Genomic DNA, 64,217 nt, shown 5'->3' on the forward strand with positions numbered 1-64,217 from the left:
CCTTTGCCACGTAGAATTACTGTGCATATTGTAAACCCTTCGTTATTAGTTCCACCTCCCGGTCCCCCTTCAAACTAAAGACCTTGTTCCCGTGCACACAGTTGCCACATTTACATCAGGAACATTTTGGACTACAGGATATTCCCAGACTTTCCACTGAAAAGAAGTATTCCAGATCATCTTTGGTCCTTGATTTAGTCATCGGTTCAGTATACTGATAGTCTTCAACGCTAACATGGTTGACTCGCACGTGTGTGGGGGTTGACATGTTCGCAACTCCTAGGGACGGGTGAGATCCCCTCAGCACATACCAGAAGGAATTCTTCATTAACTGGAGATTTCCGGTAGTCTCATCAACTTGAGGGAACTTGCCTGGGAAAAAGCTGAACAAGCGTCTGATGGTTCACCTTCACTACTGAGGCTGTCACCTCATCAGTGCCACACGCTGATATACACCAAGTATTTCCAGCCAAGTCTAGAAGGGGTACATCATACATATGAGAGTTAACAGTCTCCCTTTGGTTCCCAACTTTTGTTATGTCAAGTGCAAGTTCTCTCCCGTGCACAATTAGTGCGGATGAGTGAGATGTTGGAACCTTAATCTTTTAAAACAGGTAGTCGTAGAACCCACAAGGGGGAATAATATTCTAGATTTAATTCTTACTAACAGGGAGGAAGCAGTCACGCAGGTAGAGGTTGGAGGACAGCTAGGTAACAGTGACTATAGGGAAATTAGGTACAATTTAGAATGGGAAGAAACTGTTAGAAACAAAAACACTAGTAAAATACCTGACTTTAGGAGAGCAGATTTTGAAGAATTAAAAATCTACCTCCAAGGAGTGGACTGGCAAAGGATGCAGGGTGAGGTCAGGTCAGGGACGGAGTTCAGAGAGATAAGGCAGGATGAGAGAGGTGAGGTGAGGCGTGAGTGTGTAGGACAAGAGGAGGGAAGATGTGTCCGGAAGGGGAGGAGGAAAGAGGAAGGGGGAGATAGGTGTGAGTATGTTGGAATGTCAGGTCATGCTGAAATGAGAGACGTGAGGTCGAAGCGAATAGCTGAGGGAGTGGAGAGGATGGTAGGGGCCGCAAAGAGGGGATTAGGTGAGGTAAATGTAGATGAATTGTATAAATATTTCGTAGATAAAAGTTCATAGAGGTCAGTTAGCAAACATCCCGTATAGGACAATAAGATCACAAAAAAATGATCCTAAATGGATGACTGCTAGGTTAAAGCATTATATAGGGCGTAAGAGAAGTATATATAAGAGATTAACGGCAGGTGAAGAAGTTATAAGGACACAATATAATGAATTAGTTAGAACAGTCAGGAAGTTAACGAGGAAAGCTAAGAACAATTATTAATTAAATGTAGCCAGCCAGGCGAAGACGGACCACAAGGGATTTTATCAGGTATACAGGACGAAAAATAAGGATACTATAGGTCCATTAAAGGCAGCAGATGGGGAGCTGGTTAGTTCTGGGGAGGAGATTAGTAAACTTCTGAATGAGTATTTTTTAACTGTCTTCACCCAGGAAAACATGCAGGATATGCCAGGTAGTGAACAGGTGTTTAGAGCAGAGAAGAATGAGAAGCTGACAGATATTTCCATAACTAGGGAGATAGTGGAACAGGAGATAGACAGGCTAAAAAAGTTCAAGACACCAGGACCAGATGAAATATATCCTAGAGTACTTAAGGAATGCAAAGAGATTATTAGTGAGCCGTTAGTTTCTGTCTTACGGAAATCACTGGAGTCGGGTGAGGTACCAGTAATGTGGAGGCATGCTAATGTAGTACTCATCTTTAAGAAAGGAGATAAAACTTTAGCGTCTGCCTATAGACCTGTCAGCTTAACTTCAGTTGTAGGTAAAATGTTAGAGTCAATAATAGCGAGGAACATTAGGGAACATTTAGACAAACATAACTTGATAAATCAGTCACAGCATGGCTCCACGAAGGGGAAGTCTTGCCTGACAAATTTGTTAAGTTTTTACAGTAAGGTGTACCCGGCAGTAGATAATGGTGATAGTTATGATATCTTATATCTGGACTTTAGTAAAGCATTTGACAAGGTACCCCATCAAAGGCTCCGGAGAAAGGTTAGGGCACACGGGATGGATGGGAAGGTGTTAGGCTGGATAGGGTCATGGCTTAGTGACAGGCGACACAGAGTGGTAATAAACGGCTCGAAATCCGAGTGGGGTCATGTAATTAGTGGGGTGCCACAGGGATCAGTATTAGGGCCATTGTTATTTCTAATGTATATCAATGACTTGGATAGTGGAATTAGTAATGATGTTAGTAAATTTGCGGATGACACAAAGATAGGTAGATTAATTAGGTCAGAATCGGATGCCATCGCCTTGCAGGCAGATTTAGATAGAAAGAATGAATGGACGGATAGATGGAAAATGCAATTTAATATTAATAAATGCAAAGTGCTTAGCGTAGGTAGAGGAAACCCACACAATAGGTACACAATTAAACAACCAAACTCTGGTAGGTACAGGGTACGAGAAAGATTTAGGAGTTATAGTTAACTCTGAACTCCGTCTAGGGAAGCAATGCATAGAAGCCAGAAACAGGGCAAATAGGGTACTAGGATTAATTTTTAGGAGTGTTAAAAGTAGAAGGCCGGAAGTAGTATTAAAGATATACTAGGCGCTGGTCAGACCTCATCTAGACTACGCTGTGCAGTTCTGGTCCCCACATTATAGGAAAGATATAGGTCTATTAGAATCAGTACAGAGGAGAATCACTGAAAGGATACAGGGGATGAGGAGTATTCCTTACGAGGCGAGGTTGAAGCTGTTAAATTTACATTCTTTAGAGAGACGTAGGTTAAGAGGGGGACATGATAGAAGTATTTAAGTGGTATAAGGGTTATAACAAGGGGGATGTAGGCAAAATTCTTAGGATCAGCAACCCAGCTAGAACAAGAAATAACGAATACATGCTTGAAAAATTTAGGTTTAGGAAGGAGATAGGAAAAAAATTGGTTTTCAAATAGAGTGGTAGATGAGTGGAACGGACTCAGTAATCATGTTGTTAGTGCTAGGACACTAGAGAGCTTTAAGAGATGATTAGACAAGTTTATGGATGGGGATAATGGATGGAAATAGGTAGGTATATTTCATACAGGGACTGCCACGTGTAAGCCTGGTCGCTTCTTGCAGCTTCCCTTATCTCTTATGTTCTTATGCTCTTATGAATCATAAAGAGTAGTGAGGTGTTCTCCCTTGCAATAAACACTGCCAGTCATCAACAATAAACCTTCACATGACTACTAACAGTAATTACTAACCGCCCTAGGCGAAGCTGTTTGTCAAAGATTCCCAAACATGTCATGTAAACTACTATGATGGTCTGCAGTACACTGATCACCGTTAATCAGAATCCCACACCTTACTTTTCTTTTACAGGTTTTGGCGGTGTGACGTGGAACGATAAGACACTTGAAACAAACTCCCTTTGCCTCAATAACTTGAATTTATCTAAGGCGTCCATTCTGCTGAAGCCATTACAGTCTACTGTCTGAGGCAAATCCGTATCATGATACACGCATCTCTTTCCTACAGGTTTAACCTGAACAGAGTTCCCATTATTTCCTGGCTGAGAGTTTAACACTAATTGAGTCATGTTGTTGAGACAATCCACAACGAGGCACTGAGAGGACTTCAATTCCTTCAGTGTTTCTATCAATTCACAAGGCTCACCTTTTGTCTCACCTACATAATCAACATTAGTTGCGTTAAATGTTGCCTTCTGAAGGTTGGAACGGATGTCAGATTCCAAGTAAACGCACACATCCCTCTCCTTCAAAAGCAAGTCAATGAACACTTGTAAAAGGTTGTCCGGGTCATTTATTTGTTGAGCTTCGTGAACCCACTGGTGTCGTATGTCGACTGGGTCTCCAGCGCTGAGTCTGGTCTTCAGGACGTTGGCCTTCCTCGTGAAGGTTCGCTTTGCGGCGGCACGTTCCTTGACTAGTTTCTCCATGGCACTGCACTGTTGAATTGTCTCGTCCGAGGGGATGGAAAGGCCCGCCGTATACCGGATCCTTTATTGTAGATGTACTATTCAACGTAGGGAGGTAAGCGTATCATCACATTGCACAAACATATGCTAAATATATGATAACACATCATTCACAGGTTATCCCAACAATTACTAATGAGAAAATTTCAGATTAAGAAAAGAATACTCTAAAGTAAGGTCTATCAGTATTGAACGACTTCATCAAACCAAGAAAGAGAAACAAATTGTTATTTAAGTATACACACACAAATATTCTTGTAAATTTCTTGCTACTCATGTAATCCAAGATTCTCAGAGCAGCTGTAGTCAGCCGCTGCAGTGTGTCAACCTAGAGACATCAAGCTACTACATTGTGGCCTCAATCATCGTACCTCCGGTGAGGAGTTCCCTATATGGTGAACTACCTTTAATGAGCCTCAACTGATCAATGATCTGCAATAAACACAAACAGCAAACTCAAAATTCATGGTACACAGATTCTGGAATAGATTAGAGCTCCAATTAACTGAATTGTCAATTGTATATGGCAGACTAATAATGTATTATCACAACATAACAAATAACTTAGTGTCGGCCAACACCCTCGGGCAAGCAGCAACAGACATCACAACAGCTCCCTGGCCCTGCATCCGTAAACCATCCTTGCCACTCAACACCCATAAGGCATTCACAGTAGTATCAGCACTCATGTAGCCAGCAATCCATGGTCAGTCACACCACTAAATAGAATCAGGGACGAGCTGGCGAGCCAGTGACCGGACAGACAGACAGTGCCATCCTCACACTCCCCTACCCACAAGACAACTCACTAGTCAAGAGACGTCTGAGATGCGCAACAGCGCCACGAAACTTACATCAATGTTACAACAGATATCTCAAGTCCGAAACAATACAATAAACATATAACACATAACATACAATAACACATAATAACAGAACCCAACACTCAATCATATGTAAATCCCTAGTGACAGCAGACATGCGTAAGTACGACTTTGCTTAATATTATCACTACAGTGTTTCACCAGTTATAAATCACACTACATGTACAATGTTTGTTTAACATGGATAAAGTTATACAACAAATTATACACAGATCAGTTGGTTCCCACAACACTGTGTAACGTCATTGCAATAATCATTACGCAATAATGATACAATATATATATATATATATATATATATATATATATATATATATATATATATATATATATATATATATATATATATATATATATATATATATATATATATATATATATATATATATATATATATATACACACACACACACACACACACAACATGTTTTAAGTAATTAATTTTGTTTATTTATTTATTTATTTTTATTTTTTTTATCTTTATGTACCAAATTTGATTCCTACATTGCAAGACCTTAATTGTTGGTGCGCTGGGTCCCGCTCGTGCTGCAGAATGGACAGGTGTAGAGGTGTGTTGTGGTGGTGGTGGGGCAGCACGTGTGCCAGTCACAACACAACACGGGGGAGGGCTCCCACAAGCTGTTCAAGATTGATTGATTGATTTATTGACCACAGGGAAGTACACACCAATAAACACATTAAAAAATAGTCCAAATTACAAATATACAGAAGAAATTTTTGCAACTACGATATTGAAAATATATCATCGAAAATAAAATCTGTTGCACAAAAACAAAACACAACTCATAAAAACCTGACATAGCAACCAAATAAAAACAAGACACATTATAAAAATAAAACAGCGGAATGTAAATAATTAGACAAGAAATTCATTGAAAATATTTAAAACCCATAAAAGACATGCGTAAAAACTAAATTGTAATCCTATACGTTTATATAAAAAACAAGAATTTATCCAAACAAACCCCCTTTTTTTTATGCAAACACACATCCAACGTTGATATAAAGACAATACTTCATGTACAATTCTACAAACATTTATATAATCAGATCTATCAACAAATAAATTACTAACTGTCGTTACATTATTTTTTTCTTTAACGTGACTGGAAATAGGACAATTTTCAAGAACATATATCTCCGTTTGAATCATACCACATGAACACAATCTTTCCTCCATGGGAAGACGACCCCTTCCTCGCCGATTCCAGCGTCCCTTTTCAACTGCCAACGAGTGTGAAGACAGACGTAACCTTGTCCAGGACACTCGTTCCAATTCATTAACTTTAACGTTTTTTTATGTAAATATCATGCACTATTAGTTCACTATTAACAGACATATAAAAACTTAGCCTGTTTGATACTGAAACTCTCACACGGGTCATCACCTCATCCATTGCACTGTGCACATCGTCACTGTCGACAGTGATCAAGTCTGTCATATACCTGGACACAACATCATTATACCTTAGTGCCGCCTTAATTGCATATATCAGTGGGTCGTCATCCATTGTGGTTCTTTTTGTCCACATTTCTTTAAAGAATTTTCTTTGTTTTGCCTTAACCAGTGCACAGACTGGAGGCATGCCCAACTCTACCATGCAAACATCATTGTTCGTCGTTTTTCTTACGCCAAGAAGTTGCTTTATACACCATTTATACTGTTTTTCTATAGGCTTCGTGACTCCATTGAGCCAGGATTCACAACCGTACAGTAGCGACGACATAAGTGCAGCATCAATTTTTTTTTTTTTTTTTACTATAAATGGCACATCATTATTCTTATTAATGAAAGATATAAATTTCAAAGTATGGCACATCTTCATATTAGCATGTAACTTAATTACAGTTGATGGAGAGCCATCATCAGTAAAGGGACTTCCTAGATAAATGTAGTGATCACAACAACTAATAACATTATTCTCACTAGTTATATTTTCCTTATCTTCCTTATCTCCATTCAACACCATAAATTTCGTCTTGTTATCATTAATGATCATACCACGAGTGCTGCAAAACTCTTGTAACATTTTTATCTTACTTTTCATTCCATCTGGAGTTGTTGATAACAGTATAGTGTCATCCATCATGACTAAAACATGCAACCATGCAAGGAAACCATCCACAGGACATCGTTGTTTTAACATTTGTATCATTTCATTAACATAAAGGATAAACAGTATACAAGATGTGGGTAAGCCTTGACGCACACCAACGGTGGTTGCGATGACAGCAGTTCCAACCACACTATTCGTACATCTATACATTGCAGCCAAAGCTAAGAGCATAGTAACACCACATCCCATCCTCTTCAACGACATAAGCTTGGTACACAATCATAAGCTCTACTCAAATCCACAAATGTAATAAATAGCTTCAGTTTTTTCCTTCGAGCAATATCCATCAACACACTGAGTGTTACCAGATGTTCCACACATCCTCTTCCTGGCTGACTCCCCGCCTGTTCCCGGTGAGGCACAAACCACTGATGGAGGCGAGCTGACAGGACCATGTCATATCATTTTGCTATTGTATTAATAACATTAATTGCTCTATAGTTACTTGGGAGTGCTTCAGACCCACGTTTATATATAGTGAACAGTTTTGCCGTTATCCAACTAGTAGGGTAAGAGGCAGTCAGAAATATGTTATTAAAGAGTGTAGTTATAAACATTATCCATTGAACAGGTAAAACTTTGAAAAGTGTAGGTGGTACTCCATCAGGGCCACAAGCCTTGCCTGGTTTTAATCTCTTAATCTGTCTCTGCACCTCTTCTACGTTGATTATGTCGTCTAGTATAGGTATGTTGAGATGAAAGTGTAGATCATTAGCATTCGGGTAAACTATATCCGGTGGATTAAATATTTTTTCAAAGTGCTCTTTAAAGACTTCATCATCTTGCATGGACTCTGTGTTGTTACTATCGTCTGTTATCTCACCGCGCCAGTTTATTGCTTGCCATAATTTTGCCTGATCATTATTATCCAACATTCTTTCCCACCTTCCTCTTCCATCAGTCACCTCCTCTACACGGGCACAACGTGGGTATTTACTGGCACTTCCACATTCATATAACGTTTTAGTTATAGTAGAGGCTGTTACATCTATATCGTCACTACATTGTGTATGTAAATCTATCTCATTGAGTTTGGACACAAATAATTCATAGTTGATGTTCTGATATCGTATAGGTCTTTTGGTTATTGACTGGCGATTTTTCACCATATCAATAACGTTAATCTCTGCACCATGTTTACCCAGTTCAAATGATCTCAGTTTAAGAGTTTCGAGACAAGGTGAAGGTGGTTGTAGCGTAACACTAATTGGTGCGTGATCTGAAGGTAAAGAGTTGTCTCTAACAACGTCAAAAGATTCAATCAAGCTGAGTAAACCCTTAGACACGATACAAATATCCAATTCAGATATCCATTCACTTCCTTTACAATAGGTTTTCTTACTCAAATAATGGGAATTCATATTTTGTAAATTGTTAACAACTGGTAATTCTTCTTCAGCACATATGCCAAGTAACGCTTTAGCATTGTCGTTGGGCGTAGGCACAGGGTCAGGAATAACAGGATAAGAAATTCCCGCCATATTCACTATGCCCTGCAGTTCTCTCACCGAACAACCAAAGCGAGCGTTCACGTCTCCAATTATCACACATCCGTTACTACAATCATTGTGCTTAACCTTTTCTTGTATATTACATATTTGTGTATAATCAAAATACTCAGAGTCCGAGGAGGGTACATAACAAGAACCAAAAAGTACACCTGGTGCAATTTTAAACTTAAACCATATTTGATCCGTACAAGAAAAATCCACATCAAATATATACTTATTCAAACAAAGTCGTACAAACACACAAGTTCCACCACGATTACTGTTTTGTTTGTCAGAATTTTTATAAGAAGCATATCCTGGAAAGAACAACGGCAAGCACGTCCTTATTTCATTTAAACAAATAATATCATATTTACTGAGAAATGTCTCATCACTTTTCTTTTCTGTTTTAGTTTTTATACCATTAATGTTCCAAGAAACAATACTTATACTTCCCTGTGGTCTTCTTAAAAAGGATGAGGTTGCCATTTGTCAATCACCACACCGTCTTTGTACAACACTCGTTCCCTGTAATCCAGGCGAATGTTGCATCCAGTGTTCGAAGGTTTATTTTTCTCTTCTTCTTCTGCTGTCTTCAAGCGCCTCCATTCTTTCCTTACTTCAGGGTGTGAGTCCTTCTTGATATATATTTTCTTATATGGTTCTTGCATATCCTTCAGTCTTGTCGCCCTCTCCAACACTTTATCTCGGATGGCGTTAGAGTCGACTCTGACGAGTAGTGGACGTGATCTGTTGCTTCCCTGCGTAAGTTGACCCAACCTTTGATGTGAACGGACCACTACGTCGGGGGTGGCTTCTGTTGCATTCAATACTTGTTGTATTTTAGCCTCTTCAGTAGTGGCTCCCTCAAGTGTAACTCGTTCGTCAGGTATTCCAAAGAGTACGATGTTTGTCTCTCTCTTTTGCCGATCGAGCTGTTCCATAAACAATATGTGATGCAAAATAACCTCAGATTGCTTTTTTATCGTGTCTGTTAAGTCCTTGATCTTTGCTTTGTTTTCATCTTGGTCTGCTGCTATCATACGACGCATATCAGCTAACTCATCCATGATCTTGTCTAGCTTCTCATCATGTCTAGCTATCAGTCTCGCCTCTTCTCCTTCTGTTGTTAATATTGCTTCAATTAGCTCTTCCTTTGTTATTTTATTAAGCTGATGTTTCTGTACTTTTCGGAGGTCAGCGAGACTTTTACCTGACATGGTGCAGGATAATAGAGGAACAAGGCGGCTCACTTCAGCATATACGCAAATGGAGCTACTTGTTTAGTGTGGTCGCTCTTTTGCGGCGTCCCCGTTGTCATGGATACTGGAAGACTCAACTGCGCATGCGCGAACTTGGGTAGGTGCGACGTAGGGGTATTTGGCCGGGCTTGGTATATTTTCCCAGGAAATATAGTCAGAGTCCCAGCACTGTACCCAACTATGGTATAATCAAGCTGCTCTTACTGTTGTTAGCTTCAGTTGTGCATAGCCTGGTATCTGAATGAGGCCTGTAGGAGCTGGAAAAATCCTGTTTTCCATGGAGCTCCGTCTTGCCACTGTTTACCTGTCAGCCATACCACAGCACAGACGCAAGGATCGCTGACCGCTTTAGAGCTCCTTGATCTCATCTACTATTTATTATTTGTTCTCCATGACTGTTACTCCCACAGCACTCCACAGTACCACAGCTGATCTAATTATCCTTGTGAAAATGAACACTCACATTAAAATGGACAGCAGTAACTCTTACTGAACTTTCGGCGCGGCATATCCACAGACAGGGAAATGCTGTATTCAAATATTTCTTCTTTACTCCTAGCCATGTAGGGCTCAGCGGAGAGAGTGGCGGTCTTGGCAACTCTGAGTGTGGGACGCCATGATTCAAACCTGAGACTAAACACATTAATACATAATGTATTAATAAAAGAATTATAATACACAGCAGTTCTTCTTTAACACATATTGCGGTTTGAACACAATATGGGGAAATAGGCTAACTTTGCAAAAATTATGTTGGGCCCTCGTGGCTCAGTGGTAGAGTGATGAACTTTAAGATTGGTGTGAGGGAAGCATGGGTTCGAACCCCACTCGGAACTTACAAAAAACTTCAAAGAGCATCCACTGCATCATCATGTGTGCTTAAAAACACACAACACGGTGATGGAGCTGCCCAGGGGAGTAGGGGAGGTGAGTGCGCAGCACCTCCCCAACCTTCCCAGGAGAGCAGGGGAGGTGTGTGCACAGCACCTCCCTAGCTTCCCCACCTTTGTCCCACCCCTTGTCCCACCATAAAAAGTAGATTCACTGACCACCAATTTGATTCCTTCAGCAACATGAGGATACACCAGACACCTTGATTATTTACCCATACCATACTTATCATGCTTATCCCATACCTTGTCTCACCTACAGCAGGAACATCAGGAGCAGCAGGAATATCAGTAGCAGCAGGAACAGCAGGAGCAGCAGGTGAGTACACAACACCTCCTTACCCTTCCCATACTTATCCCATCCTTTGTCTCACCAACACAGCAGGAACGTCAGGAAAAGCAGCAGCAGCAGATACAGCAGGAGCAGCAAGTGAGTAGTGAACAGCATTTACTTACCCGCCCCATACTGATCCCACCCCTTGTCTCACCCACAACAGGAACAAAAGGAACATCAGGACTAGCAGGAGCAGCAGGAACATCAGGAGCAGCAGGAAAACCAGGAGCAGCAGGAACATCAGGAGAAACAGGAACATCCACAGGTGAGTGCACAACACCTCCCTACCCTTCCCAGACTTATCCCATCCCTTGTTTCATCCACAGCCAGAACATCAGAAGCAGCAGGAGCAGCAGGTACAAAAGGAGCATCAGGAGCAGCAGGTGAGTGCACAACTCCTCCCTACCCTTCCCATCCCTTGTCTCACCCACAGCAGGTACAGCAGGAACATCAGGAGCACCAGGAACAGCAGGACCAGCGGATACAGCAAGAAAATTAGGAGCAGTAAGAACGTCAGGTGCAGCAGGAAAATCAAGACCAATCAATAGGAGCAGCAGGTGAGTGCATAAAACATTTCTCTTCCATTGCTTATCATATCCATAGTCTCACCCACAGCAGGAAAAGCAGAAACATCAGGAGCAGCTGGAGCAGCAGGAACATCAGGAGTAACAGGAACATCAGGAGTAACAGGAACATAACAAGCAGCAGGAACAGCAGGTGAGTGCACAACACCTTTCCCTACCCATACTTATCCCATCCCTTGTCTCACCTACAGCAGGAGCAGCAGATACAACAGGAACGTCAGAAGAAACGGGAATTTCAGCAGCAGCGGGAACAGCAGGTGAATGCACAATACCTCTATACCCTCCCCATACTTATCCCATCCCTTCTCTCACTCACAGGAACAGCAGGGGCATCAGGAACACAGGGAACGGTAAAGCAACAACATCAGAAGCAGCAGGAACATCAGGAGCAGCAGGTGAGTGCGCAACACCTCCCCACACATCCCATACTTATCCCATCCCTTGTCTCACCCACTGCAGGTACAGCAGGAACATCAGGAGAAGCAGGAACAACAGGAGCATTAGATACAGCAGCAACAACAGAAGCAGCAAGAACATCAGGTGCAGCAGGAACATCAGGACCACTAGGAGCAGCAGGTGAGTGCACAACACCTCCCTACCCTTCCCATACTTACCACATCCCCTTTCTCACCCACAGCAAGAACAGAAGGGCAGCAGATACAGTAGGAAAGTAAGGAGCAGCAGGAACATCAGGAAGATCAGGAGCAGCAAGAACATCAGGAGCAGCAGGAACATCAGGAGCAGCAGGAACATCAGGAGCAACAGGAACATCAGGAACAGCAAGAACATCAGGAGCAGCAGGAACATCAGGACCACTAAGAGCAGCAGGTGAGTGCACAACACCTCCCTACCCTTCCCATACTTATCACATCCCCTGTCTCACCCACAGCAAGAACAGAAGGGCAGCAGATACAGCAGGAAAGTAAGGAGCAGTATGAGCAACAGTAACATCAGGAGCAGCAGGAACATCAGGAGCAGCAAAAGCAGCAGGTGAGTGCAAAACACCTTCTTACCTTTCCCATACTTATCCCATCATTTGTCTCACCCACAGCAGGTACAGCAGGAGCAGCAGATACAGCAGAAACATCAGGAACAGCAGGAGTAGTAGGTGAGTGCTCAACACCTCGTTACCCTTACCATACTCATCCCATCCTTTGTCTCACCAACAAAGCAGGTACACAGGAACATCAGAAGCACCAGAGAAAGCAGGAGAAATAGATACAGCGGGAACATCAGGAGCAGCAGGAAAAGCAGGAGCAGCAGATACAGCAGGAACATCAGGAGCAGCAAGTGAGTGCACACCACCTACTTACCTTCCCCATACTGATCCCATCCCACAACAGGAAAATCAGGAGCAGCAGGAGCGAACAGCAGGGGCAGCACGTGCAACAGGAACATCAGGAGCAACAGGAACTTCAGGAGCAGCAGAAGCAACAGGTGAGTGCACATCACCTCCCTACACTTTCCATACTTATCCCATTCCTTGTCTCACCAAAACAAGGTACAGCATGAGCATCAGGAGGAGCAGGAACAGCAGAAGCAATAGATACATCAAGAACATCAGGAGCAGCAGGAGCAGCAGGTGAGTACACAATACCTTAACCTTCCCATACTTATCCCATCCCTTGTCTTACCCACAGTAGGAAATGTAGGAACATTAGGAGCAGCAGGAACATCACGAGCAGCATGAACATCAGGAGCAACAGGAACACCAGGATCAGTAGGAGCAGCAGGTGAGTGCACAACAACTCCCTAACCTTTCCATACTTATCCAATCCCTTATCTCCCTCAGCAGATACAGTAGGGGCAGCAGCAACATAAGGAGCAGCACGAACATCAGGAACAGCAGGAGCAGTAGGAATATAAGTAGCAACAAGAACAGCAGGAGCAGCAGGTGAGTGCACAGCACCTCCCTTCCATTCCCATGCTTATCCCATCCCTTGTCTCTCCCACAGCAGGTACATCAGGAGCAGCAGGAACATCACGAGCAGCAGGAACAGCAGGTGCAGCAGGTAAAACAAGAGAAGCAGGTGAGCACACAACACTTCCCTACAATTCCCATAATCATCCCATTCCTTGTCTCACCCACAACAGGAGGAGGAGCAGCAGGAGCAGCAGTTTCAGGAGCATCAGGTGAGTGTGCCCTACCTTCTCCATACTTATCCCATCCCTTGTCTCACCCACTGAACGTACAGCAGCAGTTGAGGGCGTCACATAACCCTGCCTTCCCTACTCCATACCCCATCTCTTGTCGCAACAAGAGCATCGTAAATAGGAACAGCAGGAACAGCAGGAAGAGCAAGAGCACTAGGTGAGAGCTAAACACCTCCCTGCCTTCCCCACCACTATTCCATCCCTTGTCCCAGCAGGAGCATCATAACCAAGAGCAGCAGGTACAGCAGCAGCAGTAGGAACACCAAGATCAGCAGGTACTGCAGGAGCACACATCAGGAGTAGCAGAAACAGCAGGTACGAGAGGAGGTACAGCAGCAGCAGCACCACCACCACAAATAGCAGCAGCAGATACAGCAGATGTAGCAGCACCAGCAGCAGATGCAATAGCAGACGCAAGAGCAGCAGCAGCAGCATCAGATGCTTTTCTCCTCTTTCTCCTCCTCCTCCTCCTGGTTCTTCTCTTCCTTCTCCGTCTCGCCGCTCGCCTGAGTTCTTAACTCTCAGAGAGTGAGAGTACCCAACGCAACTCCCCTTCAACCTTTAAGCTGTTTCTTTATATCGATAGTCCCATATAGATTAGTCCCATACCCTTCCACCAGGTCAATGTAAACAGCTCCTTATAAGCCTTGCGCTTAGTACGTCTTTTGACCGTGTCCTTAACCATGAAGGGTCCAAAGAGATCCGAAGCGGTGTTCATGAATGGCGGTGAAGGTTTCAAGCTCTCTGATGGATCTTGACCCATTATTTGGGGAAAGGGACAGCTCGACGCTGCCAACTCAACACCACCTACTCAACGCCGCCGACCAACTGAATTAAAGGTAGCCAGCCAGGCGAAGACGGACCCCAAGGCATTTCATCAGGTATACAGGACGAAGAATAAGGATACTATAGGTCCATTAAAGGCAGCAGATGGGGAGCTGGTTAGTTCTGGGGAGGAGATTAGTAAACTTCTGAATGAGTATTTTTTAACTGTCTTCACCCAGGAAAACATGCAGGATATGCCAGGTAGTGAACAGGTGTTTAGAGCAGATGAGAATGAGAAGCTGACAGATATTTCCATAACTAGGGAGATAGTGGAACAGGAGATAGATAGGCTTAAAAAGTTCAAGACACCAGGACCAGATGAAATATATCCCAGAATACTTAAGGAATGCAAAGAGATTATTAGTGAGCCGTTAGTTTCTGTCTTACGGAAATCACTGGAGTCGGGTGAGGTACCAGTAATGTGGAGGCAGGCTAATGTAGTACCCATCTTTAAGAAAGGAGATAAAACTTTAGCGTCTAATTATATACCTGTCAGCTTAACTTCAGTTGTAGGTAAAATGTTAGAGTCAATAATAGCGAGGAACATTAGGGAACATTTAGACAAAATAACTTGATAAATCAGTCACAGCATGGCTTCACGAAGGGGAAGTCTTGCCTGACAAACTTTTTACAGTACAGTTTACAGTACAGTACAGTTTTTACAGTAAGGTGTACGAAGCAGTAGATAATGGTGATAGTTATGATATCTTATATCTGGACTTTAGTAAAGCATTTGACAAGGTACCCCATCAAAGGCTCCTGAGAAAGGTTAGGGCACACGCGATGGATGGGAAGGTGTTAGGCTGGATAGGGTCATGGCTTAGTGACAGGCGACAGAGAGTGGTAATGAACGGGTAATGAGTGGGGTCATGTAATTAGTGGGGTGCCACAGGGATCAGTATTAGGGCCATTGCTATTTCTAATATATATCAATGACTTGGATAGTGGAATTGGTAGTGATATTAGTAAATTTGCGGATGACACAAAGATAGGTAGATTAATTAGGTCAGAATCGGATGCCATCGCCTTGCAGGCAGATTTAGATAGAAAGAATGAATGGACGGATAGATAGAAAATGCAATTTAATATCAAGAAATGCAAAGTGCTTAGCGTAGGTAGAGGAAACCCACACAATAGGTACACATTAGACAACCAAACTCTGGTAGGTACAGGGTACGAGAAAGATTTAGGAGTTATAGTTAACTCTGAACTCCGTCCAGGGAAACAATGCATAGAAGCCAAAAACAAGGCAAATAGGGTACTAGGATTCATTTTTAGGAGTGTTAAAAGTAGAAGGGCGGAAGTAATATTAAAGTTATACTTGGCGCTGGTCAGACCTCATCTAGACTACGCTGTGCAGTTCTAGTCCCCACATTACAGGAAAGATATAGGTCTATTAGAATGAGTACAGAGGAGAATGACTAAAAGGATACAGGGGATGAGGAGTATTCCTTACGAGGCGAGTTTGAAGCTGTTAAATTTACATTCTTTAGAGAGACGTAGGTTAAGAGGGGGACCTGATAGAAGTATTTAAGTGGTATAAGGGTTATAACAAGGGGGATGTAGGCAAAATTCTTAGGATCAGCAACCAGGCTAGAACAAGAAATAACGGGTACAAGCTTGAAAAATTTAGGTTGAGGAAGGAGATAGGAAAAAAATTGGTTCTCAAATAGAGTGGTAGATGAGTGGAACGGACTCAGTAATCATGTTGTTAGTGCTAGGACACTAGAGAGCTTTAAGAGAAGATTAGACAAGTTTATGGATGGTGATAATAGATGGAAATAGGTAGGTGTATTTCATACAGGGACTGCCACGTGTAAGCCTGGTCGCTTCTTGCAGCTTCCCTTATTTCTTATGTTCTTATGTTCTTATGAATCATAAAGAGTAGTGAGGTGTTCTCCCTTGCAATAAACACTGCCAGTCATCAACAATAAACCTTCACGTGATTACTAACAGTAATTACTAACCGCCCTAGGCGAAGCTGTTTGTCAAAGATTCCCAAACATGTCATGTAAACTACTATGATGGTCTGCAGTACACTGATCACCGTTAATCAGAATCCCACACCTTACTTTTCTTTTACAGGTTTTGGTGATGTGACGTGGAACGATAAGACACTTGAAACAAACTCCCTTTGCCTTAATAACTTGAATTTATCTAAGGCGTCCATTCTGCTGAAGCCATTAGGCCGGGCGCACATTGAGACGCAGGCAACACAGGCGACACAGCACAGAGCAGGGCAGAAAACTGCATCTCACTGGTTTAAACCTAAGCACGCATATTGACACGCAGGACAGCACAGCACAGATGCAGACCTGTGTCGGCCTGCGCGACGCAGTCGTTCGAACGCAGTTTCCTGTGCCACGTGCGGCGCAGCTTGATAGCAACTCACTCTTTAGTACTCACAATGTCGTCCACGGAGCAACTCATAGAGGCTGTTCGCCATCAAAGAGTGCTGTATGACACTAGTCATCCTGATTATATGAGAGGAACTTATAAGGACGAGTTATGGGCAAATTCTCCATGTGTTTTCCTCTTCTCCATGTATTCACTCCTCCACACTGACCTCTTTGCTCTACAAATGTCATATAATAACATTACTTTCTCGAACTCGTTTTCTGAGTCGGAATCGGAACTAAGGTTTCCAAAGTAATTTTTGGCAACAGCCATGATCAACACTACCGCACAGGACGACAGCCTGCTTCTCAATGTGCGCACCACGCCTGTGCTGCGCTGTGCTGCCCTGCCCTTCCCTGCCCTGCGTCTGCCCTGCTCTGTGCTGCCCTGCGTCTCAATGTGCGCCTTGCCTTATTACAGTCTACTGTCTGATGCAAGTCCGTATCATGATACACGCATCTCTTTCCTACAGGTTTAACCTGAACAGAGTTCCCATTATTTCCTGGCTGAGAGTTTAACACTAATTGAGTCATGGTGTTGAGACAATCCACAATGAGGCACTGAGAGGACTTCAATTCCTTCACTGTTTTTATCAGTTCACAAGGCTCACTTTTTGTCTCACCTACATAATCAACATTAGTTGCGTTAAATGTTGCCTTCTGAAGGTTGGAACGGATGTCAGATTCCAAGTAAACGCACACATCCCTCTCCTTCAAAAGCAAGTCAATGAACACTTGTAAAAGGTTGTCCGGGTCATTTATTTGTTGAGCTTCGTGAACCCACTGGTGTCGTATGTCGACTGGGTCTCCAGCGCTGAGTCTGGTCTTCAGGACGTTGGCCTTCCTCGTGAAGGTTCGCTTTGCGGCGGCACGTTCCTTGACTAGTTTCTCCATGGCACTGCACTGTTGAATTGTCTCGTCCGAGGGGATGGAAAGGCCCGCCGTATACCGGATCCTTTATTGTAGATGTACTATTCAACGTAGGGAGGTAAGCGTATCATCACATTACACAAACATATGCTAAATATATGATAACACATCATTCACAGGTTATCCCAACAATTACTAATGAGAAAATTTCAGATTAAGAAAAGAATACTCTAAAGTAAGGTCTATCAGTACTGAACGACTTCATCAAACCAAGAAAGAGAAACAAATTGTTATATAAGTATACACACACACATATTCTTGTAAATTTCTTGCTACTCATGTAATCCAAGATTCTCAGAGCAGCTGTAGTCAGCCGCTGCAGTGTGTCAACCTGGAAACATGAAGCTACTACATTGTGGCCTCAATCATCGTACCTCCGGTGAGGAGTTCCCCATAAGGCGAACTACCTTTAATGAGCCTCAACTGATCAATGATCGGTAATCAACACTAACAGCAAACTCAAAATTCATGGTACACAGATTCTGGAATAGATTAGAGCTCCAATTAACTGAATAGAATTATATATGAGCAGACTAATAATGTATTATCACAACATAACAAATAACTTAGTGTCGGCCAACACCCTCGGGCAAGCAGCAACAGACATCACAACAGCTCCCTGGCCCTGCACCCGTAAACCATCCTTGCCACACAACACCCATAAGGCATTCACAGTAGTATCAGCACTCATGTAGCCAGCAATCCATGGTCAGTCACACCACTAAATAGGATCAGGGACGAGCTGGCGAGCCAGTGACCGGACAGACAGACAGTGCCATCCTCACACTCCCCTACCCACAAGACAACTCACTAGTCAAGAGACGTCTGAGATGCGCAACAGCGCCACGAAACTTACATCAATGTTACAACAGATATCTCAAGTCCGAAACAATACAGTAAACATATAACACATAAGATACAATAACACATAATAACAGAACCCAACACTCAATCATACGTAATCCCGAGTGACAGCAGACATGCGTAAGTACGACCTTGCTTAATATTATCACTACAGTGTTTCACCAGTTATGAATCACACTACATGTGCAATGCTTGTTTAACATGGATAAAATTATGCAACAAATTATACACAGATCACTTGATTCCCACAACTCTGTGTAACGTCATTGCAATAATCATTACGCAATAATGATACAATATATATATATATATATATATATATATATATATATATATATATATATATATATATATATATATATATATATATATATATATATATATATATATAAGAAACAGGACCCAAGGATCGGTGACCGCTTTAGAGCTCCTTGATCTCATCTACTATTTATTATTTGTTCTCCATGACTGTTACTCCCACAGCACTCCACAGTACCACAGGTAGAGAGACCCACAGATAGATATACGTACAGACAGGGAAAAAAATAGGTAGGTAGATGGAATGATTAATAGGCTGAGTTATTGACTGACTGGTAAAGAAATGGAGAGATGGATGGATGGAAAAAGATATATATGCTAGACAGATAGATAAATAGATAGACAGATGGATAGATAGATAGAAAGATAGATGGATAGATGGATAGATAGGTCGATATTCCAGTCCAGTCCATATATCTATTTCATAAAAAAAATGTTATTGCTTTTTACATAATTAGAATTATGAAATAATTAAAATATGTAACATATCTTTAGCGCAATGTTGGCTCATGGTTTTATACAAATAAAATTCTTTATTTTATGGCACTAATATCATTAGCTAAAAGATTCTTAAAATCATAAGAATTGAAAATACTGTGTAACATGTCATAACAAACCTTATTGATAAACATGCATGGTTTTGTAAGTGTGCTGTATAAAGACTTTATTCTTAACCAGTTAATTATATATCCAAATATCATCTCTGCACGCACTGTGGTCACTTTCATAATATTTTTTTTTTTTTTTTTTAATGGTCTTATGATAACCAACGGCGAACTGTTTCAGTGGTACAAATGACTTCCTCTTACGAAACCATGATTCAGCACCATAAAAATTCAAGCAATAACAAGTAAACAACCCTGAAAACACAATTTAACTGGTATTACTAAATTTCTTCAAAATACATTTAAGCTCACTATAAAAGTTATTTCTACGTCTTATAATATTTAAATTACTATATAACCCAGATATGTCTGCTCACTAACAACATTCAGTGTTTCATTTCCCAAATATATATTAGCATTTCCTTCATAATGACTTGAATTTAGATATCATGCATGCAGATTTTTCACTGTTAATAGACAAATCCAGCGCCTTAACTTCAGTGACCACAGTATTTACCAACCTATGGAGTCCACTATCAGAGGGCGACACCACCACCACGTTATCCACACAAGTGATCATATGTATGTTTAAAATTATTCATTTTATCGAACGCTTTTATCCAAAAAATCTAGAAAGCATCCATACACATTTGATCCTTCATTTATATATCTTAACACAGTTTAAGTACTAGGCAAGCAGGAGCAATAGAATAGTTTACTCTAAAACCATGCTGCCTATCGGTCAACTCAACCTTTGTAATTTTGTTTTGCAAACAATATTCAAATACCTTTAATAACACCGGGGACAAATTGATGGATCTACAATTATTAATACAAGAACAGTCTTTATATTAATCTTTTAACAATGGTATCATAATTCCAAAATGCATTTTCTTTGGTAACCTACCATGTACGATACAAGCGGAGAATAAGCCAGCAAGTAGCTTTAACAAATCATATGTACAGTATTTTAAGTTATTTAAATGTACATTATCAGGACCAATACCACAATTAAGTTTAGATATCGCTACACACACATCCTGACTACTCATAATCCCCACTATGTCACCCTTACGAACATCATTTTTCAGCAAATTATACATCTTGAAATTTATAGTCATCATATATTTTTTTCTAAACTTATCTGAAAACTTTTCAGTAATACAATTCAGATGACATTCGCCATATATTTTCATACCAAGAAACATTTTATTAATTTTCACTTTTCTTACCTCTTTCTAAAATAACTTAGGATTCTTGTAATATAGAGAATCTGACAACTTATCAGCTCTAATTTAAGCCTCTTTTTATTTATTTATTTATTTTTTTTTTACATGCTTCAAAGCTTGCTTGAATGCCCTTCTTAATTCCTTCATTTATCTTATTTTTCTTACCTGACAGTGAACAATCTTTTACTTTCCAGTACAAAAACCTACTACATGTTAGATAGATAAGTAGATGTACAGATAAATAGATAGATAGACAGACAGATAGATAGATAGATAGATAGATAGATAGATAGATAGATAGATAGATAGAGAAATAAATGGATAGACAGATGAATGGTAAGGTATAAAAATGCATAGATAAATGGATTCAGAACCGTATGTATATACTAAATTTGGTTTGTTATTTTATCCAAGATCGTCTTCTCTTGAGGTCATAAGTCTCTCTCTCTCTCTCTCTCTCTCTCTCTCTCTCTCTCTCTCTCTCTCTCTCTCTCTCTCTCTCTCTCTCTCTCTCTCTCTCTCTCTCTCTCTCTCTCTCTCATTTATTATCTGTTTTTTTTTTTTTTTTCCAGCCACACACATCCTACCCTTCTCTCTATCTCTCTCTCACAAACCATTTCAGTAATATATTTTGCTTTTGCTCTTTGGTGCTCTTACCTACTTTCGTCTTTTCCCCACAAATTATCTATCCTTGTACCGCTATACTTTGACCTTTTGTTCATTAAAGCACAAAGGAGGCTGGAAAAGTCATGAGGCCTACACGTGGCAGTCCGTGTATTAAACATAACTATCTACACCTATCATTTTCACCCAATCTTTTCTTCCTTATTCTGTAACTACTACAATCTTGGTTTCTACAGTTAATTTCTATTTGTTCATTTAAGATTGTTTATTTGATTAATTTTCTCTGTTCGTTTAAAAATATAAGAACATAAGAAAATAAGGGAAGCTGCAAGAAGCCATCAGGCCTACGCGAGGCAGCCCCTGTATACAACATACCTATCTTAAAAGTTTATCTAATATTCTTCTTTCCACAAACAATCTGATTAGTGAGTGCATTCTATTTATCTACCATTTCACTTTAGAGCAAGTTTCTTTCCGTCGCTTTTCTAAAATCAAACGTTATCAAGCTTAAACCCGTTTCCTCTTGTCCTGTCCTGACTATCAGCCTGAAGGATTTCGTTTGTGTCACCCTTGATAATTATATCCCAGTTGCCTTCTGAAGATCTTTGTCGGACTCCCTCCAGCCTTCGCCTCTATAAGGACTGTTACATCAAACTTCCCTTGTAAGGAATATTTCCCATCACTTGTAAATCCTTCGTTATCCTCACATCTAATATGAGGATAGGAGTGATTGCATAATAAACTTGAGCTGCTACTTACAACTTTAGAGGAATTCCCGTGGACGCTTTCTCATGTTCGCAAGATTACCTTTTACTTTTCTTTATCAATATACCTGTTTTCTGACTGCATCAAATTTCTAGTAGTATTGAAAATACTTAAGGTTAAAACTGATTTTCCTGGCTTACGATATTAATGTTATGGAAAACATAATGGATAGTTAATCTCTCCTCTTATTGTTCAAAATATTGAATGAATATATATATATATATATATATATATATATATATATATATATATATATATATATATATATATATATATATATATATATATATATATATATATATATATATATATATATATATATATATATATATATATATAGACAAACACACACACACACACACACACACACACCAAGAAGGCCCGGGTTCGAATCCTGGGAGTGGCGAGGCAAATGGATGAGCCTCTTAATGTGTAGTCCCTGTTCACCTAGCAGCAAGTAGGTACGGGATGTAACCCGAGGTCTGTGACCTCACTGTCCCGGTGTGTGGTGTGTAAGTGGTCTCAGTCCTTCCCAAAGATCGGTCACTATTAGTTTGAGCTCTTTCCGTAGGGGAATAGCTGGTTGGGTGACCAGGAGACGACCGGAGGTGAATCACACACACACACACACACACACACACACACACACACACACACACACACACACACACACACACATCTTTTAAGGAATTAATTTTATTTAGTTATTTTTTATCTTCAAGTACCAACTTTGATTCCTACATTGCAGGACCTGAATTGCTGGTGCGCTGAGTCCCGCTCGTGCTGGAGAATGGACAGGTGTAGAGGTGTGTTGTGGTGGTGGTGGGCCACCATTAAAAAATGTGATAGTTTAGCACTGTGGCGCTCTTTATCTGCACACTGCGGCATGCAACGCTCCTGCTACAGTGAATGATAAGCTGTTTTGTTGTGTTAATGTAACAGACAGCCTGGCAGATAGTGAGTACTGTGGTAACTACTTGTACTGTTATTGTGGTTTTTCATCTCTTCACAATGTAATACTGTGACTCATGAAGTGTTGTATTTATTGCCAGGCTGTCATTATACTTACTGCATGGAAATATTTTCATCTTCATTCATGTTATTGCTGAGTGGCCAAATGTTTGCAAGGAAATACAGTATGCCAGTCACAACACAACACAGGGGAGGGTTCCCACAAGCTGCTCAAGACCCAAGGATCGCTGACCGCTTTAGAGCTCCTTGACCTTATCTACTATTTATTATTTGTTCTCCATGACTGTTACTCCCACAGCACTCCACAGTACCACAGCTGATCTAATTATCCTTGTGAGAATGAACACTCACATTAAAATGGACAGCAGTAACTCTTACTGAACTTTCGGCGCGGCATATCCACAGACAGGGAAGTGCTGTATTCAAATATATCTTCTTTACTCCTAGCCATGTAGGGCTCAGCGGAGAAAGTGGCGGTCTTGGCAACTCTAAGTGTGGGACGCCATGATTGAAACCTGAGACTAAACACATTAATACATAATGTATTAATAAAATAATTATAATACACAGCAGTTCTTCTTTAATACATATTGCGGTGTGAACACAATATGGGGAAATAGGCTAACTTTGCAAAAATTATGTTGGGCCCTCGTGGCTCAGTGGTAGAGTGATGAACTTTAAGATTGGTGTGAGGGAAGCATGGGTTCGAACCCCACTCGGAACTTACAAAAAACTTCAAAGAGCATCCACTGCATCATCATGTGTGCTTAAAAACACACAACACGGTGATGGAGCTGCCCAGGGGAGTAGGGGAGGTGAGTGCGCAGCACCTCCCCAACCTCCCCAACCTTCCCCACCTTTGTCCCACCCCTTGTCCCACCATAAAAAGTAGATTCACTGACCACCAATTTGATTCCTTCAGCAACATGAGGATACACCAGACTTCCTTGATTATTTACCCATACCATACTTATCATGATTATCCCATACCTTGTCTCACCTGCAGCAGGAACATCAGGAGCAGCAGGAATATTAGTAGCAGCAGGAGCAGCAGGTGAGTGCACAACACCTCCTTACCCTTCCCATACTTATCCCATCCTTTGTCTCAACAACACAGCAGAAACATCAGGAGCAGCAAGTGAGTAGTGAACAGCATTTACTTACCCGCCCCATACTGATCCCACCCCTTGTCTCACCCACAACAGGAACAAAAGGAACATCAGGACTAGCAGGAGCAGCAGGAACAACATCAGGACTAGCAGGAGCAGCAGGAACATCATTAGCAGCAGGAAAACCAGGAGCAGCAGGAACATCAGGAGAAACAGGAACATCCACAGGTGAGTGCACAACACCTCCCTACCCTTCCCAGACTTATCCCATCCCTTGTTTCATCCACAGCCAGAACATCAGAAGCAGCAGGAGCAGCAGATACAAAAGGAGCATCAGGAGCAGCAGGTGAGTGCACAACTCCTCCCTACCCTTCCCATCCCTTGTCTCACCCACAGCAGGTACAGCAGGAACATCAGGAGCACCAGGAACAGCAGGACCAGCGGATACAGCAAGAAAATTAGGAGCAGTAAGAACGTCAGGTGCAGCAGGAAAATCAAGACCAATCAATAGGAGCAGCAGGTGAGTGCATAAAACATTTCTCTTCCATTGCTTATCATATCCATAGTCTCACCCACAGCAGGAAAAGCAGAAACATCAGGAACAGCTGGAGCAGCAGGAACATCAGGAGTAACAGGAACATCAGGAGTAACAGGAACATAAGAAGCAGCAGGAGCAGCAGGTGAGTGCACAACACCTTCCCCTACCCTTACTTATCCCATCCCTTGTTTCACCTACAGCAGGAGCAGCAGATACAACAGGAACGTCAGAAGAAACGGGAATTTCAGCAGCAGCGGGAACAGCAGGTGAATGCACAATACCTCTATACCTTCCCCATACTTAACCCATCCCTTCTCTCACTCACAGGAACAGCAGGGGCATCAGGAACACAGGGAACAGCAGGTAAAGCAACAACATCAGAAGCAGCAGGAACATCAGGAGCAGCAGGTGAGTGCGCAACACCTCCCCACACATCCCATACTTATCCCATCCCTTGTCTCACCCACTGCAGGTACAGCAGGAACATAAGGAGAAGCAGGAACAGCAGGAGCATTAGATACAGCACCAACAACAGAAGCAGCAAGAACTTCAGGTGCAGCAGGAACATCAGGACCACTAGGAGCAGCAGGTGAGTGCACAACACCTCCCTACCCTTCCCATACTTATCACATCCACTTTCTCACCCACAGCAAGAACAGAAGGGCAGCAGATACAGCAGGAAAGTAAGGAGCAGTATGAGCAGCAGGAACATCAGGAAGATCAGCAGCAGCAGTAACATCAGGAGCAGCAGGAACATCAGGAGCAGCAGGAACATCAGGAGCAGCAGGAACATCAGGAGCAGCAGTAACATCAGGAGCAGCAGGAACATCAGGAGCAGCAGGAAGATCAGGAGCAGCAGGAACATCAGGAGCAGCAGTAACATCAGGAGCAACAGGAATATCAGGAGCAGCAGGAACATCAGGAGCAACATGAGCAGCAGGTGAGTGCAAAACACCTCCTTACCTTTCCCATACTTATCCCATCATTTGTCTCACCCACAGCAGGTACAGCAGGAACAGCAGGAGCAGCAGATAAAACAAGAACATTAGGAACTGCAGGAGTAGCAGGTGAGTGCTCAACACCTCCTTACCCTTACCATACTCATCCCATCCTTTGTCTCACCAACAAAGCAGGTACACAGGAACATCAGGAGCACCAGGGAAAGCAGGAGAAATAGATACAGAGGGAGCATCAGGAGCAGCAGTGAAAGCAGGAGCAGCAGATACAGCAGGAACATCACGAGGAGCAGGAACAGCAGAAGCAACAGATACATCAAGAACATCAGGAGCAGCAGGAGTAGGTGAGTACACAGTACCTTAACCTTCCAATACTTATCCCATCCCTTGTCTTACCCACAATAGGAAAAGCAGGAACATCACGAGCAGCAGGAACATCAGGAGAAACAGGAACATCAGGATCAGCAGGAGCAGCAGGTGAGTGCACAACAACTCCGTAACCTTTCCATACTTATCCAATCCCTTATCTCCCTCAGCAGATACAGTAGGGGCAGCAGCAACATAAGGAGCAGCACGAACATCAGGAACAGCAGGAGCAGTAGGAATATAAGTAGCAACAAGAACAGCAGGAGCAGCAGGTGAGTGCACAGCACCTCCCTACCATTCCTATGCTTATCCCATCCCTTGTCTCTCCCACAGCAGGTACATCAGGAGCAGCAGGAACATCACGAGCAGCAGGAACAGCAGGTTCAGCAGTTAACACAGGAGAAGCAGGTGAGCACACAACACTTCCCTACCATTCCCATAATCATCCCATTCCTTGTCTCACCCACAACAGGAGGAGGAGCAGCAGGAGCAGCAGTTTCAGGAGCATCAGGTGAGTGTGCCCTACCCTCTCCATACTTATCCCATCCCTTGTCTCACCCACTGAACGTACAGCAGCAGGTGAGGGCGTCACATAACCCTGCCTTCCCTACTTCCAATCCCATCTCTTGTCGCAACAAGAGCATCGTAAATAGGAACAGTAGGAACAGCAGGAAGAGCAAGAGTACTAGGTGAGAGCTAAACACCTCCCTGCCTTCCCCACCACTATTCCATCCCTTGTCCCAGCAGGAGCATCACAACCAAGAGCAGCAGGTACAGCAGCAGCAGTAGGATCATCAAGAGCAGCAGGTACTGCAGGAGCACACATCAGGAGTAGCAGAAACAGCAGGTACGAAAGGAGGTACAGCAGCAGCAGCAGCACCCCCACAAACAGCAGCAGCAGATAAAGCAGATGTAGCAGCACCAGCAGCAGATGCAATAGCAGACGCAAGAGCAGCAGCAGCAGCATCAGATGCTTTTCTCCTCTTTCTCCTCCTCCTCCTCCTGGTTCTTCTCTTCCTTCTCCGTCTCGCCGCTCGCCTGAGTACTTAATGGAACTCCCCTTCAACCTTTAACCTATATATATATATATATATATATATATAGAGAGAGAGAGAGAGAGAGAGAGAGAGAGAGAGAGAGAGAGAGAGAGAGAGAGAGAGAGAGAGAGAGAGAGAGAGAGAGAGAGAGAGAGAGAGAGAGAGAGAGAGATATGAATAGGCCACACAGACATATGGAAGGAACATGGGCAGAGCATAGCTAGGGGATGGAGGACAGAGATATGGAGGAGGAATGGAAGACGAGGACAGTTTCGAAAGATTCACAATAATACTTTTTCTGATCGTATCCTACATTAGAGGAATACATCCTACAGTAACTCTCTTTGTTTAATGGAATGTTACCGAAAGAATGACGACCTCTTTCTTACTTAGGATTTTTGCCACACAAACCAGGTACGTCAACCACAAAGCTTCCATTCAACACTAAATTCCCTCCCTTTCTCAATTTCTCTCGCATTTCACGTCATTCTTTACCTTCTCGTACTTGTTCTTTTTTTCTTTTGGTTCTTTTCTTTGTCTACATTTTCCTTCCTCTTTTTTTCTTTGTTTGCTTGAGTGCCTTTTTTTTTTCAGTCGCATCTTCTCAACTTCATTTTCCTTGAACTCACTTTACGGCATTCAGTTCGCTTTTCTTGTTGATCACGCTGCAACACAACTGTCACTCTTCACTTTCTTTGCGTAAATTTTTATTCAGAACTTTCTTTTTTCTCCCTTTTTGTTATGAATTTTCCTTCACCATTCGCATGCATGCCGCACCATAACCTTCAGCTGACCCATCCTAACAACACGAGGAACAAGAAGCGCAAATGGGGAGAAACTTTGGAAAGGGGAAAAATGGTGAGCCACTCACTTTCCTCTATCTTCGCACACTTAATGGCAGGAATAAAGAAGTGCAGGTGACGGGAATGAGTGCTGGCGTAAAAAAGTACACCGTCGTCTACAGCATAACAAGCCTTCCAAGTACGTCCTTCTGTAGATTAGCAGCGAGACCGAGTACTGCAGTGTCTTGGGGGTAAAAATTACGGAGTACTAACGGTGAAACTTTACGAGGCTTATCAGGAGGTCGGGAGGGAGAAAGAAGGAAGTGGGAGGGAGGGAAGTGCACCTTAATAACTGTACAGGTGAGTGAAGATACAAGATGATAAAGGAGGGGAGGTGGGAAACAAAGGTATACTTACAATATGTGAAATTATATTGGAAAAAAAGTAGAAGCTAAGGTGATGGATGGCACATACGGAACGCTGGAGGGGGAAGGGAGAAGGGAGGAGCGCGTCACGTTCAGAGAAGTGTAGTCATCGCGGTTGGGTGTGAAGCACTGGTGGGGACAACGATGGATGGTGGACGATGGGCGGTACTGGACGTGTATCGGATGATTAACTTTAACGGGCAGTGAACAGTTGGAGGAGGGCAGCTGGCGTCGGTGGTCCTGGTGCACTATATCATGAAAGTTAACGGGCGGTTGAGAGCGGCGGGAAAACTTGGACTCGGTGTCAGGGCGAGGGACACTAATTTGTCGCTATTGTCTCTGCCAGTATGACGACTCTTCCTCATTTCGATAGTCTGGCATGTTTACTTAGTGATGTAACCGCCTCACGATTCTTTCCTTCCCTGTATCTCTTCTTAGTTTTCTTTCCCGATAGATGCATTTATTGTTGCTATGACAGACAGTCAAAGTCCTGGTAAACCTGCACTCACCAATCCACAGCAATTTATCAATGGTCTTGCTCCATCTCAACATCCCATCTACTCACACAATCAAGACTACAAATCTTTTTTGTCATTTGATATGCAATTTTCTTTATAGGAATAACAAAATATCTAAATTTGTTGCGATTTTTCTTTGGGTTCTAATCTTATTTTTGAACAGGCCACAAAAATTAATCTTCAGCATCTTCCATCAGGTTCACATACAATTCCAAGAAATTATTCTGTCACATGTAGTAATACCCAAATGTTCATTGTTCCTAGTCACTGAATGTGCTTGCACTAAGTATCACCAAATATTTCCTAATTCCTGTCACACCAGATTATCTCAATGAAAAAAGTGTGCTGTTTCGTCTCAGTTGCTTTCCTCATAATTAATTTATGAGACTGCAGGTATCGCAGCCCCATTTATTTTATCTACTGGAGTAAATGTCTTTACATTTCAAGACTATGAGAATTCGAAATATCATGTGTGTGTCAAGTCTTCCTATTTTTATATTTATTTCATGAAACTGTGCATGTCATGGAGTCAGTGCATGTGAAAGTGTTGTGAGTATTTCCAAGTATTATATGCCACGATTTTACAGTTCTTCTTTAGCTTTTGGAACTGTATAAATCGATTTTTATATTTTTTCTCATGTTTTACTCTTTTTCTATCCTCCTGAAGCAAATACTTATTGAATTGTCTCGTGCCAGTAGTATTTATTTATTTTTTTATTTTTTTATCAAAGGAAAGATCATTGTTTTTTTAAATATTGATAATATGTAAATTGTAGGAATGTATAATTTCATACAAATTTTTTTTTTTTTTCAGGGAGGTGGCAGTGCAGGTCTGTTAGAAGCAAAAGAAAAAAAAGGGTGGGGTGGGGTGGGGTGTCATATAAGATAGTTTAGGAACCACTAATGTAGAGGTAAGAGCCTTCTTCGTTCTCTACAGAGAGACTGCAGCTGGTCTTCTGCAGGACTTATTGATGTTTTGGTAAGAGCCTTCTTCGTTCTCTACAGAGAGACTGCAGCTGGTCTTCTGCAGGACTTACTGATGTTTTGTATTCTTTTGAAATAATTTTTATTCCACCAGCATGATATTATTATTATTATTATTATTTATTCATTTATTTTTTTAGATTTCATTCTCTTCTTTGAATAAGTATAACTTGTTTACAGTCACCACACCTTTGTTTTACCTGTTTTAGGGTAGCTATTTGTTATTAGACGATAAATTATAAGTGCGAGGGTCTCATGGTGTGGTTATGTCGGCGACTTCAAACATATATTTACGGCTGTAGAAGCAAGGTCACGGTGAAATCCACCATGTGATACTTTTCGCCATGCAAGACATGTTCATGGCAGCGTTGCACTGACTGCTACTATTGGCCGGATCGACGGGATGCTGTCCGTGTTGGTAAGCTATGCAGCACATGACGTGATACTGACGAGTGAAGCAGCAATACCTTCATCATAATGGATGTCAGCCTGAGTTCACTTTCGAATCCTTGCCGTACGTTTGATGAGTGAGACCGCTTTCTTAAGTCCGTCGGTGGCAGTCGACTGAAGATTCCTGAGTACAAATAACTCGTGAAACCTCTCAGCGCTAGGTGAACGCGCGGTGCTACAGTAAGTCTGAGTCAGTCCAGTGCTACGCTCAGTCGATTTAACTTGTCTATACATGTCTTTACACTACACGACATTTTTCCTGTGTCCATGAACGGCCACTCTTTGATCATACATTTGAATCTTGTTGGTTCTGGATGTAAAAACTCCACCAGGCTCGACGACTTCGCCCGCTTGGATGTATGGATGCATCCTCTGCGTAAGGCACGCTTTTCATCATATGACATCCTCCACAAAGTTTTTAAAGGTATTAACGTAATAGTTTCCCATCTGATCCTTATCTAACATCGTCATAGAATATTTTCTGATACAGCTTGATAAATCAGTCCTCACAATACCGACAGCAACGTTTAATAAAATAATTTAATATCGATCATTAACTGGCGAAACGAACTCAGCTAGCGGTGACGTTCGCTTGAACCCCAATATAAAATTTTCGGTATTAAAATGTATTAGCGGCCGCCTATGGTCAAGCACTAAAAACTCCCAGAAGGAGGAGGAGGAGGAGGAGGAGGAGAGGAAGAGGAAGAAGAAAAGGAAAAGGAGAAGGGGAGGAAGGAGGTGGAGGAACAACAACAACAACAACAACAACAACAACAACAACAACAACATTAACAACAACAACAATAACGACGACGGCGGTGGCGGAGGCGGCATAGATGACAAATTGACATTAACCACCACAATGAGGACGACAATTAGCATGAGGTGAGGAAAAGAGAAAAGTGGGGAAAGTATCATCACCACAATCACTACTGCTACTACAACTACTGCTACTAACAATAATAATAATAGGAATAATGATGATAATAATAATAGTGATAATAATAATAATAATAATAATAATAATAATAATAATAATAATAATAATAATAATGATAATAATAATAATAATAATAATAATAATAATAATAATAATAATAACAACAACAACAACAACAACAACAACAACACCAACAACAACAAAACTAGTCTAGTAGCAGCAGCAGTTCTACATCTACCACTACTACTGGTGGAACTACTGCTACTACTAACGCCACAACCACATGCAGAGTGCAAGTCTTAATGTCAGGAGATGCCAAGACTCTACGGGGAAGGAGCGCAGGTTTTCAGTAAGGAGGAGCAAGCGTGCGAACTCGTGGCGAAGCAGTTGAGGACGGATGACGAAAAGCTGCAGTGAAGAAATAAAATAATCAATAAATATACAAATGAATAAATGAACGAATAAATAAAAGGAAAAAGAAAAAAATATCGAGAATAATAACGTGATACATACGCACACACGCTTCGGAAACTAAACACCGAGGACGTGGTGGCTTCAGGGACTAAAATTAATTACCAGTCACGAATGATATGCAGTGTTAGTGTATGCCGCCAGATTGTTTCATCATAAGGGACTCTTGCTCCCTCCTCCCCTCTCTCTCTTCTCTCTCTCTCTCTCTCTCTCCTCTCTCTCTCTCTCTCTCTCTCTCTCTCTCTCTCTCTCTCTCTCTCTCTCTCTCTCTCTCTCTCTCTCTCTCTCTCTCTCTCTCTCTCTCTCTCTCTCTCTCTCTCTCTCTCTCCTCTCTCTCTCTCTCCTCTCTCTCTCTCTCTCTCTCTCTCTCTCTCTCTCTCATAGGAATGAATACAATTAATAATCTATATACACAATGCAAAACAGACCACCCCTTATATAAAAACTATGAAAAAAAATCAATAATAATTAATAAAAAACATCGCAAGTCCTTTTATTAACAGAAATGAGGAAGAAAGGTGGCTCAGAAAATTATCAGCAAGAAAAGTTTACGTTAGGAGGAGGAATAAGGAAAACAAAAAAGCTACTTTGCTTTCTTAAGGAATACTGCAATTATCCCGATTATCGCTGCTCAGTAAGGAAAGTTTACATGCGTTACAAGAAGGAAGAGGGAAAACAAAATTATTCATGTTGTTTGGAAGGAATACTTCAATTATATACGTAGATAACCGCCACTCAGGGAAGGAAAGTTTATGGTAAAAGGAAGAAGGGAAAACGAGATTAGCTATGTTGTCTCGAGGGTATTGCATGACTCTTGCGTGAAAATGTTGCCATCATGCATGAACGCTGAGGACATATTCTGATACGCTCACCACGACTATTTTCAAAGGCCACAGAGATGATTAATCAAGTTCTCAAGAGTGTCTGTTCGATTAATAATGTAGAAATTTTGTTAATCTGTCACTGGAACTATAAAAGGACCCTTAAAAAGTGTGAAAATGTTAACTAGAGCTTTTCAGTTTAGTATAGATGCAGCGTACAAGTGTTTCAGAATAAGCTCTAAGGTATAGCGAAACTACAGGTAAAGAAACAACCTGTTTGTGCAGTTAACAAAATCACTCAAAATGAATGACATATTTGTATTCACCCTTATCTGAAAGAAATCACCTGGCCCATACACAGTAAGATCCCCACCCAAGGCGATAAGAAACACTCTTTGGATCTGAATACATAAGAACAAAATTACAGCAGATATAAAAAAAAAATAAATAAATTAAATTAAACGTTTTTTACCCAATTTTCTCTCATTACGTTATCCACTGGCTTTCATTAATACATTCATACATAGTACAAAAAAATCACTATAATTTAGAAGAGAAGGAAAGGACAATAGGAAAGCGTGTGGTGGTGGTGGTGGTGGTGGTGGCGGTGGTGGTGGTGGTGAGCAAAACTTGATGAGGCGTTAAAAAAAAATATCCATCTCTTATCAGTACCACTGACAAACTGAACACAGAAGGCAGCATCCAAGACGGGAAGGAGACTACAGGAACGCTTCTCCTTCCACCACCACCACCACCACCAACACCACCATCAACACCACCAACACCAACACTTTCTATTTTCTCTAACGGAGCATCGTTATTTTTTCCTTTACATCTTTTCCCTTTCCAACAAATAAAAAAACGTCATCAGGAATGCAACCAAGCAAGTTCCCTGTGTTCCTACCATTATCACTCAGTCTCTTGTTCGTTTCCATCAAGATTGGCCACAACATTCCCAGTCTTGCAACGTCTGTTTCAGTATCCATTGGTAATTGTTCATCTTTTATCACTCACTTTCTTTGCATAAGATTCACTGAGCTCTCGGTTTAGTTTGTGTAGCAAAGAATATAACAAAGCTGGAATAAGCAAAATCCTCAGTGTCTAGTGGTAGACAAATGGAATATACTCAATAATGTGTTGAATCTTTAGGGAGCTTCAAATAAAGATTGAATAAATACATGGATGGTGATGATAAGTGGAGATAAGTAGGTATGCTTCATAAAGGGAATGCCACGTGCAGGCCAGGTGGTTTCTTGCAGGTTCCCGTATTTTCTTATGTTACTATGTTCTAAACATGACACCTTCCCCGCCTACAAAGACTGAAGTGGGGTACTGAGCAGAAGCAGTGAAAGGTGGATGCGAAGGACGCCACCCACTCTGGCAAGGATTTTTTTCCTTATAGATTCAGGACGGTCATTAAATACTGAGGTAACACAAGAACAAGAAGGACGTCGTGGCTTGAGGCTATACAGAGTTGCTAGTTCCTAGGGTATGTGATTTTAGTCTATACCACTAAAATATCTGATGATAACGGAATGATCTCTCTCTCTCTCTCTCTCTCTCTCTCTCTCTCTCTCTCTCTCTCTCTCTCTCTCTCTCTCTCTCTCTCTCTCTCTCTCTCTCTCTCTCTCTCTCTCTCTCTATATATATATATATATATATATATATATATATATATATATATATATATATATATATATATATATATATATATATATATATATATATATATATATATATATACCAGCAGCAGCATAACGGGGGTGGCGTTAGCACAGAGAACATTACAGGGAAAGTGTCACCGGGGAGATGAGGAGCAGCAGCGGCGGACGGGATGTGAGGCAAGAGAGGGGGGGGATCTCTGAGCAGGGACGTGTGGGAATTACGGATGAACGTTTTGCGTGACTGGAGGCCTTGTGTGTGTGTGTGTGTGTGTGTGTGTGTGTGTGTGTGTGTGTGTGTGTGTGCCTGGTTTGCGATTCTATAACTAACAATTCTACTTAATGGAAAACTACTTTTTCGTGGTGATGAGGGTTGAGTATTCCAGTTATAAGAGTCAAATGAAGCAGGTGCAATCATACAACGCACGTCCATCGAGATGAATCAGAGCAAATGTGTTCCCACGTCAAGACACCTCAAACCAGCCAGAATGGTGTGGTACTGGCCTAACCCATCCCCATTAGGTCCCCACAGCTCCCCACAAGTCCCCACAGCTCCTCCACGGACCCCCACAGGAGCCTCACAGCCGACGCAGATGAGTGAGGCCAGGAGGGTGTTTTGGCATGCGGTGGAATGAGTGAGATTGATGATGGTGCTACAACTAACAATACGCTGCTACCGGCCAGAGTAGAATTGTTCTAAGGACCCCACTGCGAGAGTCGGGAAGCAGCTCCCATGTAGCTCCCTTAATATTTGTACAGCGGTAGCCGCCCTGATTTGCCACCCAGAGCACTGTGAAATGTCGTCTGCATGGGCACTTAGAAGAAGAAGAAAAAAAGATAATATATTGCTATTTTTCTTTGCAATTTATAGACTTAAAACTATTTAGGAGGCTGTGGTACAAAACCACGAGTTAATAATGGGGAAAAAGTTTAGCTGGGAAAGCGGTAACATGCGTGCACGCGATGATAACGTCAGGGCATGACGATGAGTATTTTTCAAACCATTGCGTGACGTGGCACCAACTTGTGAGAAGGAGAGCTCCACTCACCACACCACCACTACACCATCCCGTCACAAAGGCTCCCTGTGACTGATTGATTCCAGCGACCGTGATGGTGATGCACACATGAGTAATGACCTAGGATGCGTACCTACTACGTCCACAGCCTGTAATTTAAATATGACTCACAAAAGCGTACGCCGGTTAGGCTGTGGAAATGAAACTCGTACTCAACCTCACCAACAGAGCAGACTGATTCCTTCTGGAACCACTCGCAATTACACCCACACGCTCAAAATAATGTCCGCATTGATTAAATTTTGACTTATGAGAAGTCTTGAAGACGAAATGTGTATGTGCGTGTGTGCGTGTTGGTGGGTAGGTGAGTAAATGTGTGTGTGAGTGTGTGGGTGGGGGTGGGTGGGCAGATAGGTGAGTAGGTGGGTGGATGTGTGTAGTGAGCGTGAAGTGACGTGTTGATAGATGAAATTTCGATATAAAAAATACAATCACTCAAAAGAAATGAAAAAAAAAAATGTGAGAGGTTGTGGATGTTTCCTTGTGGTGCATTCTCCCTATCCCACAGTACCTCATGCACCCTCTGATGGTTCGCCGATAATACTCCGACTAAAATATGGTAATTATCTTCAATCACGCTAAATACGAATTGCCATGGTGGTTTGCCTTAAATTGCAGTGAAAACATTCGTCTCGACACGATTCGTGAGGGCAGCGAGGCGAGTCTCACGAGGCGTGTGACGTTATCAAGACGAGACGCCTCCTTTGAGACGCCTCGTCATGCGGTCAGCTGTGGAGCCTTTCCTGCTGCTACGAGGAGTTATATGACGGAAATGTGTTTGAATGAAATTATTTTTCACCTCTAAAGTGTTTCTTTATTGCCTCCTCGATCATCAACACGCCATACTCCTCTCAATGGCGAACTGTAATTCACTCCTCAATTACTTGGCGTGTATATAATTTTCCATGTATAAGTGTGTGTGTGTTTGTGTGTGGGAAGGGGGGCGGTGTCTGTGTGTGTCTTTATTTTTTGTTTAATCCCACAAGTAACTTTACACAGACACCTTCTTCCTCCCACCACTCTCCACTTCCGGCACTCATTACCCACACTCCCAAACAAGTCCCTGGCCGATGAATTACACATTTCCCACACGCCTCACACTCATCACAACCTCCTCTCAAAGCCGCCCCACACACCCCTGTCTCTTGCGTCTCTTTTAACACACACTGTTTTTCATCACATATTCCCTAAATACCTCCATTCTTAGCCTCGTTTCTAGTCCATACACCTTTCTCTTCACTTCACATCACCAGTTATTTCCTATCTCTGTATCACTATATCTCTTTCACACTTAATACACATTTTCCATACTCCCCTTCTCTCCCTTCCATTTACGCCATATAACTCTCCCTTTACTTTCCTACCAGACTTACATTTTATCCTTGTATTTCTGTCCCTCTTTCACACTTCATGTACTCTCATCCCTACATCTTCACACATCTCCCTGCACTCTTCTTCCTGCCTGACTGTTTCCCGTTCCTTGGTGACTAGTCATTTGCTGCATCATGGTCGTTGTTTAAGTCACCGGATGAAGATCAGAGCAAGAGTAGTAGTAGTAGTTGTAGTAGTAGTAGTAGTTGTTGTAGTAGTAGTAGTAATAGTAGTAGTAGTAGTAGTAGTAGTAGTAGTAGTAGTAGTAGTAGTAGTAGTAGTGGTTTATTGACCATAGTTTTACAAGATTAACCACAAAATATAAAATTCAGAAAGCGTAAGAACACAGCAGTCTACAGTAGTATCAATTGAAATATCAAAGAGTAACCGCAACAAAAGCTGCTCCTTAACTATGAAGTTCTGTGAACGCTTGACTTAGATTACTAAAATAAACAATAAGATTTATAGATCATCGTGGACTCACAGCGGTCAAGGGCCAGGAAAGACAGCAAAAAAACATGGATGGAGGAGAGAAATTAAAGGAGGAAAAAAAATAAAAAAGGAGTAGAAAGAAGTAAAAGGATCGCACGTGAGAAAGGATACGAAAGAAGGAAACACGGAATGGAAATTGTCAAGAAGGATATGAGGAAGTGATGAGAAGGAAAACCGACAGAAGTATGGAAAGATTGTATAAAGAAAGGAGGTGAGAGAAGCGAAGTGCGACGTAAAACTTTACATCCAGGTACATGTTCGATAATCGATGGAAAAATAAAAGCAGAACAGGAAATAAAAAAAAAAGTGGAAATCATGACTAGAATGTCATGAGAAACAAAGAGGAGGAAAGGAGGATATGAAGAAGATAAATAAAATAGTTGAAACAGCGACTTTAATACAATGAAAGAACGAAAAGACTGATAAAGAAATTTTAAAAAGTTATAGAAAGTATTAAATAAAAGAAAAGAAAAAGAACAAAGAGGAAAAACAATGAAAAGTAAAAACACTGATTGAAAAATGACAGAAAAATGAAAGGAAGAAACGCGGGGAATAATAACAGAAACAACAGAGACAAACGATGCCTGGCGAGGGATGAAGTGAAGGAGTGAATAAGAGTATGCGCGGGCAGCTAACAGGGACATTGGGATTTCACTCCATACTTCCTTGCGGGCGTCGGAGCGAGGCGGACGCGACGGGATGCAGCACAAAATAGTGGCTGCGGTCTGTACAGCAGAGGCGTGATGGTCCACGCGGTGATAGAGTTCCATAGCAGGTGGACACCTTAATGGTGGAGGCGACCGGGCAACACACACACACACACACACACACACACACACACACACACACACACACACACACACACACACAGTACGTCTACCTACGAACATAAATCACCCACGCCCCTATCTGTACAACCTACACGCAAGTACCTACGTGCACACTAACGGTACGCGCCGCTCAAATCAAGATCACGCGTACGTACGAGCACAACCGAGGAACGCAGCCCAGGAACCGCACACTCACACAGGCATGTTAGTTAGTTAAGTAGATAGACGTGAACTGTTATACAGTCATCGTTTGGGGAATAAACATCTCATAACACTGATTTATATACTAATTACACACACACAGGCATGCAAACACAGTAACAGCAGGAACAATGACTCAAAAGCACCTGAACTAAAGGGAAGGAGAGATTGACGGAGGGAGAGAAGAAAGGAAGATTTTAGAGGAAGGAAGGAGCAAGAGAGGGGTAGATATGGTAGCAGAGAGAGAGAGAGAGAGAGAGAGAGAGAGAGAGAGAGAGAGAGAGAGAGAGAGAGAGAGAGAGAGAGAGAGGTAATGAACGATAAGAGACAGGAGAAAGCAATGGAGACAGTGGTTGAGAGGGGACGGGAGAGAGGCATCGTGGATGGAGAGAAAAGAAAAAAAAAGGAATTGAAGAGGGAGGTATGAAAAAGAGAAAAGAATAGAGGATGAAGAGAAAGAAGTAGTGAAGAAGGAGGTATGGAATAAAGAAGTAAGATATAGAAACTGGAAGAGAGGAAATTACGAGAAAAATGGGTGGGGGAATGGGAGGAGGAAAGGGGAGAATACAGGAAGGGAAGAGAAAGAAGAGAAATGAAAGGAAGAGAAGAGGTGCAGTGGAAGAATATAATCAGCAAGGCTTTTACGAGCACCGTCACCAACAAACAGTCCTTTCCTGTCCTGCAGTCATCACCGCCTCATTCACTCCAGTCTTCACCGCCGCTTAGCACCTCGCACAACAAAAGCAGTGACAAGGTGTTATTTCACGGCGGACACTCGCGCAAACTCACCACAACCCACACGGGGAAGTTATAACAAGTGGGCAAGGAAGGAAGAAAGCATTTAATGAAATATAAAAAGTCAAGGAAAAGAAACTATGTGAAGAAAGAGGAAGGTATGGAAAGAAATGAAAGTGGGGAGAGCTGAAAAAAAAAAAGAATAAAACTTATGGAGTCGGTACGAACATTAATCCCGGACTATGTACCGGAACAGATTTATCAGTAGAATTTATTCCTGGTGAACAATCTCTTTCACATGGGATTCCAAACAGCAGCATAATTTTACCTTTTTATTATAGTATTTGACTTCACCAGGATAACAACAGTATTAGAAGAAAATTAACCACCGCGTAAGAAATAAAGAGAAAGGAAAGCATAATCTGCGGGTACCATTGTTTGCAGGGAAGGATGTGAATGCCTGTTAGTGTGGTAATGCGTTGTGCATAGCATTTAGGTAGAGGCACAGAGAGGAATGGGGAAAGAACTGCATTTCCACACCAACACACCCACCCACCCACCCACACACACACACACACACACACACACACACACACACGGCTCACAGTTAGACAATTAGCTTGGTCGCGGCGTTTGATGGCAGCACGTCGAGCAGCACCGAAGCGCTAGACACCCTCGTCACCCGGGCCTCGATTTTTCACACGAGGCGTCACTTCCCACCACGATGCGCAGACTCATCTCCTCTCATCTTCTTTCGCCTCTTCTGCTCTCAGTTCACGCACTGTGTGTTCGTGGTTCCCGCTAAAAAAATACACTAACTCACGCTGTGCATCCGTCACTCGCCACAAACACAAATTCAAATTCAAATTCACCTAATTCCCACAGGGTAGTGGTTATTACAGCTTTAGTAGAGGTATTTTCTACAGTTACGTCAAAATAACATACGCGAAGTAAAAATATTAATATTAACATGATAAAACCTATAATTAAAAGTTGAAATATAAAATTTGAAAGAAATACTGGTCAGTAATCATATGCTATAAATACGTTAAACGGTAAAAAATAAAAAGCTTAAAATATCACAATAATAATAATAATAATAATAATAATAATAATAATAATAATAATAATAATAATAATAATAATGATAATAATAATAATAGTAGTAGTAGTAGTAGTAGTAGTAGTAGTAGTAGTAGTAGTAGTAGTAGTAGTAGTAGTAGCAGTAGTAGTAGTAGTAATGATAATAATAATAATAATAATAATAATAATAATAATAATAATAATAATAATAATAATAATAATAATAACAATAACAGCAACAACAACAATAATAATGATTATAAAAGCAACAACAACAACAACAACAACAACAACAACAACAACAACAGTAACAACGACAATAATAATAATAACAACAACAACAACAACAACAACAATAATAATAATGATAATAATAATAATAATAATAATAATAATAATAATAATAATAATACAAAATGAAATGCCACAAATAATGAATGCGGAGTAAAAGTTACCAAAAACATTAACAAACACTTGGTAAGATGAGAAAGAACCGATCATTCGTCCTTCATTCTCAACAGAACAACATATTCACCCATAGGAAGGAAAAAGTCTTCATCATGGGGACTGATACTTGGCGGAACAGAATTCTATGATATTTCCACCTTCCTTGCGCTGACTCCTCTAAGGATTACTATTATCGCCGCCACGACTGGAGCTGCAGGTGAGGGAGGTAAGGAGGAAATTGTTTGGTTCCACGGGCGAATCTGTGTAAAATGCAAAGAGCGTGAAAATTTGTGGTTTGCAGGGCTATTTTTGGGGAGGTGAGTAGATGGTGGTGGTGGTGCATGAGTGTGAATGCAGGATGTGAGTATGAGTGATAATGTAGAAGTGTTAGTGATGTGCAGTGTTGGTGGTGAGTTCTGTGAGTAAGAGTGTTCTGGCTACGAGATGCGGAAGGAAATACGTTTATTTTATCGTGGATTCAAGGTTTCATGTTGTGTTTATGTCAACGAGTTGAGGTTCACGTACACTTACCAGTTCGCTATATCTGAAATAAAAGAATTTTGACGGACTGCAGTTTTGTTAATTTCGTACTTGTTAATTCAAGGTTATATGTATACTGTGGTATTATTTGTGTGGAAGGACAGTGTATTTTTTATGCATCAAGGAGATTGGCTGAAAAAAAAAAAAAATACTGAGATAAAAAAAAAAAAAAAAGCAGCTCATATTACTTAAAGACAATAGGAGTCAACAAAAACTAGATATTTATCCATTTATTATTCTACTGTTCCTTCTATCCATCTATCTACTTGTCCATCTATCCATCTTTCTCTTTATCTATCTACCCATCCATAAATCAATCTCTCTACTTGTCGACTTGTCCATCTATCTTACTCTCTATCCATCTATATGAATAGGTCAATGCAGAAAAAGGCAAAATATCCATCCACACCGGAAGTGCTTTCTTCATAAAAATTATCCACAACTACGTAATTTTTAGCAGGAGTGGATAAGCTGCCCCTATCACAGTGTTCATAAGGTCGAAAGTTGCACTATTTGAAAACTTGTTAAGGTATAGTCGTTTGAAGTTTCACAAAGTTTGAATGCATTTTACACAAATTTTGTCCCTTTCTGCATTGAGCTCATCATATATACCAGTCTAGTTATCAATGTATCTACCAGTCTATGTAAAACTAGGTGGAAAACTGTGCATTGTCAAGATCTGTGTTGACTGGATGATTGTGGTGGTGGAGGGCGGTGAGAGGGAATGTGGTGGATGGGTGGTGCGTGGTGAGATGTGAGGAGCTCGCTGTGCTGTGGCGTGTGTTGGGGAGAGGAGTGTGCGGACAGTGAATGTACTGGAGAGGAGTGAGGATTTGGGAGTATATGAAGAGGTTTTGCTGGCTGGGAGTCTTCGTCATGCTGCTGCTAATGATGATGGTGGTGGTGGTGGAGAAGGAGGAGGAGGAGGAGGAGGAGGAGGAGGAAGAGGAGGAGGAGAAGAAGAAAAGGAGAAAGAAAAAAAGAGGAGGAGGACAACAACAACAACAACAACAAATGCACAGGTATCGGTACACAGTAAAGGCGTGTGAGAGAAAGCCGAGATCTGACAGTGGCAGAAGCAGAAGCGGCGACGTCGAAATGACAGCAAAGGAACACTAAAGCAACCCTGCGATTCTAATACATTTTCCTCAACGTACAACTGTGCTCCTTATACGCGCTTTATCATTCTTGTGGCTTACAGGAGTGAAGGCTAGCGGCGAAATCACCACATGTAGAGGGAGAGAAAAAAACAACAACCTGATATTGATAGTAATAAGCGGATTTCAACAGCAAAATACGATAAAGCGATAAAAAATTACTACAGTACAACTACATAATAATGGAGATGTCAAACTAACCATTCTTTTTTCCTTTCTTCTACATAATTTTCTGGTCATTCCCCCCCCACCTTCTTTCCTTCTTTATCCCGTGCAGCGAGTGCCAGGGCCGGGATGGTAATGGATATGTGTCTGAGAATGGTAGAAGTGGTAATGGCTTAGGAATGTGATGGTGTAATGGTGAGGGTGGTGAGGGAGGCGAGACTTGCAAGAGAGGGAAGCGAGGATGGTTGATGATCAATCGTGGTGGTGGTGGTAGTGGGAAGAGGATAGGTAGCCAAGTGATATGCAATGATAATGGTAGAGAAGCCTGAGGGAGACAGGGAGTGAGAGAGTGCTGACTGTATGGGAGGAAGGAAGAGTGGGAAGTAGTCATGTGGCGATAGCTCATTCAGAGACGGAAGGATGAAACGAACTGGTATATGAGAATGTGTGAGGGCCGGAAGTTGATAATAGCTGTGCTGAGGGAGGGTGGGTGGTAGGAGAGAGGGAAGGGGCTTGAAAGGGGCTATGGAGGAAAGGAAGGAAGGAAAGACGATGTATATAGGCGGCGATAGTTTACATACGGAAGGCAGATGTTTATATACAGTAGAATGAGTGTGTGAAGGTGAGAGGATAATGATAGGTGTATAGGGAAGGGTGGGTGAGGTAGAAAAGATGTTTGAAAGGATTATGGAACAAAGGAAGCAACGAAGGAAGCAGGAAGTATATAAGTGGTGATAGCCCATAGCCAGAAGGTGGAAGTGTATATATAGGGTGAGTGTGCGAGGGTGAGAGGGTAATGATAGGTGTAGGGAAGGTTGCCACACACAGGTAGCTCCAGGAACACCTGCCATAGAACTGTAAACTTAAACATTTCCACGCCCTACCTAGACCACTCGAACTTACTGGAATTTTCAAGTTTTCAAGAGTGTTTTTATACTTCTGGTAAGAGTTTTAGAAAGGATACCGGGATTTTTAAGAGTGTTTTCAAGAGTTTTTTTCATGTTTCTGCTAATAGTTTAAAAAAGGTACGGGAATTTTAATGTGATTTCATGCTTTTGGCAAGTAAAAATAAAATACCAGGATTTTCAAGATTTTTTTTCATGTTTCTGCTAATAGTTTAAAAAAGGTACGGAAATTTTTAAAGTGTTTTCATGCTTCTGGTAAAAGTTTAAGAAGAATCCTGTACCATTAATAAGAAAAACATCCATAAGAGCCAATTCCAATCATCAATATGTTTTTTTTTTTTTAATTAGTCCTGATAGTAGCACAAATATATTCAAAATACAGGACATGGTGTGAAAACTCGTGTATATTGACATGTCTACATTGCATGTTTATTACATTCCTTTAAGTGCATTTGTGTTATTCTTATGTAAAGACAAAACTCCTCTGAAATAATTAATCAACGAAACAGGCAACTTTAACTTAAGCACCATAACTTACCATTACCATTATGAAAACCCTGCACCTTTTATGTACGCCCGTTTAAAAGGCACAAAACGAAAGGTACGAGCAAGGCATGTAGAAGAGTGAATTAAGAGGGAGCAAAGGGGTGTTTTTACGACAACCCTGCACCAGGTACGCTTAATTGGCTCAAACAAAAACGTAGGATAGGTAGAGGAGTGAGCAAGATGTGGTAAGAAGAAGGGGTTAGTTAAAGGGGGGAGAGAAAAGTGACGCGGCCACTTGAAGACGCAACGGAAGGGCTCGTGACGCTGGGGTTGTCACATAAATCACGCCCCAGTACGTGCTCCAACTTATGTAGGAAAAAAGAGAGAGACAGACGGAGAAATTACGGTGAAACTTTAGGCCACTTCTTCAGATTTTTTTTTTTTTTTCTGTTTCTCTACGCCGCTCCCCTCAAGCCCCCAGCGTCCCTTCTCTTCCATATACTTTCTCTTCCCTCCCACGCACCCTCACCGCAACCGCCATCACTATCACCACTATCTATAGCTACGCCACAATCTCAGCTCTCTCTCTCTCTCTCTCTCTCTCTCTCTCTCTCTCTCTCTCTCTCTCTCTCTCTCTCTCTCTCTCTCTGTGTGTGTGTGTGTGTGTGTGTGTGTGTGTGTGTGTGTGTGCGTGTGTGTCACAAGTCACCGTGATGGCCAATCCGGTGCTGGTGACGGGGTGAGGACAATACAATCCGGTGCTGGTGACGGGGTGAGGACAATACAATCCGGTGCTGGTGACGAAATAATTACCTTGTGATATATCCCAGTAACCTTTAATCAATTTGAAAATACTGGTGATATAAAGTTGAGTCACTCTGTCTCTAAATTCTCTTATCAAATGTACATAGATAAAAGCACTGTAATTTTTAACATCAACTTATACTTAAGAATGAAAGCTGAATATTTCTGGACAAATAACATCATTATCTTAAAGAGAGGCTCAGGTTAAGATGGAATCTAATAGAAGTTTTTGAGTGATATAAGCGTGATCTCAGGATTAGTAATTAGGATGAAAAAAAAAATGATGAGTTCAAGCTTTATAAGATTAATTTTAAAAAGGATAGGAAGGTACTGGTACTCAGACAGAGTGGTGAATGAATGGAATAGACTCAGTAATCAGGTTGTTAGTGACAAGCCATTAGGGAGCTTTAAAAGATTAGACAAATATGGATGAAAATGTTCTTAATTCAGTGAGGCAAAAGAAAATCGGCTAGTTTAATTCCCCATACGTGAATCCAGACACGGGTATACGTAATAATTAGTGTCACCTAGATAGCATCACCACCACTACTACCATTGCGTGTACACCATATGGCCCACGTGACTCCCATTTCCCACTACTATATATAAGTCCTCCTCCTCCTCCTCCTCCTCCTCCTCCTCCTCCTCCTCCTCCTCCTCCTTCTTCTCCTTCTACTCTTCCTAGTCCTCTTTTTTTTTTTCGTTATAGATGTATACGCCTCTTCATCTTTCATCTTACCGTATCTCCTTTTCCATTTAAAGTTATATAAAGTTTCCTCCTCTTTTTGTTTCATACTTTCGTGTTTCTCTTCCTGTATTTTTTATCTGATTCCACATCTTCTTTGTCTTCCTCTATAAATTCATATTTCCATTCCTCTTCTGTTTCTTTTTCTCTGTTTTACATAAAATATTCTTATTCCTCGTTTTATTTCATAATATATATTCATACTCTTAATTTTATTTTTCCCTCCCTATTCCTTTCCTTCAATTTTTATTCTCTTCCTCTTCCTCTTTACCCTTAATACTTCCGTATCACTATTTCCCTTCCTTTATTTATATCACCTTTCAATTCCTTTTCCTCTACTATTCTACGTATCTCATCCTTTCACCTTCCTCTCTTCGTTTATATCTGTGTTCTTCAACCTTTTCCAAGTTCATTCCAAGGATTCTATGTACATCCTTCCTTCATGTGCACTTCCTTGACCTTTTGACAAATTCATGTACCCTACCGCTTGCTAAAATATATATATATATATATATATATATATATATATATATATATATATATATATATATATATATATATATATATATATATATATATATATATATATATATATATATATATATATATATATATATATATATATATATATATATATTTTTTTTTTTTTTTTATATCCCCTTGTTCCTTTTCTTCCTTCTCCTCCTCCTCCTTCTCTTCCTCCTCCACCCCCACTGACCATTTTACAGAACTTTGACCCCCATCTTTGCCATATATCCTCCTCCTCCTCCTTCCTCTCTCCCTTTTCCCCTTCCCTCCACCTCCCGTTACAAAGACACACATGAATGGGGAGAGAGAGAGAGAGAGAGAGAGAGAGAGAGAGAGAGAGAGAGAGAGAGAGAGAGAGAGAGAGAGAGAGAGAGAGAGAGAGAGAGAGAGAGAGCGCTGTTCCTTATTCGGGTAACACTTCCTCTTTCTCCACCTTCTCTTACATGACATCTTTATAACAATAGAATAAGGTTGAGTAAATCTCTCTCTCTCTCTCTCTCTCTCTCTCTCTCTCTCTCTCTCTCTCTCTCTCTCTCTCTCTCTCTCTCTCTCTCTCTCTCTCTCTCTCAAATGACGCAAAACACCTGCATGAAAAATACATTGATGTGGGTTATGAAGGAAAGGAAGGAGAGGAGAGAAGGGATGGAAGGAAGGAGGGAAGTGAAGGTGGAGGAACGATAGGTAGGAAGGAGGGAATGACATAGTAGACATGAGAGAGACAGCATGGAAGAGGAACAGGGAAGGAAAGGGGGAGGCAGGAGGGGGGGAGAGAAGGGAAGGGAAGGAGGGCGGCCACTTCCATGTGACCGGAACTTGAGGAGATAAATGGATCCCTTAGGCGCTTCTACCCTCCATCCTCCATTCCTTCTCTCTCTCTCTCTCTCTCTCTCTCTCTCTCTCTCTCTCTCTCTCTCTCTCTCTCTCTCTCTCTCTCTCTCTCTCTCTCTCTCTCTCACTTCCTCTTTCTATCCATTTACAGCTGCCGCCACAGGAAGTGCACACACACACACACACACACACACACACACACACACACCTGTTGCCGTCATTATCTATTGTAGTAAACACACTTACGTCCGTCAGCACCTGAGTGTCTCCTTGAAACTGAGGCCGCGGTGCACAACCTGAATGACCAGCACAACACACACACACACACACACACACACACACACACACACACACACACACACACACACACACACACACACACACACACACACACACACACACACACACACACACACACACACACACACACACACACACACACACATTTTATGGATAGTTTATTGACCACGGCAAGCGATACAATAATAATTAGCTCACACATTACATTCTACAGCTTACAAATTTTAGTGTCAAGATTCCATCACACGTCTGCTGTCCATATTCTCTAGGAACAGATCTCTGTTACACCGAAATACATAAACACTGGTGGTTTCCAATTTCGTTAAGGAATCGACTGTACATTATGAAATATCTAGCAGGTCACATCTGGTTCGAAGGCGATTGAAAATAAGGATGCCCCTATACACACTCACACGTCAGTGCCTCTCCCATTACCAATTCCTTCTATCGATATTGCAACAAACCTAAATACAATTCATATCATTACCTCTTGCAGACGCCCTTCCCCTGTGTCCTGCAGTAAGACAACACAAGTTTCATATTCTCAAATATGTGGGCGTCTTAGCGTGATAACTTCTAACAAGCTTTAAAGGAAGTTGTTGTGGCTTTCAAGAGTGTTTTCATGATTGATGGGATAGTTTAACGAGGGTCCTGCTTTATCACTGAAAGGAAGCACGCACTGATCATGTATGTTTCCTTTTGAAGATAGTCCTCATGAGAGCGTTGAGTTTAAGAATGCAGACCTTATTTAAGAATACTGACCTAATCATACACAAGGACAGAGACAAGAAAGACCATTCCCTCATTCTGCATTATCGCTGAAAGGAAACACGCATAGGAAAACCGACTAAAAATGTATGTAGCTTTTGCAAATAGTCTTCATGAGAGCCTTGTGTTTAAGAATACGTCCTATACGACTGTACAAGAATAGATGCAAACAAAGCCCATCCCCACCATAACATCATTAACAAAAAATATGAAAAAAAATATAGATTATCTGCGTCCTTGCACCTTCCATCTCAAGCCTTACTAATAACCAAGAAACCTGTATAAACTAAAACTCCTTTCTCCATCCTGCTCAAATGACAGCATGTTTTCTCTCACATGTCTGCTCTACTTACTGATACACTGATAATGATCTACAGTAGTACATTAGTAGTAGTAGTAGTAGAAGTAGTAGTAGTAATAGTAGTAAAAAAATCTCTCTCTCTCTCTCTCTCTCTCTCTCTCTCTCTCTCTCTCTCTCTCTCTCTCTCACACACACACACACACACACACACACACACTAGGTAACAAATAACGAACACCTGGTAACGCGTCATCCACCACAGAACACGAAGCACGGCGCGCTGATAACCCCGAGGACACACGTAAGGAGCAGAGCGACACACACAACGTACTTAACGCGACAAAAAAAGGCAGCGGTAAAAAGGAGGCGGAAAAAAAAGATCTTTTCACTAAACAGCGAGGTGGAGGGGCGTTTTTTGTTGTCTCTGAATAGTAAGTCTACATCGGGGTCACTATTAGATTTCCATTGAGCCTCAACCTGGTGGTTTGTGGGGGGAGTAAAGGAGGCAGGAAGGGGGAAAGTGAGACAGAGCTCCTTATTCTGAAACGCTTTGCTCTCTCACCACGACTACTTTAAAGACCACAGAGATAATTAGCCAGGTTCGCAAGAGTGTTTCTCCTGTTAGCAATGTATAAATCTTGTTAATGTCACTAAAACTATAAAAAACACCATTAAAAATCCATGTATCTGCAAATAGTGGCTTTTGAATGTAGCGGAGGTGTGGCTCAAAAGTGTTTAAGAATATGGTCAGAGTGCGAGAGGGAAGGAAGGAAAGGAAAGGAAGGAGGGACTTTAGGTGGGAGAGTGATGAGGGTAGAAGTAGCATAAGTGGGTAAAGAAAGGTAGGGAGAAGGAAAGACTGAGGGATGAGAGGTTAAGAGAAAAATAAAGGATAAGAACGCGAAATGATAAAGATCTTGGTGATCGAGAAGAGAAAGAAAAAGAATTGGAAAGCAGAGGGAAGTAAAGGAGAGGAATGAACGTTGATAATTGTTTGAGGGAACTTGAGGAGAGGGAAGGGGAAAGGAAGAAGACAAATTAAAGCGTAGTCAAGGAGGAATGAAAGTCAGTAATGTTTCAGCGGTGGTAGTTGACATCTGGAAGAACATAAAGCAAAGTGAAGACCATCAGTAAGAAGTAAAGCATGATTTGATACACTTCGTTACACACACACACATACACACACACACACACACACACACACACACACACACACACACACATTATCATTTTCTCTTTTTTTTTTTTTTTTTTTTTTTTTTTTTTCTTTTGGTGCATTTACACTTACCTTAATCTTAGACTCAAATTTTACTGCCGCCACAAACACCTAATTTTCCTTCCACCGCAAGCACGATACCAGGGGGCGCTATCATAACTCTGACGGGGACAGTGGGAGGAGTGAGGAGTGAGGAGTGAGCTGTATCATGCAGACAGCTTGGCCTTTGTCTTAGTTTTGTCTGTTGTCTTGTCAGTTAGTGTCTTGTCCATTTCTTAGGTGACACGCCCGCATTGTAATGAATAACAACAACAACAGCAACATTACCATCAACAACAACAACAACAACAACAACAACAACAACAACAACAACAACAACGACGACGACGACGACGACGACGACGACGACAACAACAACAACAAAATATGTATCTGTTATTAAAAAGAAATTTGATGTAAAGCAAAACAGCAGGAAAAAAGAAATTAAATAGTAGAACACGACGCCTTATTAACCAAAAGAGTAACTTAACATAAAGATAAAAGGCATCAGATAAAAGAAAAAGGAAGAGAACACAATAGATCACAAACAAGGAGTAATGGGGAAGTAAACCAGGAGGGACACAATCACCATGAAAAATAAGACACGCAAATTACTAACTAAGAGATAAAACTCTACCCATATAATGTAACGCAGCAGGAATTTACATACTATAAAAAAAAATGAATAAAAAAAAGAGATAAACAGAAAACAAACACGGCATTTGATACAATAAATACAAAATTAATGGAAGATAAAGTCAGATAATTCCAGGTTTTATAGAATTAGATGAAGTTGAAACAGATGCTTCTTTGATGGCTGTCTTTCTTCGTGACTTCTGTGATTCCTGAGCGGGCGAAGCAAAAATGTAACGATGTCATGTTTTTCTTACGTTCTCGGAAAACGTGGGAGGTTTCCGAGAACATTTTTTCCCTAAGGGGACAATTACTATTGGTGTGGTGCGGCCATGACACTTCACTTTGGCTCACTTCTCCTCTCCTGCCTTTTCCATCTCTCTCTCTCTCTCTCTCTCTCTCTCTCTCTCTCTCTCTCTCTCTCTCTCTCTCTCTCTCTCTCTCTCTCTCTCTCTCTCATTGTTCCGTCTTGTTATAGACTTTGGAAGAAAAGAATAAGGAGAAAAGGTTATAGTTCATGACAATGAAGGAAATCAGTGGGAGAGAGGAAAGAGTGAGAGGGATTAATTGACTTATTTATTGATTGAGTGACTGACTGATTTATTCGATTGATTAATTACTACGGGGCCTTAAAATAAGGCAGTCAGCCATTGACTTCTTTAATCACTTATTTATTTAATCTCTCTTCTTTTTCCGCCTTTCCATCGCCTCTTATTCCTCCATTCTTAAGAACCATACCTTGATTCTCCTCTCTTCCGTATTTTCTTTCCCTTGCAAGTCACGCATTTTGTAATTTATAGATGGTCTTGTTTCACCCTCAATCACACTCACCTATAGTCTTGGCGCAGTACGCAAGCATTACTGTTTTCCGAAAGCAAATGGCAAAGCTGATGTCAAACTTTGAATTCCTCAAATAACACGGAGGAGCAAACCACTGACTCCACAAATGCCACGCAACACCAAAAGGTAGACGAGAAATAGCTGCATTTGCGCGAACGTGAAAATATAACAGACCGCAAACGTAAAAAAAGAAGGGGGGGAGGATAAAAAAGACTGGAAAAATGTGAGAAAAGAAAATCACCGCATCACTTTTGGAGTTTGCGAGAATGTTGGACACGAGAAGGAAAGCAGGAGATGACGCGGCTGTGTACAGGAATTACTGCGCTTGTGTATTTTCAAAGCTTTTGTCGTTGTACTTAATGACCTGAATAGTGACTCTCGTATACGTTAATTTGCCCAGTAGTGAAGTTCTCGGTATTTGCTGTAATGATGCTGGAATGAATTAATAAAGCAGACCATACTTTTATTTATCAATGATAGTGAAAGGGATAAAAGACATCACCTGTATTAATAACAATCTTGAAATGACTGAAAAAAGGTGGTATATGGGTTGGCGGAATAGCTGGAAAAAAAAAAAAGGTATTTACATTGATGATAATAAAATTGCTGAAGAAAGATGGTATTTGTACTCATGGTGTACTCAGTGGTATTTGCACTGATAATACCGATGTGGATGAAGGAAAAGGTACGAGCGTTTATACTAATTAAGTTGACAGATGAAATAAAAAAAAAAGCAGATCTTGCGTCGTCAGTAATTTTCCATCTTTTGCGACCTAAAACAGACAAAACCACACTAAAAAGAAACCCAATCCAAGCTTTCCTCTGTTTACTATGTATTGTAGCACAGAATGGTGTGTGCACAGTACATCATGACACTCAGAGATTAGTGTGTGCACCATCAATTCCCTGTGTATGACGCGTTTCTGTATTCTTGGTGTCCTAAAAAGTTATTGTACCGTGGAGAAGAATGTAATCTATTCCTATGTACTTTCTGTGTGGTGCAGTTTCAGGTGTAGGCAGTACTATAAGGCCGGAAGCGCCGCGCACCCTCGCCACCCATGGGTTAGCTGCCGCGTCGCCGCCGTTATCGTCGTCACTATTGTCGTGCCGCTAATTCCTGTGTGTTGCTGGGACGACCTGCGCTCCTTTTTGTTAGACTTCCCATCGTTATTGTTTTTTTAAGTCGTTACGCATTCTGTAGAATACAATCTTCCCTTCCAGTTAATGAGGAAAAAAGGAGGCAAGTAAAAAGTAAGAGGTTCCGAGTGGCAGTTGTCAAAGCGGTAAGGCGATTTCTCTCCTTCCTCTCTTACTTATGTACTTCTTCCTTCTCTCTCTCTCTCTCTCTCTCTCTCTCTCTCTCTCTCTCTCTCTCTCTCTCTCTCTCTCTCTCTCTCTCTCTCTCTCTCTCATAATCGTTCCGCATCCCCACATCTCACACTATTTCCTTACCTTCCACACGCACCTTTCACATCACATTCCCCTCTTGCGCAACTCCCGCCTCCCTCCTCTTCCACGGCCGTCACCACCACCCATCCCATTCTTTCCCTAAATAACTACAATATCCACTCTTCCCGGGACTCTTCTCAGATAAAGACTGTCTTTACCGCACCTTACTCCCCCTCCCTACCACATCCGGAAGGAGGAGGAGAAGAAGGAAGTTTGGGGGTAAAGGAAAAAAAGAATGGACACGGACAGGGAGGAGGGAGTATATGTTGTCTGCAGGAGAGATGTGCGTAGGATGGCAGCAGAAGCACTGAAAGGAACCACCACTGAAAGGAACAGAAGTTTAGATGCAAATAAAGGAGCAGTGAAGCAACGGTTCATTGTTTTGTACAGGGAAAATGGTCTTAAGTAGAGCAAGGAAAAGTAAACAAGAAATAAATAAGCATGAGGATCAGAGGAGGAGGAGGAGGATCATAACACGTAGCAAAATAGATACTACAAAAGAAGTTTAGTTACAAATTATAGTAAGAATAGGAGAGCTAGGAGAAAGAAGGAGTGAATCATAAACAACAGCTGAATCATAAACAACGCGAGTTGCGGTGTGTATGTAGCGGCCGGCACAGCAGGAGGTGTCGCACCACAGATACGTCTCATAGTGACGCCGGGAAGTCACAAGGCGTACAATATACCGTACGGGTGAGAAAGGGGGTCAGAAAGGGGCGATGCCTTAATAAGTTCTACCGCCATAGAAACCCAAGATGTACCAATCCAACACCGCCGAAAAAGCTCGCATCGCCGACACACGCTTCTCAGAAGGTTCATAAACCAAAACTTATCCTTTAGTTCCACGACCATTGTGAGCGCAAACGCACACACACACACACACGCACAGAAATGGGTGAGCCTCTTAATGTGTAACCTCTGTTCACCTAGCAGCAATTAGGTACGGGATGTAAACCGAGGGGTTGTGGCCTCGCTGTCCCGGTGTGTGGTGTGTGGTTGGTCTCAGTCCTACCTTAAGATCGGTCACTATGAGCTCTGAGCTCCTTTCCGTAGGAGAACGGCTGGGTGGGTGACCAGCCGACGACAGCAGGTGAATGACACACACACACACACACACACACACACACACACACACACACTTAAAATAATATATATATATATATATATATATATATATATATATATATATATATATATATATATATATATATATATAGATAGATAGATAGATAGATAGATAGATAGATAGATAGATAGATAGATAGATAGATAGATAGATAGATAGATAGATAGATAGATAGATAGATAGATAGATAGATAGATAGATAGATAGATAGATAGATAGATAGATAGATAGATAGATAGATAGATAGATAGATAGATAGATAGATAGATAGATAGATAGATAGATAGATAGATAGATAGATAGATAGATAGATAGATAGATAGATAGATAGATAGATAGATAGATAGATAGATAGATAGATAGATAGATAGATAGATAGATAGATAGATAGATAGATAGATAGATAGATAGATAGATAGATAGATAGATAGATAGATAGATAGATAGATAGATAGATAGATAGATAGATAGATAGATAGATAGATAGATAGATAGATAGATAGATATAGATATAGATATAGATATAGATAGATAGATAGATAGATGGATAGATAGATAAATAGATAGATAGATAGGCAAACAGATAAACAGATAGGTATATAAATTTATATAATGAAGAAAGAGAACTTGTGAAATCATAAGGAAACTTTGTTTCCTCATTATCCATTCCTAAACCAAAACACTTTGCTCCTAACCCTGAATTTCACCATTCTATCTCCGCATTCTATTTTAATTCTCCATCCTGCGACACCAACGAAATAGTTTTCTTCTTCACCACATGTTTGCATCTCTTTTCTGGCCAGGTCATTGCATTCTTTCGATAGCTCAGTTGGTAGAGCGGTGGTCTGTAGTTAGTACAAAAAGCAGACATCCATAGGTCACTGGTTCGAATCCGATTCGAAGGACATCTTTTCACTGGTCCCTTGATCTTACCGATAAATCATTAAAGAATTATAGTAAGTGAAGTAACCGATCCCACAGTATATATATATATATATATATATATATATATATATATATATATATATATATATATATTTATATATAATTTATATATAAAAAAAATTATTACAGGGACTGCCACGTGTAGATTTAATGGCTTCTAGCAGCTTCCCTAATTTTCTTATGTTCTTATGTTCTCATAGTAAACACCCTTGCAAGGACCTAAAGGTCTGTTGTTGTTTAGCTTTCCTTTGTATACTCTCCGACACAATGGAGTGAATTTCCGCGGCTTCTTCCTCCTATTTACAATAAGAGCAGCATCATGCATAAACAGCAGATGATTCATCTCCCATTTTCTCTCGGTATCATGCACCAGGCCCGCCCCTGGCTCACGTGCCTGACTTTCACCACTCCGATTTTCATTCACAGAGACGATGAACACCCTTAGTGACGACACGCATCATGTTGCTCACTAATTTTAATAGCAGCATCATCATCATTCCGCGTTTATTTTCAAAATACGTGTCTCGTCATTCAACAGCTGTTTTATGACACTGGCCTGCGCTTTCTGCCGCACATAATCTTTTCTAAATCACAAACTTTTTTCTTCTGATATGTTGACGACATTATACCATGTAAGTATTTTTACATACGTAAACAAGTCACTGATACAAGCTCTGTATATGTAGCAGTTCTAGACTCAGTACGACACACGGCTATTTCAAGAGCCCTTTAACTTATTTTTTAATCCTTTAAAGGACGTGTTGGAAAAAAATACATTTCTATACAGTTGATGCAATTCCTTTCATTCTCTTGACCTTCATAATGCCTGAGTAATACATTACATAATCAGTTTCCTTGACTCATATATTAAGAAAGAGTAAGTGGAAGAAGAAGAAGAGGAACTGCATGAACGGTGAGAGTTACGGAGGGCGGGACAGTGAGAGAGGCGGATGTAGCTACATAAGGTATTCCCTCGAGGCAATCCAAACAGAATGGATGGTGACGACAGCACAGCACGCAGGGTTGTGTACAGGCAGGCGATGCGACAAAAAATACAGGGTTGAGGCGACCAAGTAAAATTCACGAGACTTGTTGGGTTTATACCAGTAGGTATCCGGTAAATTGCTCGAAATCAATTGCTCGACAGTAAATTGCTCGAAATCAATTGCTCGAAAAATAATTTCTCGAACTGTCAATTGCTCGAAAGGCAAATTGCTCGAAATAATTAAATACGATCATTTGTAGGACCAGAGTCATAAATAAGGAATAAATCCCCTTTGATGGTTTTGGTAAACTCTTCTGGGATGTTAAGATCGAGGTAGCTATTAGGCAAAGCAGGTCCAGCATTTTCCCTTGCGCGTATATTACGTATGGTTCTTTTCATATTTGGTACTGAAGGGAGCTGCACTGCTGCAGCAGGACTTATTTTCATTGAAGCACATGATACAATATAATGTGGTGTATCTTGACTATTTATTGCATGTTCTTTCACTTTCTCCATGGCTTTAGCGGCTTCAATTTTAGCGGCATCTCCTCCATGGTTGTGATTCCTGTTTCGTTTCTGGATACTATCATGGACTGTGATAACACGTGCTGAGCATTTCTTTTTTTTTTTTTGCTCATTTCACATTTCCAGTAAATCTTATTGTTCACTGTTTTGTCTTTGATATAAAGATATCCATCCAAACATAACTTCTTTCCTTTTTCGCTCTCAACAAAAGTTATGTCCATTTCTAGGGTTCAAGATCTAGAAAATAACTGAAATAGAAATAGAAAACAAATATAAGAAAGAATCAGGAAAATCGTCAGTAGTATTATAGGTCGACTCAATATCAATAATAGACAATCCAGTGACAAGTATTAACACTTAAGGGAATACTGTAAGACAAGCCTAATGACAATGGATATGGTTGCAATGGGGAGAAAGGAAGAAAGGGGGAACCACACGTACAGAAAGTAGCCCTGCCACCGTGTGTTAAGCCAGCCAAGAGACCTGTCGTGAGACGGCGCAGCTGACGTAATGCTTTGTGCTTCGAAATTATTTCGAGCAATCTGCCTTTCGAGACGTGAGACGGCGCAGCTGACGTGGTGCTTCGAGCTTCGAAATTATCTCGAGCAATCTGCCTTTCGAGCAATTGACAGTTCGAGAAATTATTTTTCGAGCAATTGATTTCGAGCAATTTACCTAGATTCATACCAGTACATCATATAAATAAACTTCATCAAGCACACTGACAAATTAAATGACACTGAGCACAGTAAAACAATATTCGATACTCTTTTAATTAAAGGGAGGCTCACTGAGACCAATATAAGTGTCAGGAAAAATCATTCCTAAGTTTATCACATCCTGAAACTTTGTATATCCTGGAATTGTTGTTTTTGCCAAGTAATGTACTGTATAACAAAGCACTGAATGACCGAAAATGAGTTCGGGAAAACTCACTATAATGTTAAGTTTGCGAATCCGTGCATAGTGAACCAGCTGCAGAGTGACACATTTAAAAGGAGACTGCAAATTCATTCATTCTTTCATTAAAATATTTATGTATTATTATGCTATCAGGTAGAGAGAGAGAGAGAGAGAGAGAGAGAGAGAGAGAGAGAGAGAGAGAGAGAGAGAGAGAGAGAGAGAGAGAGAGAGAGAGAGAGAGAGAGAGAGAGAGATTATTATTATTATTATTATTATTATTATCATTATTATTATTATTTTTATTATTATTATTATAATCGTCATCATAATGGTAGCAGCAGCAGCAGCAGTAGTAGTAGTAGTAGTAGTAGTAGTAGTAGTAGTAGTAGTAGTAGTAGTAGTAGTGGTAGTAGCAGCAGCAGCAGCAGTAGTACTAGTAGTAGTAGTAGTAGTAGTAGTAGTAGTAGTAGTAGTAGTAGTAGAAGTAGCAGCACCAGCAGCAGCAGCAGCAGCCCCACCAGCAGCAGCAGCAGTAGTACTAGTAGTAGTAGTAGTAGGAGTAATAGTAATAATAGTTACCACCATCACCAGCAGGGGCAGGGGGGGGGGGGGCACACCATCCACACAGCCGTGCTACACACAGGCTGCCCCAATAAGCGCCTGCGGCTCCAAAGAGGCAATTTCACGGTGAAGTTGCGAGTTAATCACGATTTCGTTTGTTCCCGCGGAGTGTTCACCGCCGAGACGCCGTGCGGTGTGCTGCCCACCGCGCCAAGACGTGACGCCACCACGCACCACGGTCACACCTCGCCATAAACCCTGCCGCTTAATGCCTTTATGATCTTACGTCCCTCCCTTCTTAGATTATATATATATATATATATATATATATATATATATATATATATATATATATATATATATATATATATATATATATATATATATATATATATATATATATATATATATATATATATATATATATATATATATATATATATATATATATATATATATATATATATATATATATATATATATATATTTATTTATTTATTTATTTATTAAATGCTCTCTCTCTCTCTCTCTCTCTCTCTCTCTCTCTCTCTCTCTCTCTATCTATCTATCTATCTATCTATCTATATCTCTATCTCTGACACACACACACACACACACACACTACACACACACACTACACACACACACACACACACACACACACACACACACACACACACACACACACACACACACACACACACATCAAGCGTGCGCCTGTAGACCAGATTATATAAACTCTCCCCTAAACGATAATGGCTGGTGATCCGGCAGGTGATCCCAAAGACCCTCAGTAAATAACGGACACACACACACACACACACACACACACACACACACACACACACACACACACACACACACACACACACACACACACACAAACAAACAAACAAACAAACACACAGTATTTTTTTTATCTTTATACCGTAACAAACTCTACACTCTACATGTAGGCAACTAAAATATTATCATTGGTAAATAAAGTTGGAACTATGGGTGCGGAAGGAACAAGGTGGTGGTGGTGATTGTTGTTTTGGCTGAGGCGGAACAATGATCTGGAGCGATGGGGACAATGCCACCGAAACTGCGGGATTGACCCTCACCTTTGCGAATACTAGCCAGCACACACTCAACAATCAGTGTGATTGAACATCGGATCAGATTTACCAGGCGGACAGTTCACCTCCACTCACTGTATGTAGTAAATGCTACAAAGACAAGGTTTTCCAGGAATGTGTTGTTTAATGATAACGTGAATCTTACTCTGAAAAAAATATTCCTTATATTTCACGGCCTGCATTGTTCCCTGTATTGTACTGTGAATGGTAAGCGCTAGAATAAGAATAATATTTTTCCAGCCGCGGATGTGGATGGCGACCTTGTGGAACAGACCTTCAGCAGGAGGCGAGGAGGGTTGGGGCGGCACCATCACTTCACTGCTGTCACGTGGATGCTGTGCAACTCACGGTGATCGTGCTTGCGGCTCAGTGGCCTGTATTTTTCAAACGTTTAGGGATTTCATAAGAACTATTTCCAAAGGCTGCTAAGATAATTGGTCAGTTTCTTATAGGAGCCTTATATTCATTAGAATCAGGAAAACATCCTTTAAATACCTATAATTTACACAAAAACCTCTTAAAAGTAGTCTAGATGATGATCCGAAACTCTTGAGAGTCCCGCCAGTAAAATATAGAGGCTTTTGTGAGTGTTACTCAAGCTAAGCATTGGTGTGTCGTCTGACCACCAACCTCCCAGTACCGCGTGTCTGGTCTAATTCTTGCCACACCAAACTTACCTAGTAAATACGATCTTTTACACTTTTATGAACTCCATTGTAAGGTCTAGTAACTAACAGTCTAATAGCTCGACACCTTCTTTAGTGAAAAGGCTACTCTTCCTGGATACATTCTGGGATGCAGTCCTCGGCCTAAAGAGAGAGAGAGAGAGAGAGAGAGAGAGAGAGAGAGAGAGAGAGAGAGAGAGAGAGAGAGAGAGAGAGAGAGAGAGAGAGAGAGAGAGAGAGAGAGAGAGAGAGAATCTGAAAACTTCTAAAATGTCCCATTTTTTCATGTCAATCCTACCTCGGTTTAACTACAATCCTTCATAACAACACCATCATAAGACACATGCTCTGATACGTAGTGAACATCTTGTCTTAAGTCCGTACACACTTAATGAGTAAACCAAGCGTGAACACTATGCAGAATGACAAAAACACTTGCGGTCACTCATGATTAGGACTTTTCCCATGAACTTCCTGTCAGTTTCCTTGACCAATACACGACAACCACATCACGTCTCAGCCACAGTTGCTGGCACGTCCCTCTGACGTGTCTTCAAGGACACTAGAGCTCGAGAAGGAAATGTCACAAGGAGAGTTTCAGCAACCCACATTCTGTCTTATCTGCTAACACTGTATCGCGACCCTCACCACTCGTCAGTTCAAGGCAGTACCATGAGGATAATAGAAAATAGAGCTGTAACTAACGTCCTGCTGCAAAGTTTAGAGACTAGAATTCATGCACAACATATTTGAGAAACTCCGCCTCATAACGTGTTTCTGTTAGCGGTTATGAAACAAACAATGGACAAAAAAATAAATAAATAAATAAAAAGGCTACGAAAACATTTGACAGGAAGACAGGGGGAGTGTGGGAAGAAGGTTTAAGGATGCAGTAAGGGAAGGCATGCTTGTGTTCACTCTCTAACAGAAGCAGCTGAAAACTAAGAATGCAGAGGGATAAAGATAATCAGAACAGAAAAAAAAAAAAACACGGATAAATATGAAGATATATAAGATGAAAACAATAAATGAATTTTTTAAAAAGATAGTTAAATATAAATTTAAAAAATGCATAAATACTCGAAGACAGAACTGAACAAAAAAAAAGTGTAATACATAAGTAAAAACACTGCTAATCAGAGCAGAGCTTTACTATTTGGGTTCATCTTTAGCAGCATTATAAGCACAAGGATCAGGAAGGACCGCAGTGGCCCAGCCGGTGTTACATCTTCCCAAAATGCAGGATATCCTGAGTTCCAGTCTCAGCTTGCAGTTGCAAATTTTCTCTGGCAAGTCCCTGTTCTTGATTCCCCAGCCACTGCAGCCACCAACCAATGCATCTCAGCCCCGGTACCAAGCCCAGACAAAATTAATGGCAATGGATGAGAAAGAAAATCATTCGGCAGGTCTTTCGGCGGAGATCCTTTGACAAATCATTATGCGAATCTAATTAATTCATTGATCCCACACAGATGTGGGAAGAGATGTCTGGAGGAAATATGCCTATTGGCTTTTATTCACCCAGTGCCACTGACGTAAATCTACACCAGCAAATAAAGAAAAAAGGATAGAATATTCATTTATAAATTGAACTTTACAGAAAGCACACTGCATGTACTTCAAGCCTCTCCCATGCCACTGGATATGTTCGTTTGTCAGTGCGCCATTTTTTATTGGGCATGAGTGGCAAACATGTCCGTGTCTGCACAATCATCGTCACACACACGCTTCTTTACTTCTAAAGTGATTCAGCAATGTTTGCAAATGATATCCTCATGACAAACAATGAAAAATGTGTCGCCACACACTCAGACACACGAACAGCTAACCTATCGTGCGTGTATTGGCGGCGTGGTGAGATGCTAGAACAAAAACGCAACATCTGTCAGAAACGTTAGTGGTGGTCACAACAGCTGGCACCGCTCACACTGCTGGCATCGCTGTTCGTCACGTTTTGAGCACTTGTGCCACGCAAACTATAAAGCGAATTTAGAAAATGTTCCACTTCGCCAATTCACTTTTTGTATTGCATTTCATTTTCTTTACATTATTTAGGATTTTCTATGCCAATTATAAAAATAACCGGCATGAGGGACATGTTCAGGATCAAAGCGGCCGGCACCGAGCAAGTCAGAAGGTAGATAGTACTAAGCTTCACTGCACCATCTAGCCTGGGGTGGAGTGCAGTCAGCAAAGAAGAAACAACTGGAAAATTATCACCTCTTGAATGAAAAAAAAAAATAAAATCGGTGCAGCATTGTAAATCAAAAGCAAAGTAAGCAAAAATATAAATATAAAATATAAATATAAATATAAATATAAATATGTGTTATTCAAAGGACAACAAAAAAAGAAAAGAAAAGAAAAGAAAATCAAGAAAAGTGTGTTGCGCGTACTGGTCTGAAGGTGAAGGACGCGCGTGATTACATATGTTCCGTGCGTCCTTCAGGCACTGTGGTGTGTTAGTGCTGGCTTGCATCACGCACCCCCTTGCCTTCCTGCCCGGCTATGTCTTCCTCATCCCTCTTTTCTCCCTTCTCATCGCCCTCTTCTTCCTCGTCTTTAATAATTCAATCCATCTCATTTTTTCACATCCTTTTTTTTCTTCTTCTTTCCTTTCCTCTTTCCCTCTCTTTCCTCATCCCCCTTCTTTTTCCCTCCTCGCCCTCCTCCTCTTCGTCTTCCTTTTCCTTTTCCTCCTCCTCCTCCTCCTCCTCCTCCTCCTCCTTCTTATATTTTTTTACTCTCCCATTATTTTTGTTTTCTTTCTCACTCACTCTCTCCTCCTCTTTCTTCTATTTTTCATCCATTCTTTCTATCTTCCTTCTCCTACTCCTCCTCACCCCCTATCTCTCTCTCATCCCCCTTCTCCTCCTCACTACCTCTACCACACACACCTGGTGGGAAGGAATCATACAACGCGCGGGACCAAAGGTGATCTGCGTGACGTCACCACTCTAGGCTGTTGCGTCACCACTGCCTGTGACGTCACGTAACCGCGTAACAGGATCTCGTCCGGTTGCGATCATATGGCTCAGGCTTCAGTTGAGGGCGTGCTGGCGGTAGGCTCCTGCATGCGCGGTGTGAAGGACGCGATGTGAGTTTTATATGTAAAGGAAGATGGGAATCTCAGGTGACGCAGAGGCGCGTTATGAACGATGCGGTGGGAGTTTTGGAGATAAAGGATTAGGTCTGTCCTTCATGTTATGAGGGCGCATTCTGAAAAATACTACATGGATTTTGTAAATGGATACGTTCTACAAAATGCATTCAGAATATTGTAAGGAAAAATACATAGGATATCCTTTCATATCTCAGAGAGTTTCTAGATGGAATACTTGGCTAAGTAACATAAGAACAGACGCCTTCTTTATATTTAATAAGCGCCTTCTTCAGGATGCAATAGAACAAGGTAACTCGTTCATATTGCATAGGTACGTCTAAAAAATAATATATTGATAATGTAGATAGGGAAAAAGAACGATGGGACTTTTCTTGATTCAGCAAAAGCCCTTCCGTAAGGAAAGCTTAAAAACATTGGCAATAAAGAGAAGAGTAACAGGTATAACTCCAATATCACCAAAGAAAAAACAGCAAAAGTAATGCACAGGAGTTCCCTAGATGAAACACAACATGGAAGATTAATGAACACGTCTATTCCATTTTAGGAGACGATAGGCCAAAGGTGGAGGAATTAAGAAAACAGGAAAAAAAAAGGCAAAGTATTGAAGAAGAAATTAAAGGAAAAAAAGAAAGGAAGAAGAAGGCTGCAGTCCGTCCTGTTGTTCACTAAATACTCAGCGTTTTCGGCTCGCTTGCTTCATCTTCATGTGACACTGGGACAGCCACAGCTAAACTGTTTAGTAGCATTATATGCGTATTTATTAATCTAATTTTATTTATTTATTTGCTTCTCTGTTTATTCATTTTTATTAAGTTAGTTCTTTATTTATTTATGTGTTTTTGAGTAGGTAGTGAGGATATTTCCATTGTTAATATCAGAAGGTGTTTCCTCCCTGTAATGATCTTTCGTGTAATGATGTAGATAGTACTTTGTTGATTGTTTGTGTAGAGAGAGAGAGAGAGAGAGAGAGAGAGAGAGAGAGAGAGAGAGAGAGAGAGAGAGAGAGAGAGAGAGAGAGAGAGATTAGTAATAGTAGTAGTAGTAGTAGTAGAAGTAGTAATTGTTGTTGCTGTTGTAGTAGTAGTAGTAGAAGTAGTAGTTGTTGTTGCAGTAGTAGCAGTAGTAGTAGTAGCAGTAGTAGTAGTAATAATAGTAGTAAATCGGTGAAAAAAAAATGATAAAGACATAAGGTGTTCGAAGGACAAGAAAAGGAACGAAAAAAAAAAAAAGTGTTTCGCGGAGTGGCCGAAAGTGGAGGACTCGCGTGTGTAGATAGACAAATTATGTTCGTGCGTCCTTCAGGCACTGAGGTATATAAATAATGGCTTATATCATTCACCCCTTACCTTCCTGCCCGGATGTGTCTTCCTCATCCCTCTTTTCTCCCCCCTCATCGTCCTCCTCTTCCTCTTCTTTAATCCTTTAATCCGTCTCATTTTGCACGTTCTTCCTTTCTCCTTTCTTCATCTCCCTTCTCTCTCCCTTCTCTCTCCCTCCTCCTTCTCGCCTACCTCCTCTTCGTCTTCTTTTTCCTCCTCATTCGCATCCTTCTCCTCTTCCTCCTCTTCCTCCTCATCCCCCTTTTCTATATTTCTCTACTCTCTTATTATTTCCATTTTCTCTCTCACTCACTTTCTCCTCCTCCTCTTTCATCTATTTTTTCATCCATTCCTTCAATTTACCTTCTCCTACTACTTTCCCCCGCCCCCCGCTCTCACTCTCCTCCTCCTCCTCCTCCTCCTCCTCCTCCTCACTACCCCTACCACACACACCTGGCGGGGACCAATCATACTACGCGCGGGACCAAAGGTGATCTGCGTGACGTCACTACTCCAGGCTGTTGCGTCACCATTGCATGTGACGTCACGTGGTTGCCTAACAGGATCTCGTCCGGGTGCGATCATAGGGCTCAGGCTTCAGTTGAGGGCGTGCTAGTGGTAAACTCCTGCAGGCACGGTG

General features: G+C 41.2%; 1 long non-coding RNA gene and 1 other non-coding gene across 2 annotated transcripts; both read left to right on the forward strand.

The window, feature by feature from the left end:
* The first annotated feature begins 23,959 nt into the window (after positions 1 to 23,959).
* On the forward strand, positions 23,960 to 27,287 carry LOC135093354 (uncharacterized). Its single transcript, XR_010263321.1, has 2 exons — positions 23,960 to 24,932; positions 25,278 to 27,287. It is a non-coding gene; the product is annotated as an uncharacterized LOC135093354 (long non-coding RNA).
* A 26,956-nt stretch (positions 27,288 to 54,243) lies between these two features.
* On the forward strand, positions 54,244 to 54,334 carry Trnay-gua (transfer RNA tyrosine (anticodon GUA)). Its single transcript is given in 2 exon segments — positions 54,244 to 54,280; positions 54,299 to 54,334. It is a non-coding gene; the product is annotated as a tRNA-Tyr (tRNA).
* Positions 54,335 to 64,217: the final 9,883 nt, after the last annotated feature.

Source organism: Scylla paramamosain, chromosome 42, assembly GCF_035594125.1.
Source record: "Scylla paramamosain isolate STU-SP2022 chromosome 42, ASM3559412v1, whole genome shotgun sequence".
Taxonomy (NCBI): Eukaryota; Metazoa; Arthropoda; class Malacostraca; order Decapoda; family Portunidae; genus Scylla; species Scylla paramamosain.